The sequence below is a fragment of the Sus scrofa genome, chromosome 6 (genome assembly GCF_000003025.6).
Source record: "Sus scrofa isolate TJ Tabasco breed Duroc chromosome 6, Sscrofa11.1, whole genome shotgun sequence".
NCBI classification, from domain to species: domain Eukaryota; kingdom Metazoa; phylum Chordata; class Mammalia; order Artiodactyla; family Suidae; genus Sus; species Sus scrofa.
The window spans coordinates 69,640,852-69,704,512 of record NC_010448.4 but is presented as its reverse complement, the minus strand read 5'-3'; the positions used below and the strand labels follow the sequence as shown (position 1 = coordinate 69,704,512).

General features: G+C 53.9%; 1 protein-coding gene across 4 annotated transcripts; it reads right to left on the bottom strand.

Annotated features, from left to right (window-relative positions):
- Positions 4,210 to 38,165, bottom strand: H6PD (hexose-6-phosphate dehydrogenase/glucose 1-dehydrogenase). 4 transcript variants are annotated; one of them, XM_021095286.1, is made up of 5 exons: positions 37,823 to 38,165; positions 28,076 to 28,712; positions 26,644 to 26,761; positions 12,607 to 12,876; positions 4,210 to 11,379 (listed from the first exon to the last, which is right to left on the bottom strand). In XM_021095286.1, the coding sequence occupies exons 1-5, from the start codon at positions 37,825 to 37,827 to the stop codon at positions 10,016 to 10,018; spliced, it is 2,394 nt and encodes a 797-aa protein (XP_020950945.1). In that variant the 5' UTR covers positions 37,828 to 38,165; the 3' UTR covers positions 4,210 to 10,015. The 4 variants fall into 4 exon arrangements, with proteins under 4 accessions (XP_020950945.1, XP_020950946.1, XP_020950947.1 ...); XM_021095287.1 differs by having other exon boundaries at positions 28,076 to 28,771; positions 37,823 to 38,128; XM_021095288.1 differs by lacking the exon at positions 37,823 to 38,165 and adding an exon at positions 33,091 to 36,782 and having other exon boundaries at positions 28,076 to 28,771.

The following is a 63,661-nucleotide window of genomic DNA, read 5'->3' as shown; positions in this document are numbered from 1 at the left end:
AGGAAACAAGCCCTGGGACCCTGGGGGAGAGAAACACAGCAAAGCTGGCTGCACAGGTGCTGGAACCTTCCCTCATGGACATGGACAGCCCAGGGGACCCTTCACAGCCGGGGTAATAAATACCCCTCCTTATGTGTCCCCATTGATGGATCCGACTGGAGCCAGGAGTCAAGGGAGCCTGAGATGCAGCCCCTGTAGACCAACATCCTGGGACCAAGATGGGCAGTGGGGTGGGGCAGGATGCAGGGAGGGGGTGGAAACGGAAGACCCCTGAGTATCACTCTCTCTCCCTGGACTTCTCTGGGGCCAGGGAGGGCACCTGGCTGGCCCAGCCTTAGGCGTCTGCCCTCCCGATGGAACAGAGAAGGGAAGGAAAGGCCTTGAGGGGGTGGCCATCACTGCCTCAACACCTGCTCGGCACTCGGGGCTCCAGGGGTCAGGGCCCGTGGTGGGCCTCCCCTCTCCAGGACTCAACATGGATAACTGGACATTGAAACGGATGAATGAGGCTGTCACAAAGCCTGATGCACTGGGGCTGCTGGCACAGATGGCTCAGCCACCTCCCGGGCAGTGTGGGAGGCCTCGGGTCCCTCCTCAGGGCAAGGCTGAGGGGACAGCTGGAGGACAGGGCTTTGGGCTCCTCCCTGCCCGCTCTCACACCACACAAACAACTTCTTCAGGGTGCAGCAGGCAGGCCGGGTGTCCAGAGGATTAGGCCTGGGAAGAGGCCCAGAGGAGCTGCCTTCCTGCTGGGCAGGGCTGAGCAGGTGGTAGGGGGCGGCGTGCGGGAGGGGAGCTGCTGGGTGGATTCTGGGTGGCTGGAGTGAGGAGCGGGGGGCGGGGGGGGAGGAACAGGGAAGCCTGGAGACTACAACGGGGAGAAGGGACAGGCTCCAAGAGTCCTTTTTTAGGGGGAAATCCCATTATGGCTCATCAGGTTACAAACCCAACTAGTATCCATGAGGATGTGGGTTTCAATCCCTGGCCTCATTTAGGGGGTTAAGGATCTGGCGTTGCCATGGCTGCGGCGTAGGTGGCAGATACAGCTTTTAGTTTGACTTCTACCCTGGGAACTTCCATGCCCTGTGGGTGTGGCCCCCAAAAGAAAAAAAAAATTGAGTCCCTTTTTAGAGCAAACAGGGCCTATTTGTCAAAGAGTGGCTAGGGGAGCCATCCAAGGGTGGGGATGGCTCAGACACAACCCTCAGGGGGAGGCCACTGTGAGAGCCCAGCCCCAGACTGCCCCCAGGTCACCTAAGGCCCAGCCCAGGGAGCTTCTCGCCCCTGGTGACCAGCCCAGGGCATCTGCAGCCACTCGCAGCCAGTCTTTAGGGTTTGACCATCTTGGGAACATCCCTCAAATTCAAGAGGTGGGCAACTGCCTCTGTGGTCCCAGGTCCTCTCTACCACCGCCTTTTAGGATTTTAGTGAAAACCCTCCATGGCGGCACATCAAGGTATGATGTTTGCAAGGATCAAATCACAGCTAAGACTGGAAGCTTTGAGGCACTTGGGAGTCATTGTAACATTTGCGGAGAGAGAGCCAAGCCCTGGGATGGTGTTTATTTTCGAGAGCACGGGGACTCTTCTGGACACCCCTCCCGCCTCCCCTTCTAACTTTGCTCCCAGACACGGGTGGGCGTCCAAGCGGATGGCCTGCACACTGGTTGTAAACACGAACCTTGGCTTGGGTTTCTTGGGAGATGACTTGCTTCTGAAACAGCTTGATGATTAGAAAACCTTTTGGGTGGATGTTCCCCTGTCCAGAACATGGAATAACAACTGCTAAAATTGTTATTTCTGTCAACCAGGCGGCCCTGATTTCTAAGGACTGGGATGCACCGAGCAAAAATTCTGACGTGTGGGTCCATGAGTTGTCGGTCCACATGGGTCTGGGCACAGCTTCTTCCCCTTTGGGGAGGCTCCCATCTGATGATCTGGACACACCATCCCCATCCACTGATGGATTCAGAGATGGGTGCCACCAGAATTCCCTTGAGGAGGGGCTTTGGGGCCGGAATCTGTTTAGAAAGCAGAGCACACCGTGGTTTAAGGATCTGGCGTTGCCATGAGCTCTGGGGTAGGTCACAGATGTGGCTCGGATCTGGTGTGGCTGTGGCTGTGGTGTAGGCTGGCAGCTGCAGCTCCGATTCGATCCCTAGCCTGGGAACCTCCATATGCTGCAGGTGCAGCCATAAAAAAAAAAAAAAAAAAAAAAAAAAAAAAAAAAAAAAAAAAAAAAAAAGGAGGAGGACCGGAGGGAGAAAGGCAGGAAGGCAGGAAGGATGGAAAGAAGGAAGGGAGGCAGAGGCCACAGCACTTTCCTGATGATCGCCCAGCACTTGACAAAGATTGAGAAAAGCCCAGCTGCTCATTTCCAGGCATCTGTGGGGCACTGGCAGGGCGGAGGGAAGAGCGAGGTCTCCCCGGGGCACCTCCTGGGGCCGCCACCGCAGTGACCTCTGCGGGACCCTGCAAAGTCCTCCGCAGGGCATCCCAGGCAGAGCCGTGAGCCTGAGGGCCTCTCTCTGGGCATCCTGGGGCCAGAAGAGGTTGTGAGTGGCTGGCAGCCGCAGTCCCTCCCAGGCGAGGCCATGTGCCTAAAGCCAGCACGCCCAGTAGGGTGTCCAGATTAAACACAGGACTCCTGAGTAAATCTGAATTTCAAATAAACAACCAATAATAGTTTAGTCTCGTCCCAAATGTTCTCTGGGGCATATTGCTACTAAAATTGTAGTTGTTCTTTACCTGAAACTCAAACTTAGCTGGGCGCCCCGTCGAGGTGTTTGCTAAATCTGGCAACTCTTAATGAAAGGGGAGCCCAACTCTGCTTCCTGGCAGTCCTGGCTGACTTCCCTGAGGCCAGCCCTGCGAGGCGGCCCCCACCCCGAACCTTCCAAGGAGTGGAGACAGGCAATGCCTTCTTCCTTTTTTCTTTGTTTCATTTCGTTTTGTTTTTGCTTTTTAGGGCTGCACTTGCGGCATATGGAGGTTCCCAGGCTAGGGGTCGAACCGGAGCTGTAGCTGTTGGCCAATGCCAGATCTGAGCAGCATCTGCCACCTACACCACAGCTCACAGCAACGCCGGATCCTTAACCCCCTGACCGAGGCCAGGGATTGAACCTGCATCCTCATGGATCCCAGTCAGATTCGTTTCTGCTGCGACACGATGGGAATACCATGCCTTCTTTTTTCAGATCTAGTTTCAGCTGAGTTTCTGTCGCTTGCAACCAAAGGAGCCCGGGTTAAGAGAGCAAGCAATGGCCACATTTAGGAGCAAGGTGACACGTGGCCTGGGGATCCAGAAGCCTGGATGCCCGAGGTGTAGAACCAGGAGCTCAAGAACTCTTGAAGGAGGAGTCCCAAGCCTGCCACAGTGCTGAGGCAGCTGTCAGTGGCTCCGGGGCCACCAGAGAAACGAGGAGGCTGCAGCCACGCCCTTAATTCACTCTGATTTGACCGACGTGGGCCACGGGTTCCCCTTGAACCAATCACCACAGCCGTGGGCTTTGGTAGCCTGGCCCCCCTGGGACGCAAGGGCAGGGAGGCTCCGTAAAGGAGGAATGGGGAGCGGTGCCCCTCCCGGGCTGCCGTAACAGTCACCAGCTGCGACCCACGGTCCCGTCTCCGGAGGCTGTTTGGACAGCACAACCTGGGCTGCCCGCAGAGAAGCGGGTGCTCCCCCAGCTCTGGGCTGCCTCCCCCAGGAGCATGGTGGTGCCCAGGCTGAGACTCAGACAAGGATGCAACTGCAGCCTCTGGTTTCCAGCTGACATTACAGCCCACAGACTTCCCTTTTTGTGGCAGGGGGGCCAGGGCGGCTCTGGGCGTGGCTGTCACCGGTACCTCTCGGTCCCTTGGGGCCACACCCCTTCTGGATGGGCAGGCTGCTCCTGTCGCCGCCTTGTGAGGCCTCCAGATCTGCTTGGGTCCTCCACACCCTTGACGATGCCTGACAAGTCCCTGGCACCTGTCCCCCCAGGGATCCTGCAGTTTTATTTGACTCCCCCAAACCCTAGGTTCCTGGGAGGAGGCAAGGCTAAGGCAGACGACCAGTGATGACATTGGGCCCTGCTGCTTTTCAAGACACTCCCTCCCAGTGTTCCCCTCAGATGCCCCACTTGCAGTGGGTCCTGGGTAACTGCACCCCCCCCCAGGAACACACACAGCTGTCACACTCCACCCCCCAGAGAAGGAAGGAAAACATGAATTTTGGCAAAACAATTTTACTGTTTAAAAAATAAATGTTACATCTGCCATATGAAAAGCCATTTTAAAAACTCTGTTCTGAATGTGTCTTATTGTCAGAGGCATCGTGAAAAGAGCCTGGGATTTCTATAAAAACCAGGGGCAGTTTCTCTCTCTGCCGAAAGGCGTGGCACGTTTTTGTGGTTGGCTGTGGAGGTGAGGGGAGGCGGTTCGGGCCCACTATGTCCCTGTCACACGAGGGGACAGATGGTCCCTCTGCAAAGAGTTTTCTTCTCCCTTTCCCGTCCTGACAGAAATCAGCACTGGGTTTCCCAGCACGGGACAGAAGACACGGACACGACCCAGGTGGCCACACGTCCTGCTCTCAGTGCCCACACCCCACCCAGGTCTCCTGCTGGCAAGAGCCGCGAAGCACTGTCCAGCTTGGCCTCCTGGCTGGAACCATGCCTGGCACTCAGGTGTGGGCAGCAACAGCTCGTGCACCCGACAGAGGCCCTGCTGGGGTCTGCATTCACCCCACTCTTCCAAGGACCGGGACGGCTGGGCTATTCAGGTCACATCTCGGAGAAGTGGATGCAGAAGTGGAGCAGCTTTATTCCTAGCGGCTCCAGGGTCCTTTTCTCTTATGCCTAAGGACCCGTGCTCTTATAACCCACCTTCTAGACCACGGGGTACCGCTAAGGACCCAAACCGACCAATATAGCCAGTTCTGTTCACACGTCCGCTGCCAAAGCTAACTACTAGCTTTTCAAACATGCAGCTTGGGGTGAGTGAAAAAAAAACCCTCTCCCACACCAGAGGGACAGAAAGGACGCAGGGACTTCCTTTACGACACCTGGAGCAGGCAAGGGTTTTAAACAAAAGGTATCCTGGGAATCAAGAATAAAAGAAGCAGAGTTCCCGTTGTGGCTCAGTGAGTTAAGGACCCGATGTCTCTGTGAGGATGCGGGTTCGATCTCTGGCCTGGCTCAGGGGGTTAAGGATCTGGTGTCTATAGCTGTGGTGTCGGCTGGCAGCTGCAGCTCTGATTCAACCCCTGGCCCAGGAACATCCTTGTGCCGCAGGTGTGGCCCATTAGAAAAAAAAAGAACAGAGGAAGCCTAAGAAATCCAGATCCGCCCTTTCCCATCTCTGGGTCACGCGCATACAGACACACACAAACACACACACACACACACACAGCCCAGGGACCTGCTGTGCAGACAGATGCGCCATGAAAGTTGGCTTTCTCCCTTGGCCCCTCCTCTAGCTGCCAACTCGGGAGACGGAATGTGCCCCCAAGAAGGTCCTGGAATGTTCTGGAAGACATCTCTGGCCTCACGTCTTCCCGGAACACAGGAGCCTGGGCTCCCACTGGCTCCCTCGGCGGAGACTCTGGGTGGAGGGAGGGCTGGTCTAAATGAAGGCAGCATCCGGCTCCAGAGCAGAATGGGCAGGAAGCGGGATCTGCACCTCGCGTGGGGGCTCCACGGCACATGGCACACGGCAGAGGACTGCAATGGATACATGCTGTGCCCAACTCAAAGCTCCAAGTGGGCGACGGAAGATGGACCAGCTGGTCCTTGGGAGGAGGGGAGGGAGGGCGGGGTTATTAGAGGGGCAAGTCCACCTCCACGGCCGCCAGAAGGCCCGGGGCCTCCGCGAAGGCTGTGCTGACCGCCCAGGTGCCGTCAAGGGCGGGTGAGGGTGGAGGCACTGCCCTCTCCCTCAGGGAGGCCTCCCTGATAGAGCAGCACCTCAAGTGCCACCTGCACAGCTGCAGCCTCCAGGTCTGCGATGCCCAGAGCAGAGGGCGGTGGGAGGCTGAGGGGAAGGGATGCCGTGGGACATTTTTCAGCTCTCAGGTGGATGGACGGCTCCCGCTGTGCCACATGAGTGGCCCCCTTGGCACCTCTAGAGTTTATCTTTTGCAGGGGAGGGGGCCTGACACCACAGCCACTTCACCCTCGTGTCACCACTGGCCTTTCCTGTGACTTGTCCACTCCCTGACGCAGACACGCTGCCGGGTAGCATCTCTAACAACGGATTGAGGTCCGCCGGGCCCCATCTGCTTAAGATAAAACCAGAGCTGGGTAAAGCTGGTACAGAGGCTACTTCTGTGAGGTTGTATATTTTTGTTGGAAAAAAAAGATTCTGTTGGAGTTTCCGTCATGGCTCAGTATTTAACGAACCCAACAAGTATCCATGAGGACATGGGTTCAATTCCTGGCCTCACTCAGTGGGTTAAGGATCTGGCATTGCCATGAGCTGTTTTGTAGGTTGCAGACACAACTGGGATCCCACATTGCCGTGGCTGTGGCGTAGGCTGGCAGCTGTAGGTCTCATTTGACCTCTGGCCTGGGAACCTCCATATGCCTCAGGTGCAGCCCCCAAAACACAAAAGACCAAAAAAAAAAAAAAAAAAAGTCTTTTTCCGAAAACTTCCTTGTAGAAAACGGTCCCTCAAGCTTCTGTGCAAGCCTCTCCTTGCTTCCTCTATCATGCTATCCCCAGCTTCTGGACAATCGGGAAGGGGAAAGCTCTCAAATCAGGCAGACCAAGCCTGTGCGTTCTGGAAAGACAGCCCTGGAGGGAAGAGTCTGACCGTCGCCCCCTGGCAGAGGGCATGGGCTGTGGAGCTAAACTGAAGGCCCAGGAGCAGGACTCACACTCCGTCCACAGAGAAATGAGAGGCAGGGCAGGTCAGCAAGACTACGGATGCTAACAGCGCTGAGCAGCAAAGCTTGCTTCTGGAGCAAAGTCGGAATCTAGCTTACAGCAACCTGGGAAGCCCCTGAGATCGGGCCCAGCAGCCAACGGAACTAATGCCTGCTCCAGAGATGGGATGTGACGAGGCCTCCCTGCTGCCTTTCTTGGGCCACAGGGCGCAGGCGGGCCTCTGACCTGGGGTCCCCTCAGGGAGGCTGGGCTCTGGGCACCGCGGCTGGGAGGTAGGTGGCCGTGCAGGATGGCTAGGAACACCCACCCAGAACCCCGAAGCCTTGGGCTGCACGTCTGGCTCAGAACTGCTGGCCTGCTGCCATTTAGACAAGACCAGTTTCAGTTTCAAAATGATCAGTAAATGAGGATCCATCCACCTCCTCAAAGGAGGGCTGAAAAGATGAAACAAGACCACGAGGGCAAAACGCTCAGGACTGAGCCTGGTACCCATGGCCCCTCTGTAAGGGACACAGCGTCGTGGCTCCCACAAGCCCCAGGCTCCTGGTTGGCGTGTCTTCACCCCCTGCTCCCGGCCCCCGCAGACGGAGCCAGGAATGGGAAGCCTGGCTACCAGTCCCAGTGCCGTCAGGTGAGAGCTGGGTGCCCGTGCCCCCTTCCAAACCTCGGGGCGGGGGGCTCGGCTGATACCACAGGGTAAAGTCGGGTTAGAGCAGCACTTTTCCAACCACGTGTCATCTTGATTTAGCAAATGACAGGCAGCATTTAAAAAAAAAAAATGAAACATAGAAAAGAGAAGGTATCTGGAAGTCTCAGGGTGAGAAGTCCTTTGTGAAACTTCGGCTCGAGATGCAGATTTCTGTGCCCCTGGCCCATGATGCAAAGTGTGTTTCTTGCTGTGGATCATGGTCCAAAAAGCTTGAAAACCACCGGCAGAGGTGGCCCAGTTCAGAGAACTCTCCTTCCTGGCAGAGGGTGAGGCAGGGACAGCGGGGCCGAGCGGCCAGAAGCAGGATTTCAGACAGGGTCTCCCAGTGGGCTTTTCTGGTGTGGCTTTAAGACAGCGCTTGATTCCGTAAAGGAGACCTTGGCCCTTTCTGTCCCCACCCCGTCCCCCCCCACGGGCTCTCCACCGATGCAGGCGCCGTTTTGAGGCAAGGAGCTCTTCTGAGAATAGGACATGCCAGGCTCAGGCTCACCGTGACTCACTATTATTCAGAAACAGTGACATCAGGCGTCTGCTTGCTCCTTGTCCCGCAGTGACACTATCTCTTTGGTGGCGCAACCGCAGAGGAAGAAGTTCCTGAGGAACTGGTAGGGGGAGGGGTGCCCAGCACCAAGGGCCCAGGGAGGCAGATGATGGAAACGCAAAGAACAGGGCGGAACCTGCCAAGGGGGGCACTGCCACCGAGGCCCAGAGCCCAGACCGAAGGGGTGGGGCAAGGGCGCCCCCACGTGGCCAGAGGTGGCACCTGGCCTGCAACCAGGGGTCCGCTCCTGCACCTGGGCCCACCAAGCGCATCAAAGCTAAGATGCCTACTCTTGGAAAGTGAGGAGATGTGTTGACCCGGGCACTTTGTTCTGTTCTGCCAAGGTGAGCTCTTGGCATAGAGAGAGGTGCCCTGTCTGGCCTGGGGCGCTGGAGGCCAGGGGAAGCCAAATTTCAAGCAGTGCCATCATATGCAGAGCCTGTCCAGCTAGGTGCCCATCTCACATACGCTCATCTCAGAGGAAAGCAAGAATTCTTATAAATTCTTTTTTTTTTTTTTTTTTTTTTTTTTTTGTCTTTTTGCCTTTTCTAGGGCCGCACCCGCGGCATATGGAGGTTCCCAGGCTAGGGGTCCAATCGGAGCTGTAGCCACTGGCCTACGCCAGAGCCACAGCAACGCAGGATCTGAGCCGTGTCTGCAACCTACACCACAGCTCACGGCAACGCCGGATCCTTAACCCACTGAGAGAGGCCAGGGATCAAACCCGCAACCTCATGTTTCCTAGTCGGATTCATTAACCACTGAGCCATGACAAGAATTCCGATAAATTCTTAAAGCAGAATAAACAGGCTTGAGAAAAGTGTAAAACAATCAAAAGTAGAGAAGCAGATTTTGTGATGCTTCTCCTCCCCCAGGAAAGCCCTTGGTGTGACCTTGGCACTTTGTGTCTGCCAGATCAGATGCATCTGCCTGATACAAACCCTTAACTGTAAGACAGGGAAGAGGTTATACAGAAAAACCTGTCTTACCCTTTATCGCCATGTCTTGGGGGCCTGGCTCTGTGGGACACTGAATAAAAATGAAATGGGCATCCCGGAGATCCCTGGTGGCTAGTAGCAGTAAAAGATTTGGCGTGGTCACTGCTGTCACTCGGGTTTGATCCCTGGCCTGGGAACTTCTGCCTGCCCATGGGCGTAGCCAAAAAAAAAAAAAAGTAAATGCATCCTGAGAATTTTGAAATCTTTAAAAAGAATTTCAGAGACACCTGCCTTGGGGCATCTCAGGAAAAAAAAAAAAAACATGTTTCAGAAAAACAGGTATTATTGGCCCATAGCTCCTTAGAAGCAGAGCACCCGACCTGTTCTTTAAAGAGAAGCTGTGTTGGTTTCCCCAGGTCTTCAGCATGTGCTGGTGGTGAGGCGAGGGCCGGCTGGAGGGACCGGCGGGCAGGAGCTGGAGGCCACCATGAGATAGCAGGAGGAGGGGAGGCTGCAGCCGCCCCCCTTGGTGCTGAGCTGGTCCAAGGTCCCGGCACACGGGAAGCCTCCCTTGACTAACCCAGCCTCCGCACCCCTGCTCATGGGCGGAGCTTCCAAACCGTCTCTCCCTTTGTGCTGGTTGATATTCACGTGTGGCTGCTGCAGGTCTTCTCTCAAGGTGGGTATTCCTCTCTTGACTTGAACTTCAAGCTTCTCGAGGGCAGAGATACCATTTCTTCCTTGTTTTGGTGTGCACCCATCACCGGCGGACAGGGACAGTCACCGGGGCTGGGAGGGACCGCGACCTCCCTCTCTGCGGCCTGACCCTGAGTGAGGCCTCTGATTGCAGAGGGGCCAGAGCACGCAGTGGGAGGGGGGGATCGGGGCGGGGGGCAGGACTAAGAGGGCGGAGAGAGGGCAGGCGAAGGGAAGCCTGGGTGGGGGTGAAGGGCAAAGGCCATCACCCCAGGAAGGCCTCGTAGTCCATGTACCATACCAGCTGGCCAGACGTGGGCAGGACGCCCGAGATGGGCCACTTCTTGGGCTCGTGGCCCACGCGGCTCACCAGCATGGCGATGTCGCGCTTCATCCTGCCCATGACCAGGACCGCCACCTTCCTGGCACGGTTGATGAGGGGCAGGCTGAGGCTCATGCGCTGGAACGGCCTGGATGGGCTCTCGGTCCGTACCACCAGCTGCTCGCCGTCCAGGCCCGTGGGCGACTGCGGGAAGAGGGAGGCCGTGTGCCCATCCGTGCCCATGCCCAGCAGCACCAGGTCGAAGCTGCTATTGGTCACCAGGGCGGAGATCTCCTCGGCGTAGGCCTGGGCGCCCTGGTCCTCCTCGGCGCAGAGCCGCTGGTGCCGCTGCACGGGCATGGGGTGCACGTTGTAGTGGGGGACACGCACGTGCTGCAGCAGGTGGGCCTGCAGGCCCTGGAAGTTCGACTCGGGGTCCCAGAGAGGGACGCAGCGCTCGTCCACCAGCCACAGGTGCGTGTGGGCCCAGGGGAAGCCGTAGTGGCCCGTGGCCAGCTGCTGGAACAGGGCCACGGGGCTGGAGCCGCCTGAGAGCGCCAGGTGGAACTTGCCGAAGCGCTGCACGGCCCGCACGGCCGCGGCCTCGATGTCGCCGGCCAGCCTGGCAATCAGCTCCTCGGGCCAGGCCGAGATCAGCGGGCTGTGGCGGTACTTCGCCGTGAGAACCTGGAAGTGGCTGGGCGTCGGGACAGAGCCTGGCCCTGGCACCACCTGCTCCGGCGGCGGCTGCGAGAAGGACAGGCGGTTGCTGCTGAACTCAAAGTCCAACACGGGGCCATTCTCCGCTCCCCCTGGGTAGAGGCGTGGGACCTCACGGGCCAGGCTTTCCAGCAAGGGGGTCCAGAAGACCCAGGAGGCCAGCAGGTTCTCCGTGGTGACGAAGGAGTCCTTCCGGTGGTGGAAGATATGAGATATGAGGATAGAGTAGGCGTCCTGCTCCCTGACAGGGCTGTAGGCATAGAAATCAGACAGGGGGCGGCCAAAGAGGTGCAGCCCGGGCCGATCGGTCACCTCCCACCAGCTGGCGGAGGGCAGGGAGGGCCTGAACAGGTTCCGGCTGACCAGCACGGCAGGGCTGCCCAGCTCGCCGTGTCCAATGTAGAAGATGACCTGCCGCGGCAGGCACTGGCTCTGCTCAGCCTCCCAGCGCCTCTCGCTCTGGGCGCAGTACGCCTGGTTCTTGAACAGGACGCGCGCGTAGCTCACTCTCTCATCCAAGGCTTTGCCGGACATCAGGATGAAAGGGACGCCCTCCCAGCGAAGGTTGTCGACATGCACGAGGATGCCTGGGGCGACAGGGGGACAGCGGAGGTGACACTCCAGCACTGGAACCCAGGACCGCCTGGCCCATGTGCCATCCCTTCTCCTTCCTGCCAGCCAGCCAGCCTCCTGCTCTCCAGGTCCCTCCTCTGGGCACCTACTGCCGAGACAGCCCCTGGCTCGCCTTTCGCCTCGTCCATGTCGGGGCTCGAGACGTAGCCTCTGGGGCCACCATGGACACCCACATCCCTTGAGGCACCTGTTGGCATCATCGGCACTGAGCAAAGGAGAACTGGCCTGAGCGACTCCAATCCAGAGACTAGAGAGGGGTCTCACGGTGGGGGCACGGTGGGGGAGATCCTGACCGCTGGGGGGGGGGCCCTACGGGAAAGTGCTTCCTTCCATTGGCAGAGCACCCAGGACGCATACAGGGAGGCGGGGAGGGGGGCAGGGCACCCAGCCACAGGCCCGCAGGGAACTGGCATGCAGGGGAGGAGGCCTGCGGGGGGTCCATGGCGATAAGGGCTGGACACTGAGCACAGCCCAGACCCAACTCCAAGCCTGATTTTCTCATGGACTATCTCCACATGACCTTGGGCAAGTTCTGGCGACTTTACTGAGCCTCGTGTTTCCTCTCCTCTCAGGAGGGATGACAATCATACCTGCCCGAGGTGCCTGTGTGTGTGAAGATTCAATGAGATAATTCATATAAGGCGCCAGGCACCCAGTCAGGGCCCCACAGGCAGCTGCTGCTCTGGTCGTAGGAGCCGTGACGTTGGTGTGAGGGAGCCAGCCTCCCCCGGGAAGCTCTGAGCCTGTGGAACTCCCCAGAGGACGGCCCCAGTGGGCATCTGCCTGACCAGCGTGGTGTGTGCCCGCTGGAGATGCCCCCAGTTGCGGCGAGCAGGTCTGCGGCACCCCCTGGGGACTGGATGTCCGCTCCACAAGGGCAAGGCCAGGTCTAAGGCCAGCTGGGCGGGCCCTGGAAGCATCTGTGGACATGGACTGAACAGACATCATCACCAAGGTGACCTCTGTCTGGAGGGCACCAGCAGGGGACCTGCTGCCTGAAGCCGGGGGGAGGCCAGAGAGCTGGGGGATGGTCACTCCCCCTGAGCACTCTTGTGAAAATCCTGCTTCAAGTCCCTTCCAACCCAAACCGACGGGCATCTGGGCTGGGAGAGCGGCTTCCACCTGGGGGGGGGGGGCAGCCCAGCAGCCCCACAGCCCAGCAGCCCGGCCCCAGAGCACACCTGCGAAGGTTGGCGTCAGGCTGTGGAAGCTGTCTGGCTTCTGCAGCTCTCTGCGCACCTGCCGGCTGTAAGCCTGGTACTGGCCCACGACGGCGCTGCTCTTCTGCAGGCCCCGCAGGGCCCGGAAGGCCTGGAGCTTGTGCTGCAGCACGGCCTCCGGGCTGCTGACGTTGCCGGGCAGCTCCATGGCCACCAGCGTGAGGATCTCGGTCAGGTGGTTCTGGATCACGTCGCGGATGACGCCGTATTCCTCGTAGAAGCTGGTGCGACCTGAGCCAGAGCGGGGGCAGGGGGAGGTCGTAAGGACCAGGCAATGCATCTGACTCCCCCCACCCCGACCTCCAAGGAGCACGGAGACCCCCGCCTGCGCTCCTCGTCCCCACACCCACGCTCCCGAGACAGAGTGTGATTCATGCCCGAGCAAATGAGAGGAGGGCAGGCGACTTAGAGCCACACCCCTTCAGTGAAAACTTTCTCCCAGAAGGTGCCAGACCCCTTGGGCATCTCCAGGCGTCTGCTTGGGGAAGGCTCTGCTTCTTGCAGAGGCCGCACTGCATCCTCAGATCCCACGCCCTGGCCAGCAGGTTTGGCGCCGAGGGAGGCTGTGCATCGCCGGAAGAACCCGGGCTGCTTGCCAGCGTGTGGCCTGGGCAAGTGACATGACTTCTTTCTAAATGTAGGGGAAGCCAGTGGCGGGTTTGAAGGAGGAAACCTCGGGGTCTTCGGTCCATTCAGAATGGACCCCGACGTCTTGTGGGGACAGTGGCTGGAGATGGGGAGGCTGTACAGCTGCCCAGAGGAGAGACAGCAGGGCTTGGACGACAGTGGCTACAGAGGAGCTGGAGAGAGTGGGCCATTCTTCCTGGGGTCAGGACCAATGGGACCTGCTGACCGACGGGGAGGAGTGCGAACGTAAAGGAGGAACCAAAGAGAACGCCCAGAAGTTAGGCCTGAGCAAGAGACAGGCATGGTGACATTTAGTGCAGAGCCTGGGAGGGGTAGTAGTTCGATGGCGGAGAAACGAGAAGTTCCGGTTTAGGTATGTTTAAGCTTAAGACACACAGGTGGAGTCAAGTTGGCCGGTAGGCAGGGTGACCGAGAGGATAAAAGAGGGTGACACCCAGGACACCGACCACAGAGCCCGGCAGTGACAACAACGATGCTTGCTCTGCCCGACCCAGTGCAGAGACACTACTCACCCCTCCCTGTCACCCCCACGAGATCCTGCCCAGGGGACCACAGCTGTCCCCGTCACCCCCACGAGATCCTGCCCAGTGGGACCACAGCCATCCCCATCATACCCACGAGATCCTGCTCAGGGGACCACAGCCGTCCCCATCATACCCATGAGATCCTGCTCAGGGCACCACAGCCGTCCCCATCACACCCATGAGACCCTGCCCAGGGGACCACAGCTGTCCCTAACCCACAAGGAGGAAGAGTCAAAGGCCAGGCTCAGAGTCAGGAGCTGGTTAACCACACAGAACATTTCGTTCCCTCCTCCAGAGCTCGGCGTGAACACATGACCTGATGATCTTGCGCCCAGGGTTCAAATGCACAACATCTCACCTGACATGGCTCATATCCTGCTGACCTGCCAGGACTCAGGCCAACTCACAGCCTCACGCATAGAAAAGGCCTGACACCACGGCAGGAGGGGCAGCCACTCACCCAGGCTGGAGTGCATCACCTGTAACACGGGGTCAGGGCCCTCAGCCAGGCCAGCAGCTCCTTCTCATCCCTCAGGTCTCGGCTTCAAGGAGATGTTACCGACCTCCTGGGGGTTTTGTCTTCAGCCAGTTCACCTGACTAACCTGGGGCCTGTTTCTCTCTCTTTCCTGCTACCTTTGAAGCTCTGTCCCAGCAGGACCTGCCCCTGTCCGCTCACGGCTGCATCCTGAGCACCAGAGACACACGCACAGAACACTGCACAGCAGAGAAGGTGAACACACACCTCGTCGTGGACCAGCCTCAAAGGCGTAGCGCCGAGGGGGAGAGACGCCCTTGCTGCGATAAAAACTAACTTTCAAAATATGATAAAAAATGACCAGGATGCACAGAACTTCAATAAATGAAAAATATAATGGGACATTAACAATTCCACAGATGGGCTTTAGGGATTGGAACTGGGCAAGGGAGATGGGGAGAGATTATCCTGAGAGCAGGTTAAACTCAGACACTCACAGCGTGACTCCTCTTTAAAATTAAACAGTGTTGGCGTTCCCCCTGTGGTGCAATGGGATTGGCGGTGTCTCTGAAGCACCAGGATGCAGGTTTGATCCCTGGCCTCACTCAGTGGGTTAAGGATCCGGCATTGCTGCGGCTGTGCTGCAGGCCGGCAGCTGCAGCTCCGATTCAACCCCTAGCCTGGGAACTTACATATGCTGCAGGTGCGGCCCTAAAAAGACAAAAGACAAGAAGTGGCTGCTTGTTCAGATCTGCTGGCCCACCTGCCCAGACTCAGGCCAGCTGGATGGTGAAAAGGGACAGCCTGCCCTGAGCTGAGCCCCACAAGCCAGGCCTGACGGTGGCACCTGTGTGGTGGGGCAGGAAGTGAGCCTCCCTGGCCAAAGCAGCACCTCACGCTCCAGCCCTGAGGATAAAGCTGTCTTCCTACGAGCTGAACCCTGAACTCACAGGATCATCAGCCCAGATGTTCCAGCCCAAATGCCCCGAGGGGCCCCCGCTGAGAAACAGTGGCTGAGCTCAGCCCCACGGGGTCCTGGTCTCCCAAGTTCTCACAATATCACTGAGAAGACATCAAGGAAAAGACAGTGATGACTGGAGCTCAGTGGTTAACGAATCCGACTAGGAACCATGAGGTTTGCAGGTTCGATCCCTGGCCTTGCTCAGTGGGTTAAGGATCTGGCGTTGCTGTGAGCTGTGGTGTAGGTTGCAGACGCGGCTCAGATCCCACGTTGCTGTGGCTCTGGCATAGGCCGGTAGCTACGGCTCTGATTAGACCCCTAGCCTGGGAATCTCCATATGCCGTGGGAGCGGCCCTAGAAAAGGCAAAAAGACAAAAAAAAAAAAAAAAAAAAAAAAAAAAAAGGCAGTGATGACCACAACAATGGGTGAGTATCAGTCTATTTACTCCTCATGGTAACATGTAAGGAGAGCCTACTATTACCCCCATTTTAAAATGTAAGGAAACTGAGGTTCAGAGAAGTTAGGCAACTTGCCCAAGGTCACACAGCTGGTAAAGGGGTAAAAATAAGATATGAACCCAGGCAGGTGGTCCCAAGGCCTGCGATTCTTACCACCAGCACAGCTCTGTTTTAGCTTCCCAGCACATCTCATCTAAAGAGCCACACGGGGGAGTTTCCATCATGGCTCAGTGGTAAAAAACAAGACTAGTATCCATGAGGATGTGGCTCCATCCTGTGTTGCTGTGGCTGTGGTGTAGGCTGGCAGCAGCAGCTCCGATTCAACCCCTAGCCTAGGAGCCTCCATATTACACAGGTGCGGCCCTAAAAAGCAAAAAAATTTTTAAAAATAAATAAATAATAAAAACAAAGAGCCATATGGCAGGGCATTGCGTGGGGTGTGGAGCTGGGCTCAGGAGCACCGGCGCTTTCAGAAGTGCAATGTGATGGTCAAAGCAGCAAGCCAAGCAGAACTCAAGGAAGAGCAGAACTCGAGGACGTGTCCCCTCAGGGGACACATGCACAGCTGCAGTCTGGCAGTCGTGCCTCCCAGGAGTGTGGGCCCAAGTGACCACAGCTCTCAATTTTTTTTTTTTTTAATTAATTTTATGGCCGCACCTGCAGCATATGGAAGTTCCTGGGCCTGGACCACAGTTGTGACCTACACCGCAGCTGGAGCAACACTGGCTCTTTTAATCCACTGTGCTGGGCCAGGGATCAAACCCGTACTGCCACAACAACCTGAGCCACCACTGCGATTGGATTCTTAACCCACCATGCCACGGCGGGAACTCGTAAATCTTGCTATTTTATTTTAAGAGAACATAAAAAAATTGGATCGTTAACTATAATCACGAGTGCACAAATAACGCAGATTTTTTTAAAATGCTGTGTGTCTCAAAGAAATACATGGGTGGGCGGACTCTGCCCTTAGGCTGCATCCTTTGGGGTAAGAGGTGAGAGGCAAAGAGCGGAGGCCCTGACACGCAGGTCCGACGGCAAAGGCAAGCCTGGTCTGGCAGAAGCAGCCAGTCTGCAACTGGGAAGAGCAGAACTAGAGGACAGCTGGAAACGGCTTTGGAAACTGGGCAGAGGCGTCTGAGGAGCCATTAAAGTCCTTGACCTCCTCCAGTTACACAGAGTTACCGCCTGACCAGCTGTTACCCCTCGCAGGCGCACCCCCGAGAGAGGGAGAACACGGGTCCATCAAACACTGCACACGAATGTCCACAGCAGCACCATTCACAACAGCCCAGACATGGAAACAACTCGAATGCCCATCAGCTGATCAACAGACAGTAAAATATGGGACTTCCATCCGCACCACAGAATGGTGTCTCACAATAAAAACAAATGGGGCACAGACACCTGCTACAACATGGGTGAACCCTGCAAACACGATGCTCGGTGACAGAAGCTGGACACAAGCCACATACTGTATATTCTGTTTATAGGAGATGTCCAGAGGGACAGAAAGTAAAGTAATGGGTGCCAGGGGCTGGTGGGCAGGGGAATCGGAAGATGGCAGCAGAGGGGTACAGAGCCTCTGTTAGGGGGTGATGATCATGTTCTAATCACCATCTGACTGTGCTGATGGGTGCCCAGCTCTGGAATATTCCAAACCCCACGGAACCGTGGACTTCAAATAAGTGAATTGCAAGATATGTGAATTATACCTCAATAAAACCTTTAAAAAAAAAAAAGTGTGGGAGTTCCCCATGTGGCGCAGCTGAACCGCATCCGACTAGGATCCATGAGGAGGTGGATTCGATCCCTGGCCTCGCTCCATGGGTTGGGGGATCCAGCGCTGCCGAGAGCTGTGGTGTATGGTGCAGATGCGGCTCAGATAGGCTATGGTTGTGGCTGTGGTGTAGGACGGCAGCTGTAGCTCCGGTGTGACCCCTAGCCTGGGAACTTCCATAGGCCGCGGGTGCAGCCCTAAAAAGAAATTTCAAAAAGTGTTCGAGGAGTTCCCAGGTGGTGCAGCCGGTTAAGGCTCCAGCACCGTCACTGCTGTGGCTCTGGTCCCTGCTGTGGCAAGGGTTTGATCCCTGGCCTGGGAACCTGTGCGTGCCACGGGTATAGCTAAAAAACGAAAAAGCGTTAGAGTAGGGGAATGGAACCGAGAGAGAGCTGCCGTGGGAGGATGAAGCCATCTATGATTTGCACCCAGGAACACAGAGGGGCCTGGCGGTGATGAAACCAACGAGGCAGCTTTTTCTGCAAAGGACGTAACAGTGACATACACAGGTGTTATTCAGGGGATGGGTGAAGATTGCTGTGGCGACTGGCTGGATCCAGGAATGGTGGGTAGGAGTTACGACCTGGAGTCTGGAGCCAGGCAGCGCGGGTTCAAGGACCTGCTCTGCCATCTTTTAGCCCTGTGACCCCTGGCAAGTGGCTCTGTCACAAGTAATAGAGGACCTGTCACAGTACATGCCTTGTAGGGCCACTGTGAGGATTAATGAGTGACCACAGACGCAGAGCTTGGAAAAGCGCTTGCCGAGCAGGATGCAGTATTAAATACTGGCTAGCATTTTTAGTATTACAGCAGCAAGAGACGGGCTACCAGCCGGGCAACCCAGAAAACATGCACCATTTGAAAATAAAGAAGTGAGGAGTTCCCATTGTGGCTCAGTGGTTAACGAATCCGACTAGGAACCATGAGGTTTGCAGGTTCCATCCCTGGCCTCGCTCAGTGGGTTAAGGATCCGGCGTTGCCGTGAGCTGTGGTGTAGGTCACAGACACGGCTTGGATCCCGAGTTGCAGTGGCTCTGGCGTAGGCCGGCGGCTATGGCTCCAATTTGACCCCTAGCCTGGGAACCTCCGTATGCCGCAAGAGCAGCCCAAGAAATAGCAAAAAGACAACAAAAATTTAAAAAATGAAAATAAAGAAGTGAGATGGGAGTTCCCATTGTGGCTCAGTGGGTTAAAAACACAGCATAGTGTCCGTGAGGACGCAGATTCTATCCCTGGATTTGCTCAGTGAGTTAAGGATCTGGCATTGCCACAAGCTGCGGTGTAGGTCGAAGATGCAGCTCAGATCTGGTGTTGCTGTGGCTGTGGCGTAGGCCTGCAGCTGAAATAGCTCCAATCTGACCACTAGCCTGGGAACTTCCAAAAGCCATGGGTGGGGCCCTAAAAAGAAAAAAAAAAAAAAGAAGTGAGAGGGTCTTTTATGAGAAAAATGCAATAACGGTTTAAGTTCTACATCTGCCGAGTCTCTATGGAGAACAGTACGGAGGTACCTTAGAAAACTATACATAGAACTACCATATGACCCAACAACCCCACTCTTGGGCATATATCCGGACAAAACTTTCCTTAAAAAAGACACATGCACCCACATGTTCACTGCAGCACTATTCACAGCAGCCGAGACATGGAAACAACCCAAGTGTCCATCGACAGATGACTGGATTAGGAAGATGTGGTATATATACATAATGGAATACTACTCGGTCATAAAAAAGAAAAAATAATGCCATTTGCAGCAACATGGATGGGACTAGAGACTCTCATCCTGAGTGAAGTAAGTCAGAAAGAGAAAGACAAACACCATTTGATATCACTTATATCTGGAATCTAATATATGGCACAAATGAACCTTTCCACAGAAAAGAAAATCATGGACTTGGAGAATAGACTTGTGGTTGCCAAGGGAGAGGGGGAGGGAGTGGGATGGATTGGGAGCCTGGGGTCAATAGATGCAAACTATTGCCTTTGGAATGGACTGGCAATGAGATCCTGCTGTGTAGCACTGGGAACTATGTCTCGTCACTTATGATGGAGCAGAATAATGGGAGAAAAAAGCATGTGTACATGTATGTGAAACTGGGTCACCTTGCTGTACAGTAGAAAAAAAAGTGTATTGGGGAAATAACAATAAAAAATTTTTTCTTAAAGATTAAAAATAAATAAATAAATAAATCTGCTGAGTCTGACACGGTGACATATCCAGTGAAACGATCACAAAAGTAGCTGGAGGTATAAGTCTAGGGCTTGGAAAGGCCATGAAAGCTGGAGCTATATTAAATTTCATCAAATCAAAAGTGCCAGCAGTGGCAAATGCATCATTGTTTTGTCACCTCTAAGAAAGAAACGGGCTGCCGATTCAACTACATCACTCCATCAATGGTAAACCCCACTTCGGAGAGGTTTAAATATGTAACAACGTGTGTCTTAGGATCAATGAATTACAGCAGATTTAAGAGTGTGAAGAGGATAGTTAAAGCTTTGAGAACAGATGAATTTTTGATGGCGGGAACATGGCGGAGTCTTTAAAAGCCCTGGTATCTGCTTACTAGTCATTAGTTCAGCAAATCCCTAAGTGGCCCTTTTCCTATTTTTATCCTCCCTCAGTCCTGGGGAGAAGGCATTCACAGGTTTCCCACCCGCTGTGTGAAAGAGAGCTTCCCTTATTCCTTAATTTCAAGCTTCAGGGGGTGCGCCTGTGCTTGGCACAGCCCACACTCGGGCGGACTTTGATCCTTTCCTGGATAGCTGTCTTTTCAGAGTTAAAGCGAGTGATCAGGCCCGCGGCTGGCACCTTGTTGGGAAAAGGACATGCAGATAGGGATGGGAAGCCAGGGGCTGGTCCTCCCCAGGGCACCCGTCACAGTGACTTTTCCTGGTTGCCACCAGTTATCCTGGACCGCGTTTCCCTGAAAATACCTCCAATGACTCCTAGTATCCTTCCTGGTGTGGAAAGTAACATAATGTCTTTTCTGTCAAAGGAAATCTTGGGGACTCCATTGTGCTCTGGTTTCAGCTGAAACGCCTTCCTGCAATGCCCCCCCTTCCCTCTTCTCCCAGTAACAATTGGTTTCAAATGAGCCACCCGAGAAGAGAAGTACATGCGCCCTGACCGACCCATGGGAAGGGGGCAGGTCCATCCCCTGCGTTAGGGATCATTAGGGAGGGTCTTCTCTTCTTGGCACGCGCTTTTTGAGCACCTGCGCCCTTCTGCAGAAGTAAAGAGCCTTGTCCAGATCTCCCATGTTCATGGGTCTCATTTTCCCACACTGACGATCCGAGCCATGTTCCCAACACCAGGTTGAAAGTTCAGAGTTAAAACCCCACCAATATATGAACAAGAAAAGGAAAAAGCACAACCAGGTGCGACAACAGCAAGAAAGCCCCCCCCCCTCACCTGGCTCCCAAACTGTGCACACCCTAAAGCTCATCCCAGCCATAAGGTCACAAGCACGGGAGACCTGTCACCTTGTCCCTCAGTTGGGCAGCCCTTCAAAACCTTGGGGGGGGGTGGCATCCCTCATCCCTCACAAGGCTCGAGCAGCTGTGATCCATGCACCTGAGACCGGCAGCAGGTGTAGACCTCCCAGACTGGTGGGAACAAAGGGGTGGGGGCACCCGAGACGGGCAAAGCTGTAGGGACGCCACCAGTTACGAATGATGCCATTGCAAATCTCCTAGGAAACAGTCTGGAAAGATGTAATAACAGCTATAAAGTCGTTTTTAACCCTTCTGGTCATTCCTCTTCAGAAGTACACTTAAAGAAAAAAATACTTTGTAGAATGCTCATAAATGTTCTAGAATTAGATGATGGTTGCACCACTGTGTGAATATATTAAAAACTACTGAATTATACACTTTGAAAAAGGGGAAATTTTACAGTAGGTGAATCATAATTCAACTTTTTTAAAAAGTTTGCAAAGTACTATTTAAAATAGCAGAAAGTGTTGTGGTGCAGCAGAAACGCATCCGACTAGGAACCATGACGTTTCGGTTCGATCCCTGGCCTCACGCAGTGGGTTAAGGATCTGGTGTTGCCATGAGCTGTAGTGTAGGTCACAGATGTGGCTCGGACCTGGCGTTGCTGTGGCTGTGGTGTAGGCCAGCAGCTGTAGCTCCGATTCAACCCCTAGCCTGGGAACCTCCATATGCCGCCCTATAAAGAAAAAAAAAAAAAAAGTAAGAAGTCGAAGCAACCAAGATGCTTCATAATAGAACAATTCATATTCTGTGCTATAAACAGAACTGAACAGAAACGGTGGAAGATACATATATTTTGTAGATTGTCGATACATGGAAATTTAAATACATACATAAGTAAGAGAGAGGGTAGTGGGTGAAGAATGGGCATAACAGAGCACCTCAGATCAGTCCCGGGTCTTTATATAACCCGACGAAAGGCACCTAGGAGCCACTCGGAGCCCAGAGAGGCTGAGCTCACTGCTGGCCCCCCAACTTGAAAGAAGAGCAGCAACCCCATTTGCATTTCTGTGCGAATCCTTCAAACAATCCCGAGAGACAGGTGATGGGTTGAAATCTTTACTAGAGACTGTGCTGGAGACGCAGCCTTCAGAGCTGGGGCCAGAAACCCCGTCCCCGTCGCCTGCGCACCGTGGGAGATGCTGGTTTTCCCCGCAAAAACACAGGTTTTAAAACAAAACCACGAAAAGCTAGCTGTGATCTCTACCAGCAGCTCCCAGGACCGCTAAAAATAACAAGGGGAGCGGGCCAAAGAGAGAGTGAGCCCCGGGCTGGCCAGCAGGCTCCCCGGTCAGGAGAGCTGGCGGGGGCCCTGGGCTCACCTTGCAGATGGCCCCGCTGCTGGCCCTGCTGAGTGAGCTCCCAGCCCCTTCTGGCATGTCAGGCTGGAGGCAGGACAGCTGGCGTGGACCTGGGAGGATGCTGGCTGCCTTGGTCCCTCAGGGAGAGGCAGGCAATGGGCGCTCCCACCCCCAGTGGTCAATGGGCATCACGCCAGCGCCAGAACAGGGACCCTCGCAAAGTAGGGACAGCTACTCCGTCCTCAGAAAGCCTTCCTCCTTCCTCCTGCCAGAAAAAAGGAGCCTTGCAGTCAGCGGGGAAACTAGGGCAGCAGAGAGCCGGCCCGGAGTGCATCCTGGCAGGAAGGCCGAGGGCGTGGAGGGCTCCACAGTTAGAAGCCTGGGTTCTGCGCCATCGCCGCAGACCTGGGGCCACATCTCAACACTCCCAGAACGGCAGCCCAGTCCACGCAACTGAACCTCGGTCCATGAACCACCCAGCCCCCTTCCAGCAGAGCCCTTCCCAGGGGCCGGTGACCAGTGGCCGTGATGAGGGCTGGCAGGGGTCCTCTCCCCACACAGGCTAGGGGCCCAGCCAGGGTCGCTCCTCGTATAGCCCACGTGCTGCTTCAGGAGACCCTGGGCGGGTAGCCAGGGTTTCTATGACTCCTGGGGGCTCACTGGACAGGGACTCTGCAGAGGGGTGCTGGGCGCTGGGGCTGCAGGAGGACACTCTGCCCCCACCTCCTCCCCTGCGCTCTCTCCCCCTCCTGCCTCTGCAGCAAACTCCTCTGGGCCAGAGGCTGCGGCAGAAGCAGAGAAAACACCTCTCACCCAGCCATGAAGGGAGGGCACTGGGGAAGCCAGCCTCCCCACCGTGACATGGATTCTGGGGCCGGGGGGGGGTGGGGGGCAATCCAAACCACCTTGAGCTCAGGAGCCCCTGTCCCTGGGCCAGCAGCCCCTCCCCTTCCAGCACTCAGGCCGCAGTCTAGGCTGCCACCAGGAGCAGGGTCGCTCCGTGCTCCCAGCAAAGGAGTTAGCAAGGTCTACACAACTGCAGCAGGATGGGGACCTGGCGGCAGGGCGAGGGGGGGGGCGGGGAAGAAGGCCGCCACTCTGTCCTTCAGCGGAACTTAACGGTCAGACCGCAGGCTGAGAATCCTGCCTCGGACACTTGCTGGCCACGCTCAGTCCCACTGCGGCAGTTTGCCTGCTGAGCTCACCAAACAACAGTCAGACACGGTGACCTCTGGCGGGGCGGGCAGCCTCTCCTGCGGCGTCCCATCCCCAACCCTAGGACAAGGCACAGCCGACGCCTTGATGTGCTGGGCACAGGGCTTACTGCCGTGCTGCGGTGGCTGCTGGGCCCCCCGTGTCTGCTCTGGCTCTCCAGCCAGAACTAGAGTCCAGCAGGGTCCCCCTGAGAGAGGGGCTCCAAAGTAGGACCCAGAGGGGAGAGTACGGGTCAGGGCCTGGGCCACGGGGCTGCAGCAGGGCGCTTCCTCAGGATGCAGAAATGCTTGTCCTTCTGGGGCCCCGTGGCCCAAGGGAAGAGACAGACAGACAGGAGGAGAGGGACGGAGGAAAGAGAACACGCTGCTCTCACTGTTGTCAAGGGCCCAGTTCCATAGCCCCTCACTGCAGGATGAGCACAGCAGCAGGAAGTCTCACACACATACACACACACCCCGTCAGGCACTGCTGAGGGCCTGTGCATGCGACTGGCAGGTAAACGGGCCAACCAGGGAGCCCTACCACCCAGGACAGCTGTAGTCCTGCTGGCCACCCCTGACCAGGACAGTGGGCTGAACAAGCACCCTCAGGCTGCACCCCTATTGGCTGCAAGGCCCCGGGGGCTGGTGCCTCGGGCTGCCTGCCCCGCTCTGTGTGAAGCAGCACGTGCTCTGGGGCTGGCACAGTGGTTCCAACCGCTGCTTGCAACGAACCCATGCTCCGAAGACAGCAGGGCCCGTGCTTTGGTCCAGCCCTGAAGGCAGAGCCTCGGCTGCGCTGCCTTTCAGCCCCGAGATTCTCCCCGCCATACACCTGCCTGGGTGCACAGACGTGCCCAGGCCTCTGCCTGCCTCACTGTCTTGCCTTCTGTCTTCCCTTCTCCAACATCCAAAGGTGCCTGAGCAGGCCTGCACTGTGTCTAGCCGCTGGCTCCACAGGGATCCTGCAAAGGACATCAGGCACGAAGAAGGAGGGGGTGGCAGGGCTGGAAGAAATAAGAGGCAACCAGGCCAGCTCCTGACGTCACAGCTCTTCCCCAACCCAGGGTGGGCCTGGGAAGAAGTTGCCAGAAATGGGGGAAGAGAGGAGAGCGGGCGGCAAGTCCAGGCAGAGAGGTGCTGGCCCCTCCCGATCTGGCCCATGCTCTCGGCGCCAGGGCTGGAGCTCATCTCTCTGCCCACGAAGCAAGGGCAAAGCCCAGGACACTCCCGCCAGGCCACTTGACACACACAGGCACGAGGAGGAAACCCACAGCCTGAGCCCATGCTGGGGACAGGAGGGGGCCTCTGGAAGGCTTGGGGAGGGTCCCCGAGAACCACGAGGGCTCTCCACAGTGGGGAGGGGACCTCTTCTTTAAAACGGGCTCCTCCCAAGGACAGCAAAGCCCTTGGAGGCCCGGCTTCCCCGCCTCCCCACCCCCTGCAGCACCTCCTGCCTGCAGCAGTCACCTCCCCCACTGAACCTGTGACATATCAGGGGACAGAGGCTGCGTCTCACACCTCCCTAAGACCAGAGGCTTCACACAGAGCTTCTAGCACTAAACACACGTTCGAAGAGAAAAGGGCAGAAAGCAGAAGACAGTAACCAAGCGGAGGAGGAAGAAAAAGAGAAAGAGGCCGGCCTCTTGCTGCTCCACCCAGGCCTGAGGGGTCTGGGGTGCCCCCCTGCACCCAGGTACACTGTAGGATGGGGACAGTGGCACTGCTGCTCGGGCTACAGAAGGCAGTGGCAGGAACAAGCTGGCTGTGGTGGTGCAGAGGCTGGAGCCGCAGTCAGACTGCCTGCCGGGACCCCTGGCCGGTCCCCAACCTCATCTGTAGGTAGAGGCTAATAATAGTATCCACCTCATCCTGGGGGCATTGGGACACACTAAGAATTAGCTTTTGTTATTTTGGGGTAAGAACGATGCTTTGGATACGTAGAGCTCAAAAGATGGATGGGGAGTTTGGGGTTGGTAGATGCAGACTCTGCCATTTAGAATGGGTACACGAGGTCCTGCTGCACAGCACAGGGAACTCTATTCAGTCTCCTGGGATAGACCAGGATGGAAAAGAATAGTTTAAAAAATGCATATATATGTATAACTGAGTCATTTTGCTGTACACCAGAAATTGGCACAACAAAAAATCAGTGATACGTTAATTTTTAAAACTAAATTAAAAATAAATAAAAAAGTGCAATGAGGAGCTCCCTCTGCGGTACAGTGTTGTCTTTGCAGTGGCTCGGGTTCGCTCCCCGGCCTGGTTCCGTGGGTTAAGGATCTGGCATTGCTGTACCTGTGGTGTAAGTCGCAGCTGAAGCTCAGATTCAATCCCTGGCACAGGAGCTTACATATGCTGTGGGTGTGGCAAAAAAAAAAAAAGAGAGAGAGATGAAATCACGACAGAATCTTGGGACTCAAAGGGCCTCAGCTGCCAGACCTCCACACCACCCGCTTGCCGCACCATCAGGGATGTGCCAAGGTCAAGGGGTGACACTCAGAGGTCCTGACCCCCAGGGCAACGCTTCTAGCTCCTGCGTTGTTGCTCGGCACTTCCCAGGTGTGTGCCGGGTGCCAGCAAGGAGGTGGCCTGGACCTGCCGTCCAGTGGGACAGACCCACTGGGTAGGGACAAGACGAGGCCGAGACCGCGGAGGGGCAGAGAAGGGAGGCGGGTGCGCCGAGTGGGCCACGGGAGCAACCTTGTCGGGACAGTCGGTAGAGGCTCCCTGCGCAAGTGACCACTGAGCTGAGGACGCAAGAAGGAACGAACGCGAGGAGGTGAGGGTGGGGCGAGAAGGCAGAGGCAGCCTCTGCGCAGGGACAAGCCTGGGAGCCCTCGCATGGCCCGACGGCAGCCCGACGGCCTCCACCGCATTCGGGCAGAAGCAGTTTAACTCCCAGTGCTTGTTGCCGGCCAGCGTTTCAGCCTCTGGGCCAAGTTTATGTAACCCGACGGGCTGCTCCTAAGGGTAGGGAGGCCCCTGTGGGGGTTGCTGGCAGGCACCCGTGTGTGCAGCACAGCCTGGAGCCGCGCACATGGCGGGTCCTGGGGGGGAGACACGCTGGCAAATGCCTCCCTCTGGGCAGCACTGGCCAAGGTGGGCACGGGCCGGGCAGACCCTCCAGCCCTGCGGCCAGACGCCTCCCCACAGCGCACCTGCCGTGTCCACCGTCTCCTTCATAATGATCTCCACACGCTCCACGTGGTGCCGGTTCCAGAGGCCGTCCAGGGCCTTGCGGTTCTGGTCTCGGAAAGGCAGGATCTGGGCCACCACCTGCCAGGGAAGGAGAATGGTCGTGTGGTGGATTCCGTGCAGGACCAGCAGGCAGGCCTGACTCCCAGGAAGGCCCCGGCCTCGCTCACCCGGCCCTCGGACAATGTGCCCTGTGCCTCAGACTGGCCGCCAGGGCTGCACAGCGCTGGCAGGATCCGAACACCTTTCCATGCCCACCAGCTTTTCATTTCGCCAAGGAAGAAAATATTGAAGATTCACTATCTCGAAGTTCCCGTCATGGCGCAGTGGTTAACCATGAGGTTGCAGGTTCGATCCCTAGCCTCGCTCAGTGTGTTAAGGATCCCACGTTGCCGTGAGCTGCGGTGTAGGTTGCAGAGGTGGCTCAGATCTGGAGTTGCTGTGGCTGTGGTGTAGGCAGGCGGCTGCAGCTCTGATCCGACTCCTAGCCTGGGAACCTCCATGTGCGGCGGGTGTGGCCCTGAAAATAAAAAGACAAAACAAAACAAAAAACATTCACTATCTTCTGTGACCATCAACTTTGAATAAAGGAAAGATATTTTTAAACCAAAAATGGAGCAAGAGAAGCTTCCAGTTGAATCCATTCAGAATTTTTTTCCCCCTAGTTTTCCTTAAACAAGTGAAAAACTATGAGGAGAGGCACGGGTCTGAGGACCTGTTTTTGGAATACTGACTCTGAATAGGGCTGGCCCATGTGACTATGTGGTGCTCCCCTGTGGCCCTGGACCCATGGCCTGTCAGGACCAGGGAACATGGGTGCTGGCATGTGTCTGCTGTGATTCCTGGGAAGAAGTGTCCCGCAGGGGTCCCAAGGGCGTGTTCAGAGTGAAATGGCCGACTGACGAGCATCTCCCAGGAGGCCAGGCCCATGCTTTGCCACAGGGCCTGGGTGAGAAGCATGCACTTAGGGTCTCTACTCAGTTTTAAGATCTTGTCACCAGCCTTCTGGCTCAAGCCACAACTCAGGAAGAAAAAGGTACCGAGCCGAGGCCAATGGTGTGGAATAGGGGGTCCATTCTACTTCCCAGAGCACGTCCAACTCGAAGCCAGGCCCCGAACCCAGAGCAGAGGACCCAGGGCAGCGCCGAGAAGTCAGAACCCAGAGCCTGGCTGGGACACAGAGAGGACAGGGGACGCAAAAGAGCAGGTGGCTGGCCATGCACCCTTGCACTCCCGACTCTTCCTCTGTCCTCTCACCCCCGGCCCGCTGTCGAGGTGACCACAGGAACCCAGACTGCACAACGCCTTTGGGCCCAACTCCATGATAAGTGCTGCAGATGGGGCCAACCTGCACCCAGCACCCTGCACCCTGGCAGGCTCCCGGCTGTGGCTCACCTGCTTGCCCAGGTAATGGTCCACCCGGTACATCTCCTCCTCTTGGAAGAAGCTCCCAAGTTCTGCGGCCAGCTGCTGGGCCGAGTGGTGGTCGTGGCCAAAGGGTTTCTCAAGGACGACCCGCAGCCAGGCGCCGGGGCCTGGACGGCAGCTGCTGTTGATATTGCGGGCAATGTCCGCATAGGCGAAGGGTGGCACTGAGAGGTAGAAAATCCTGCCAGCCTCCCGGAGGCCTTCATGCTGGACCTGAGCCTCGATGTCCTTGCTCAGGGCCAGATAGTCCTCAGGCGTCTTCAGGCGGCGGTACTCGCTCAGCTGCTGGAACTGAGCCTTGAGTTCAGCACAGCGACTGGGGGCCGTGTTGCTGGGGCAGGAGAGGGACTCCAGGACCTTGGCTATGACCTCCTGGCCCTGCTCGGTGCTTGTCAGAGCTGTCCCATGGAAGCGAAAACTGTGGCCCTTCCCTGCCTCATCCAGGTACAGCTGGAACAGCCCCTGCCATAAGTATTTTTTGGCCAGGTCCCCGGTTGCTCCCAGCAGGATTATGGAGACATGTCCCTGGAGCTGCTGGGCCTGCAGGCAGCCCAGCAGGGCCACATACACTGTCGCCGCAAGCATCTCCCGGACGCCTGGGTGCCTGGGGTGCGTGGGAAAGACAGACAAGGAACGAGGAAGGATCAGACTCGGCTCAGGTGGCTGTGAAGTGGGGGGAAACACGTGTCTATAGGTTATCAAACATTTCCTGCCTGGCAAGAAACAGTCACGTGTCTCAGGAAGACGTTAGAGCCCCACAGCTTCCCCCCGCTTCCTTGGCAGCTTGGCTTCTATGCCAAGAAGCCAGTTGGTTGGGAGCCTGCCCTGTGAGCAGGGGCTACGCCACTTGCTAGAGGGGGACCATTCTGCTGCAGGAGCCTGGGAACGTGGCACCAGCCCCCAGCAGCGGTTCGCTCTACAACCATGGCCAGTGTCGCCCACCAGGGCGGGATGCTGGGACCATCACAGACGCTGGGGAATGGCAGCAGGCCCTGGCCTCGGACCACGGCTGGGCTGTGAGAAGAGGTCACGGCCCCTCACGTCTTCCTCTGTGTTTCCCGTGTCTACTGGGCTCTAAGCACAAAATGACTGCGAGTAATTGCTATGGCGCAGCGCTCAAAAGCACGCGCTTTGGAACCAACTGGCCAAGTTGGAATCCCAGCTGATTCCCTGACCCATGATTTAACCTCTCTCTACCTTGGTGCCCTCATCAGAAATGAAGCACTAGTAGTACTTAGACCACGGGGTTGTTATAAGGTGAGAATGGGCTACGGTTTACGGGGTGCTCAGGACGGGGCCTGCCCCCCACAAAGTGCTGTTTAAGCGGCAGCTATCAGTCTGGGGTTCCACTAGCAGCAGCAGACACGGCACTAAAGCCCTTCCGTGCGCTAGAGCTCACCCAGGCCAGGCAGGAGCCCCGACAAGAACCAGTGGAGGGGGGACTACCATCGTCCCCCTTTGGCAGATGGACAAGCTGAGGCTCAGGTCGGTGAAGGTTCCGTGCGAGAAAGCGGGGGAGCCGGGCAGGTGCCAGGTTGGCTCCGAGCTGCCAGGCAGCAATGGCACACTGCAGCCTCCCCGGGGTTAGCCTAATGTCTGGGCTAATTTTCAGCCCGATTTGAAGCAGCGGACATGCAGGAAAGGCGAGAGGCCTCAGGCCTGTCACAAATGCTCCAGACAGTTCCGTTCTCCGGCCTTCGACTCTGCCCGAGGCTGTCGGGTTTAATACGCTCCATGCCCAGCCGACTCCTTGGCTCTCCCGTTCTCAGCGTCCCTCCAAAGGCAGGGCTTTGAAGGAAGGAAAGCAACATGGGAGCAGGGGCCAGCCCAGGGGGAGGGAGCAGTTAAGAAGGGACAGAGATGACTAGGAGTTCCCGTCGTGGCGCAGCAAAAAGAGCCCGACTAGGAACCATGAGGTTGAGGGTTCGATCTCTGACCTCGCTCAGAGGATGAAGGATCCGGCGTTGCTGTGGCTGTGGTGCAGGCCGGCCCCTAGCCTGGGAACTTCTGATTTGATCCCTAGCCTGGGAACTTCCATATGCCACGGGTGTGGCCCTTAAAAAAAAAAAACGATGACCCGGTTTAGCACCTATTATACAGCAGGTGTTCAAACGATAAAGGATTAACAGAATTCTTAACAATGAGGCTATAGTCTGGCTATACGGACAGGGAAATTAAGATTTAAAGAGACACCGGGAATCCATAAAAGGCCCTGAAGACCCTTCCAGACCCCTATCTCATCCTTGCTGTGGAGGGACCCCCCCCCCCGACTCTGACATCAGACCCCCCCACCTCCTATTTTCCCTTCGCCTCCTCCCGAGATCCATCTCCAAGACGGCGCCAGTTAGTGGCCAAACAAAGAGGAGGACCCAACCGCAGTGTTTGCTCCAGGGTCTATAGGACACCAGACTTCTGTCATGGGCGCGTCAACAGAAGGACCGAGGGCTCAGGTGAGCAGGCTCCCAGCCTCCCTCTTCCACTCCCCCCTTGTCTGCACCCACACCCCAACCCACGGAGGGACCCAGAACCATACTACTTTCTCCCCCGGCTTCCCATCCCTGTCTTTGGCCCTTCAAGCATTTCTATCTCTACTGGCAACCGCCCCTGTCTGGGGGCAGGGAGAAGCTGCAAGGTCAGTGCGGGAAAGAGGCAGCAAGAAATCTAAAGCCCAGAGAACAGGCTGGAGAAGGAGCAGCCGCCAGCTGGCAGGCGTGTTTCAGAGCTCCTGATGGGACGGGTAGCCCAGGCCCTGGACGTGCCTGGACGTGCTCTGCCCCAGAAGACAGATGTATGGCCCTAATGCCCCGCCACCTGGCCTGAGCCCACCCCAGGGGCTCTAGTCAACCTGCTCTGACTCTGGAGTCTGCTGGAGTCTTCCCCACCCGCCCTGTCCCCGTTCCCAGTTCTCAGGTTGGTCTCCTTTATCGCTTGCTTTCGTCCCCCAGTCCCCGGTGCTCCTTTAAACAAACACAGATCCAAAATATCAGTTATTGCGACACGGCTGCTTACTCTGTGGTTGCTAAACAACCAGGGAACAACTCTTTGCTAAATGAACTTGTGGGGGGGGGTCGGAGGGGGGCTGTGTATTTGGTGTTCTTATTACCATGTTTTTTAACCTGAACCATGTTTCTCAAACTTGAATGTGCTTATGAATCTCTTGGGGATCTTTTTAAAAATACAGATTCTGGCGCAGAGGGTCCGGGGAAGGGCCTACAGTGCTGCGAGCTGGTCCGAAGAGCACTCGGTGAGGGGAGCAGGACTCTGGAAGACCAGCGGCGGCGAAGCCCAGAGCCAGGGCCCTCGGCAGGGAGTGCATCAGATTCAACCGGAGAGCCTTTCAAAACACACACATCTGCCCCCTCCTCCCTTTGCCAAGGCGATGCACCTCTGATTCAGCAGGCCCAGGGCAGGTGCAAACGCGGGTATTTCAAAGCAGCCTTGAATGGTTTAGCCCTGCTCTTCCCCCTGCAAAACCTGACCGCCGACCAGCACCAGCCCAGTAACACCCAGCATTTAGCAGGTGGTCGGCATGCGCCCGGCGAGGTACATGCACCAGCTCGACCTTCCCTCAGAACCGCGTTGTGAAGGTTTTGCAAGGATGCCCATTTCACAGATGAGAGAACTGGTAGGTTAGCCACTGTGGACTCACCAACCCTGAGGCCCCAGTCACTGCTGTCAAGTGGGGGAAGGTGGGCCCTGGGTCAGAGGACCTGGGCTCAAGGCCACCTCCGAGCTGTAGGACCTAATTAAGTCACCTGTCAAGTGCACTAACACCCCCAAACTAAATGAAGGTTTGCTGACCATTAGCTGAGACGGTTCCAATGACAAAAGCCCTACACAAATGCTAATGAATTACGTTTGAAAGGTAAAGTGCCTCCTGGGCCCCCAGGTTGGCTTAAAGCCGTAGTTGCCAGGAAAACCTGTGCCTTCCTTCCTCAAGAGCTAGACCCCAGCCTGGCAGAGAGCACCAGGACACACCCAGGCATCCGCCATGCACATAACACTCCCGGGCTGGTCCTAACCCCGGAGAGGAGGAAGACAAGTACACAGGTATCATCCTTGCCACCCTGACAGGGGAGTGAACAGGCTCAGAGAAGCCCAGGAAAGCCAAAGTCTGCCCCTGGAGCAGGGCTCCAATAACAGGGAACTGATGGCTCCCCATCCACCTGCGACCTAAACTGCTCTCGGACTACGAGGCTCTACTTCCGCAGGTTTTTCTCGCCTGCTCCGAGAAGAACGGGCTGCGAAATACATCTTCTGAGATCACATACTTGAAGTCAGCCAGAAACCAGGAGCGTGGCGTTCCAGTGGCAGATCCTGCCAGGAATCGCTTCCATTTTTAATTAATGAAAAAAACCTTAGTGCAAAGTTTGAGCCCCTCTGGGACAGGAAGGCAGTGTATTAGGCTGTGGATCAGAACACATGCTGATTCTTCCCCAGGAGACTCTAAACACCATGTCACCCTGAACAGGCTAGGCCTCAATTTCCTCATCACCCTGAACCGGCGTGTCCCCGGCTGGGCCCCGGTTTCCCCACCTGGGAAGACATGGAGCTAAAGGAGCTCTCGACTGCTTTCCTGCCCCTACGCTCCACTTTCCACGGCAAGGAGATAACCTCCCTGTAATCTGTAAGGGTGGCCACTGCCTTTCTGTCATCGCAGCATAGTGCCTGCAGCCTTAGGCCAGTGCAGCAGGGCTGGGAGATCCAGGATTGAAGGATGAAGCACAGGGTGGGTTGACAGCGTAGCTCAGAAGCCAAGACCCGACCCTCTGAAGCTGTAGCTTAAGTGTGTGTGGGGGGGTGCAAGTTCCTTTACAACAATTATCATTCGCGATTGGAGACACTACAAAGGTGTCCTCCAGGGGGTGACAGGCTCATCTCAGAGTCAGGACTGAGCTGGCACCAGTCCACAGCCCGGGGCACCTCTCACGGCCCCCGATTCCAGGACGAGGGTCTCCTAGCGGGCATCCTGGGAGACTCACCTTTTAACGTATGGCTCTGCCAACATCCCCACGGCTGTAAGCACTGCCTTGGCCGGCCAGAGTGCACGGATCAGGGGCGGGGTTCCAGTGAAAGAGGCAGATGTGGGCACACCCACGCAGCTATGCCGTCCAGGACCTGTCCCTGCGCAGACCCAGCCTGGGCGGGAGCTCCTGCAGCAGAGCCCTTTCTGGGAAACCACAGGAGGGGGCAGCCCTGCCCTCTGGTCCCAGCAGACCAGGGGCGGTAGGAGGGGCTGGCAGGTAGACGCCAGTGCGGCCGCTGTAGCTCTGCTTCCTCTCCCAATGCGGCCTCTGCCCTCTGCCCTCTGTTTGCCTGGCAGGCAGAAGGGGAATTTTCTTCAAATCGTGGCTCACGAGTTAGGAATTTTTAAAAGGCGTGGGGGGTGAAAACAAGAGTTCCAGCTGAAGATGGTTTTTAGCTAAAGTACGAGGGGATCCCTGCCGGGAATGGCCACCCCAGTAGGCTTCCAGCTCTCCCCTTTGTGCTCTGGGGCCTCTGCACAAACACCCCCACGCAGATGCAAGTCGAAGGCTTCAGTGTGCCCTGTGACCTGCATTCGGCCCCCTCAGGCTTACACAGGGGACAGAACCCGAAAGATCGCCTCTGAGGCCTGTTTCCTCCCTAAACTCAGAGGATTCCTAGTCCCATCACCTCGCTGGGCAGCAATCTCGGGTCCCCGAGACTCAAATGGTGTGCCGGAGCCACCTGCCCACAAGATACCTGCACCCAAGATTCGCTTGCGACATTGTCAGGCATTTGCCAAGCCAGGTGTTAAACGCACACGTTATTACAAAAACAAATGACACAAATGCATAACCAAATAAGTTACATTAAAAACAAAGGTATGAAACATTCAAAACTCAACATTTCCGAATGATTTTACCACAGTTTACTATTATCTGTGCTCTTGATGTTATTTATGGCTATTGTATCTGTAAGGTGAAGACCTTCTGTAACCGTGTGCCTGGAGCTGGCCCGCGGGGGGAACTTACGTGGCAGGTGCTGGCAAATCTGTCGATCTGACACCCCACCACCAACCGCCACCTCTTTCAGAGGCTGTTAAACACTTACCAGCACACAAGGGCCTAGACACCAAGTCGTGGTTTCCGGCCTGCACTTTCTCCCCCGAAACTCTGGTCTCCTGTGATCACCTGCTACCCTGATACCAACAGCCGGGTGTCTACGAGACCCGCCGGGTTCGAAACTGCACTGACCATCTCCCCCATGTTCCCAAGGCGGATCTCCCCATCCTCAGCCGAAGCCGCCCCACCCAGTGCTCAAGCCAGAAACCTTCGGGTCATCCGATCGGTCAGCAAACTCCACACTGTCACCAACATCTCCCGAGAACACAGCGACTTCTCCCCTCCTTGCACCACTCCACTCTGCTGGGAGCCACCATCACCTCCGTCCACTCAGCTGCAGGAACCACCGCGCTGGCCTCCGGTTTCTCTGCCTGAACACAGCAGGCAGAGTCATCTGTTCACAGCACCGGCCACATCGGGGCATCCTTCTGTGCAGGGGCAGCGGGGTCTACATCTTCCAGCCTCCCACCTCTTGCCTCTTGGATCTTCTCTCCTCTCCTCTGTCCCTCCCTGGGCTCCAGACACCCATCCTCCTGCCTCAGGGCCTTGGTACTTGCTGTCCTCGCTGCCCGACCTACTTTTCCCTGCAGACATCCACGTGGTCCACTCCCTAACTTCAATGCTTTGCTGAAATGTCACCTTGTCAGCGAAGCTTTCTCGGCCACCTCTGCGTCAAACTGTAACCCTCCCGCCCCCCTTGCATGCCCTGCTTTATTTCTCCCCAGAGCACAGATCCCTTGCGAATACACTGGATGTGATAAGTGAGTTTATTAGGTTTACTGTCTATCCCTCCCTCCCCTCAAGGCAGTCCATGCCAAGGAGGGCAGGGGTGTCTGTGTTTGGTTCACTGCCCATCTCCAGGACCCGAAACAGAGCCTGGCACACGGAGGGCGCACTCTCAACTGCTGCTGAAGGAACAAATAGATTGCACGTGCCCAAGACCACCGTCACCTGTGCATGAGCGGCCAGCGTGTGAGTGACAGCACAAAGGAATACATCTCTACTGGTGACGTCAAGCCCTGTGACCCTGCCCACGGGAGCAGCAGCTCACGACTTAAAACCATACTGTGAATAAGAAATACTGTGCATGGTATTTAGCGAGTCATCAACTACACGCCAAATACTGGGCTGAGAGCTTCAAAGGCAGCACGCCGCTCACTCATTCTTGCCCTGGCATAGCCCCATTTTTCGAATGAGTGGAGGGGAAACTAAGATACAGAGAGAGAAAATAACTTACTGAAGGTCACGCAGCTCACAGGGGATAGGATGTAAATACAGGCGGTCTGCGCACAGCCCTTACTTCCCGCCTCCCTGTAAACGGTGTGAGGACAGCCCCAAATGGCAAACTCAAAGCACTGCTTTGGTGTGGACCCGGATTCTGCTCCCCTCCGCACCTGGGACAACAGGGGTCGAAGCAGTCCCGCCAGCTGGCAGGCAGCTCTGCCCCCTGAAGTCAAGGTGCCCTGGACGCCATCCGCTGGGCATGGCCTGGCTTCCCAGTCCCCTCGAACGGTGATGCACGCGCCTGCCTTCTGACCTGGGGAAGACATTGTGTTTAAGCCAGAGGTGCTTTACTGAAACCTGGAAGGCTCTGCTGGGAGGCGGAGGGACTCGTTCCTGAAATCCGTAGCCACTCAGGAGCGGTGTGGCCTCCACAAATTATTTAACCTCTCCCCGCCCCACCCGCAGAGTGGGAAACAGGCGATAAGCAGCACACGGTGAGATGATCCATATAAAGCCCTTGGCACCGTGCATGGCATTCAGGAAGCACCCAAGAGATGGGAGCCTCTGTCGTTATTAAACCAATAGCATCGAGAAGAAAGTGACTTTTCTCTCGAGCTTTTTGGAACTGCTACAAAGCCAATTAACATCCCACAACAGAAAAAAAAAACAAATGCCAAGGAACACTTCATTGACAGTTTCCTGACCTTCCAGTCATACTGATGGAAAAAATCAAAGGGATATAATGCTGAGATGGTAAAAAAAATCCCCAGCCCAACCCATGAGACGTTTATAGTATGCCCCAAAGATGAAACCTCTCACTTTGCAGCCCTAGGCTTGCCCTTAACGACTCAGGGCCTTTTCTCCAGCTGTAAAATGCACATCACCCACCTCATTTCATTTCATTTCTTTATTTTTGGCTTTGCCAACAGAAATTCCCTGGCCAGGGATAGGACCTGAGCCACAGCCGTGACAGCGCTGAATCCTTCACTGCTAAGCCACCAGGAAACTCAATCCATCTCATTTTAATGTCTGACAAAGCAAACCAACAAACAGATAAACAAACCCAGATCGTGGCTGTGAAAATACTTTGGAGGGCAATGGTGGTAAGAGGTCTCCCAGACAAACAGCCACTTGACTCCCAACTCTGGGCAACAGAAAGCAAAAGCAGACTTTCTGCTCTGTTTCTGGTTTAGGGCCTGGCAGAATCCATGGTGAAATTTATGTATTCCATCCATAAAGTGAGAAGAGGCTGGGCCACAGATGCCCAAAGGCACCTCTTGATTTCCCTTTGTGTACTCACAGAGTTGACCGGTTCCCTTTTATTTATTTATTTATTTATTTTTTGCTTTTTAGGGCCACACCTGCAGCATATGGAGGTTCCCAGGCTAGGGATCCAATCAGAGCTACAGCTGCCGGCCTACGCCACAGCCACAGCAACTCGGGATCCAAGCTGCATTCTCAACCTACTCCACAGCTCACAGCAACACCAGATCCTTAACCTACAGAGCGAGGCCAGGGATCAAACCCACAACCTCACCGTTCCTAGTCAGATTCGTTTCCACTGCACCAGGATGGGAAATGACTGTTTCCCTTTGAAATAACCTAAAACCATCTGACAACACAAGTCACTTAGTGAATTATAGTCTTTGGACAAACAACTTGAATGTCTGCCTGGAGTGGCCATTTGCTGAGCAGTTATGTACCTCAAAGAAACATTTACACAAAATATTGCCTAAAAATGAGCTCTGTTTATGCCAAACACGGAGCATTTTTGTCTCAGGTGCTCCTAAAACTTGCCAAAAGATTAGTTTCATGAGCTCAGAAATTCGATCAGCCATCCGCCACCGTAGAAAAATGTAAAACATGATTTAAAATACTCCTGGTCTACCCAGGTTTCCCTCGTTGGCCAAAGGCCAAACATGAGCCACAGGCTTTGATGAGGGGCACAGGGATGAGTGGGCAAGGAATTTCGGCTTATGATTTTTCCAGAAGTTCTCACTTCCTGCTAAACATTCAAGCTTTGGGTGAGCCGATTTTCAGAGACCCAGAAGGATTTACTTCTGGAAAACCAAAAACCAGAACCGAATTCCAGAAAGCCTAGGAAAAGGGACCTCACTGGGCCCCTGGACCAGCCTTGATGGGGCCTGGCTGCCTCCTGTAGACCTGCCACCCAATAGAGCCGCCACCGCGCTAAGGGATCTGCGGAGGAGGAGGAGAACAATGAATTTATTCTGCGGAAGGAAGGCGGGGAAGGGAATTCGGGCGGGTGGGTGGTGGCTCGGGTGACTCTTCCCAACCATATGCCCGAGGATTTCACCGCCACGCGTGGCCAGCCTCCCGGGCCTGCTGTAAAGACCTCCTTGCGGCCGGAGGAGCGGGAGAGAAAGCGGGGGAGGCAGCTTACTTCATCTCGGCCGTCAGAGCCGCCTGCTTCTCCGGGAAACGTCAGGGGCGGCGCGGGGCTGCGGGCCGAGCTCAGGCCAGGCCAGGGACCCGCGCATGCTCTTCCGCCCGCCGGGCCCGCCCGGACAGGTGCGCGTCACGCGGCTCCGCGCCTGACGCGCGCTCAGGTTTCGCCAGCGCGGCCGGGGGCGGCGAGCGGGGAGGGCGCCCCTTCCCCGCCCAGCCAGAGACGCTTCCTTGTCCGGGGGCGCGGCGGACCCGCAGGGCCTGGGTCTCAGATCGCAGCGGCCTTGGTGCGCGCGCAGGGAGATCCCGGGCCTGGAACGCGCGCGCGCGCACAGGGGGAATCAGGCCAGGGGTGCGCGCAGTGGGCGGGGCCGGGGCGGGCCGCGGGGGCGGAGGCGCGGCGAGGCCACACCCCCTAGCTCTGGGTCGCGGAGGAGGGAGGGGCGGAGACCTCCCAAATGATTCCTTGGTTCGTGTGGATCTTCTGGATTTAAGAGCGAAGTGAGCGGGCCCCTCCTTCCGGCCCTGGTTTCTGCTGCGCATGGTAGAGGCTGCCTTCGGGGACACAAGAGGGCCGAGGGAAATGGTGTCTCGTGGAGTCTGGTTACTGGCTCCCTCCCGTATCTGGCACGAGCTGTGGGACCTGGGACCTGGGGCCTGACCTCCCTGGGCCTCGCTTTTCTCCATCTGTAGAATGAGCGGCTTGGTTCATCCTATTTTCTTTTCTCTCTCTCTATTTTTTTTTTTTTTTTTTTTTTTTGCTTTTTAGGGCCGCACCCCTGGTACATGGAAGTTCCCAGGCTGGGGTCTAATCGGAGCTGCAGTTTCCGGCCTATCTGCCGGCCTACCCCCACAGCCACAGCAGGGCGAGATTCGAGCCGCATCAGCGACCTACACCAGAGCTCAGGGCAACAGCGGGATCCTTAACCCACTGAGCGAGGCCAGGGATGGAACCCACATCCTCATGGATACCAGTCGGGTTGGTTACCACTGAGCCGCATGGAGAACTCCATCATCCTATTATCAATATCCAGACGTAGTGATTTGGGCGCGGGAGAGCCGTCTATGGTCATGTCTCCACCAGACAGCTTCAAATCTCTGCCTACATTCCTGTGACCCTGAAGACACTAACCAGCCATGAGTGCTCAGGAAATGGTAGCTGGCACCTCTGTGGCTTTATCCACAAGACGGTGATGGGAATAAGGCCTCTGTAGTGTGATGGTGAGGTTATACAGGAGGTGACAGGGTCAGCTGCCTCTCTTGGCCCTCGGGAGATGGTACGCTGGTCCTCTCCCCTGGTCCTCACCATGATCACGCTGTACCTCACCTTTGCAACTGTTTTCTCCCAGCCCTGCAGTGCTGTCCGTGACTCCCTGGAGCCCTGGCCATCAGAGAGGCAGCCGCTCCTTCCCACTTCTCAGCAGCAGCTGGGTGACCACAGGTTAAATAAGGCAGGGCCAGAGTTCCCTGGTGGCCTAGCAGGTTAAGGATCTGGTGTTGTCACTGCTGTGGCACGGGTTTGATCCCTGCATGCCACAGGCATCACCAAAATAATATTAATAATAATAATAAATAAGGCAGGGCCACTGCTGCACTGACCGGCCAGACTACCCAGGACCACCTCCTAGACAGAGGTTGGCCCTCCCATCCCCGCTGCTGAGCATCTTAGCACTGTCCCTTCTTCAGACTCCGCCTCCTCCCATCCCAGAGACAGGGGCATGCCTGGTCACCTGTGCCAAAGGGAGCTGGACCACCCAAGAGAGGGCACTCTGATGAGAGAGAGAAAACTTGTAGCAGCTTTTCATTTCATGGACATTCCATTAGAGGTAGGGATGTCAGGAGCTAACAGAAGGAACTTGGCAGTGGCCGGCAGGACTAAGTGGGCCAAAAGGCATGATTACCACACAGGATATTAAGCAAGAAGGTTCCAGGAAGGCTGGGGAGCCAAGGGGGCTGGGCTTCGCTGTCATGAAGGCCGGGGGCCATCTGGGGGCCTGCATGAACTGCTGGGCCTCAGCAAGGGTTTGGCCACTCTGCCTGGGACCCGGGTGGAGAGTTAAGGAACCAGGTACCTGCCGAGCTGCCTCCACAGCTGGCAGTGGGGAGGAGGGTCTAGGGCACGGGCCAGCCAAACGGGACTGGTGGATGCCAGGACTCTTGGCCAAGAGCCCTTCCCATGTTCTGTAATCCTCGACACACTGTGCATTCACACATCATGTAAACCAGGGCCAAAGGAGGCACAGATGGAAGAAGGCAGGTGCCTTGAGACTGAGATGAACAGAGGGGACGTTTCCCAGATCCTTCGTACAGCCATCCCAACCGTGATCTTCAGTCACCCTGAGGGGACCCTTAAAAATATCCAGGAGTTCCCTGGTGGCCTGGTGGTTAAGGATTTGGTGTTGTCACTGCTGTGGCTTGGGTTCCATCCCTGGCCCAGAACTTCTGCATGCCTCAGGCACAACCAAAAAAAAAAAAAAAAAAAAGGGAGTTCCCGTCGTGGCTCAGCAGTTAACGAATCTGACTAGGAACCATGAGGTTGCAGGTTCGATCCCTGGCCTCCCTCAGTGGGTTACGGATCTGGCATTGCCGTGAGCTGTAGTGTAGGTTGCAGACGCGGCTCCGATCCTGTGTTGCTATGGCTCTGGCGCCAACTGGCAGCTACAGTTCTGATTAGACCCCTAGCCTGGAAACCTCCATATACCGCGGGAGCGGCTCTAGAAAAGGCAAAAAAAAAAAAAAAATCCCAAAGCCAAGTCAGCTCCAACCAGCTTCTTAAGAAAATGGGTGTGTCCACTCAGGTGTCCGTGGGGTGGAGCCTGAGGTGTGACATGAAATGAGCCTAGGATGTTATAACTGTTGCTCTCACTTCCACGCCCAGGCATAGTTTTCATTTTCTGCCCTCCTCCGTCGCTGTTTGTCCTTATCTCAGTCTCTGACTGGGTAGCTCATGGTCGGATCTGGACCATTACTTTTTCTTTCCATCATGAAAACAATTGGGTCTTTTCCAGGTGTGAGGGCATTGCCCACCCCGACCCCACCCCCGCCCAACCAAAGTCCCAAACCTTGTCCATTGGCTTTGTGATGAAGTTCAGCATCTTTGCATACCTGAAGCTTTGCTCATTTCTGTGCTAAAAGCAGCCACAAGGCCACATCCCAGAGGCCCAGGTGTGCCCCAAACCCTCTGAAAGAGGCCAGAAGAAAGCAGCGATTGCCCGATGTGGGTCCCGGGACCCGAACTGTGTCTGCCAAGGAGCGTGCTGGAGCTCTGTGGGTGAAGCTGACTTTTTTCCTAAACTGTGGGGAAGGCAGCAGTCAGGGTTAGCTCCGCCTGCTTCCCAGCCATGGAAAGTGAGACTTGAAGAGATGGATGACTCACAAGAGAGGTCTGTGGAGTCAGAAATAAAATCACGTTGCAGTTTCTATTTTCGGGTACCCCTTACTAAGTCAGCTCTCCTCGCTCACTCTGCTCTTGGCATGGGCTGGCGAGGGGAGAACAGGTGCCGTGAATTTTCAGCCATGAGTACATCTTTTCATCCTCAGATATGAGAAAGCCCAGCACTCTTTAAAAAAAAGAAATTAGATTGGCTTCATAAAGTCTATGTAAAATAGCTAGGTATGGGTTTTCTATTGCAGCTGTAACAATTGACTACCATTTAGTGGCTTAAACAATGCAAATATATTACCTTACAGCCTGTAGGTCAGAAGTCTTACTTCTCACTGGGCTGAAACCAAGAGGTTGTGGAGTTCCCTGGTGGCTCAATGGGTTATGGATCCAGTGTTGTCACATGGGTTCAATCCCTGGCCTAGGAATTTCTGCATGCTGCGGGTGCAGCCAAAAAATAAAAATAAAACCAAGAGGTTGTGGGGCTGCGTTACCTTTCAAGGGAAGCCCTTTTCTTGCTCATTTGGGTGTTGGCAGAATTCAGATCCTTGTGGTTTGAAGACTGAGATCCTGTTCCCTTGCTGGCTGTCGGCGGAGGGTCATTCCCAGCTCCTAGAGGCTAGCACATTCCCTCATCTGTGGCCCCCTTCCTCAGTCCTCAAAGCCAGGAATGGCAGGTCACGTGCTTTGAAGCTCTCGTTCTTCTTTTCAGGTTCATCTGTCTGATGCATCTGGGAAACGACCCCTGCTTCTAAGGCCTCGTGTGGTTAGACCGAACACACTTCTATAAACCAGGATCATCTCCCCAGCTCAGGATCCATGACTTTATTTATTTTAATTTATTTGTTATGGTCATACCCACTGCAAATGGAGGTTCCTGGCCAGGGGTTGAATCCAAGACGTAGGCGTGACAACCCTGTATCTTTAACCCACTGTGTGCGGCTGGGGATCGAACCCACACCTCCACAGAAACCCGCAGTGCAGTCAGATCCTTTTCTTTTTCCCTTTTTTTTTTCCTCATGGATGCTAGCTGGATTCAGTTCCACTGCACCACAACGGGAACTCCCTAAATTTCTAGATTCTTAAACCCTCTTGATTATCTGGGATCTTTATCACACGATATTTTTAGAACAGCTTAACTGAGTTATCATTCACATACTACACAATTCACCCGCTCAGAGTGTATAACTCATTTGTTTTTCAGGGTAGCCACAGAGTTGTGCAACCATCACCACAATCAATTAAGGACACTTTAATTACCCCAACCAGAAACCATGCACCTATGAACATAAACTCCCTGCTTTCCCCCAACCCCCTCGGCCCTAGGTAACCACTAATCTGCTTTCTATGGATTTGCCTGTACTGTAGATTTCGTATAAACGGAATCATATAATATGTGGCCTTTTGTGTACATAGGATATGTAGACACTTCCGTAAAATGTATATTCAGTATGTAATAGAATACATACTATGATGGATGAACCTGGAAAACATGTAATGTAAATCCATGTTGTAGCATGTATTATTGCTTCATTCCTTGTTATTGCTAAATAACATTTGACTGTGCTCATATACAACATTTTGTCTATCCATGCATCGGTTCATGGACATGTGGGTTATTTGCATTTTTTTTTGGCCGTGTCCACTGCATGCAGAAGCAGGCATGCTGTGGGCACGGGATCGAACCTGAGTCACAGCAGTGACAATGCCACATCCTCAACCTGCTGTGCCACCAGGGAACTCCTGTTTTCCCTTTGGAGCCATGAGGAATAATGCTGCTGGGGACATATGTGTACATGTTTTTGTGTGGACTTATGTTTTCATTCTCTTGGGTGTATACCCAGGAGGGGAACTACTGGGTCATATGCTAACTCTGTGTTTAACCCTTTTTTTTTTTTTTTTGCCTTTTTTTTAGGGCCACACCTACAGGTGGAATTGGGGCTACAGCTGCTGGCCTATGCCACAGCCTCAGCAAGGAGGGATCCGAGGTCTGTGACCTACACCACAGCTCATGGCAATGCCAGATTCTTTTTTTTTGTTGTTGTTGTTGTTGCTATTTCTTGGGCCGCTCCCGTGGCATATGGAGGTTCCCAGGCTAGGGGTTGAATCGGAGCTGTAGCCACCGGCCTACGCCAGAGCCACAGCAACGCGGGATCCGAGCCGCATCTGCAACCTACACCACAGCTCATGGCAACGCCGGATCGTTAACCCACTGAGCAAGGGCAGGGACCAAACCCGCAACATCATGGTTCCTAGTCGGATTCGTTAACCACTGCGCCACGACGGGAACTCCCGGCAATGCCAGATTCTTAACCCACGGAGCGAAGCCAGGGATCAAACCTGCATCCATATGGATCCTAGTTGGGTTCATTAGCCACTGAGCCAAGAAGGGAACTCCCTGTGCATAACCTTTCAAGGAACTTCAGATTATTTTCCACAGTGGCTGCCCCAGTCTGTATTCCCACCAACAATGTACAGGGTTCCTATTTCTTTCTCACCAACACCTGTTATTACCAGATTTTTGGATTCTGACCATCCTTGTGGGTGTAAAGTGGATCTTATTGAGTTTTTTATTTGAATTTTCTTGATAGCCCATGACATTGAGCATCTTTTCATGTGCTTATTGGCCATTCGTATATCTTCTTTGAAGAAATATCTAGTCAGATTCTTTGCCCATTTTTCAATTAGGTTATCTTTTTTTTTTTTTTTTTTTTTTTTAAATCTTTTTAGAGTTGCATCTGTGGCATATGGAAGTTCCCAGGCTAGGGATCGGACCAGAGCTGTAGCTGCCAGCCTACACCACAGCCACAGCAACACCATATCCGAGCTGCCTCTTCAACCTACACCACAGCTCATGGCAACGCCGGATCTTTAACCCACTGAGCAAGGCCAGGGATTGAACCTGCATCCTCATGGATACTAGTCGGGTTCTTTAACCTGCTGAGACACAATGGGAACTCCCAGGTTATCTTTTTATTATTGAGTTGTTAGAATTCTTTATATATTCTAGATATAAGCCCCTTACCAGATTTGCAAAAATTTTTCTCCCATTCTATGGGTTGTCATTTCACTTTCTTGATGGTGTCCTTTGAAGCACACGAGTATATTTTGATGGACAATGTATCTATTTTTCTTTTATTTCTCGTGTTTTGGGTGTCATGTCTAAGAAGGCTTTGCCTAAACCAATATCATGAAAAAAAATGTTTTTAAATGTTATGGCCACACCTGCAGCATATGGAAGTTCCCAGGCTAGGGTTTGAATCTGAGCCACAGCAGTGACCTATGCTGCAGCTGCAGCAATGCCGGATGCTTTAACCCACTGCGCCAGGCTGGGGCTCAAACCCGAATCTCCATGGTGGCCCGACCCACTGCAGTCGGATTCTTAACCCACTACTCCACAGCAGGAACTTCAATATCATGAAAATTTAGGCTTGTGTTTTCTTCTAAGAGTTTAATAGTTTTAGTTTGGACATTTAGGCATTTGGGGTTCATTTTTGGCTAATTTTCGTATACGAGGTGAGAGGTCAGGAGGCCGACAATTTTTTTGCATGTGGCCATCCAGTTGTCCCAGAATGCTTTGTTGGACTGTCACATAATGGATTCCAATAAAAACGCCTGCTTGGATCGCTAGGTGACCCTGGCATCACCAGAGTCCCTACGCAGTCCAGTGAGACAGACACCAGCAGGTCAATGCTGGAAGCAGCAGAGCCTCAAAAACTGTCGGATGAATGTGGAGCAGGGTGGGGAGCCTGAGCCCCCAAGTTCAGGGGTGAGAGTCCCCATCACTCTGCACGTGGCTGTGAATCTGGAAATGCTTTCTCCAAGTGGACGCCGTCTAAAGAGATGGCTTGATGCCCTTGAGTATAGGGGGCACACTGGACCCGCCACTACTGGCTGAGCCAGATCTCAAGGGAAAAGTCCAAAATTTTGTTTGGGGGCTGCCAGAGAACAGAGGGGTCAAGGGAAAGGAAGAGAGAAGACGGGGGAGCAGCTGGCTTGGATGTGAACCAGGACAAGGGACCTGGAGTAACGAATTAAGAAGCACCTGTACTCAAGGTCAACATTTCTTGCCTTAAGCTTCAAGAGGCACAAGCAGGGAAAAGCTCTTGGCTGGCAGATGAAGTGAAAGGATAAAAGGGCTGGCAGCCACCCCAGACGTCTCTGCACCAGCAAAAGCTGCATTGTATCCTTCGGGCCAAGTAGAGACGCAGCTTGGGGACAGCCCAGCTTCTGGAGCAGGCGTCAGATGAGCCTGGGGTCCGGGGAAGGACAAGGCACCCTTGCAGGAGAAATGTGATGGTCAGCAGAACCTCAGAAGACAGAGGCCGGCTTCCCGTTGGCCCCTCCACGACACAGGCACTGTCTGCCTTTCTCAGCCCTGACACTGCAGCAGCCTGGTCTGGGGCCAGGCGTTTGGGAGCCTCTGGTGAGCCAGCAGCTCCTGAGTGGCTGCAGGGTCGCAGCAGGTCACGACTCTGCCTTCATCCACCCTTTCCTCTCCTCCCCGCTCCAGTCTGGGAAACACAGGTCAGGGGCCCCTCATTCATTCATCCAGCGCTACCCACCAGGCTGTCTCGGCTGGGGGACCATGGCCTTGACTTAGGCTCCTGTCCTCAGGAAGCTTATATTCAATTCCAAGTCGGGGTGTGTGGTGGGAAGACTCACAACAAACGAGGAAAAGAATAATTAGAGTGAAAAGGGCAATGGAGAAAATAACACACGGTAATGGAACAGAATGTCTGGCTCCATCATTCAGGAAGGCCTCTCCTGGGCTGACAGTTGACCGAGACTCAAGGGAAAGGGGGCTGGTTGTGCCAGAGCTAGGGGACGAGTGCTGAGGCAGAGGGAACAGCACGTACAAAGGCCCTGAGGCAGGAAATAGCTTGGCGTCTCTGTAGAATGGAAAGGAGGCCAGTGTTGCTGGAGCACAGAGCCAGGGGAGGCCCAAGAACATGCTGGAGAAGCTGGGACACACCGGACCTTCTAGGCCACTGCAAGCACTGTGGGTTTTATTTTTCTTTGTAGTAGAAGCCTCTAGGGACTTTTAAATAAGAGAAAGACACCATCGGTTTTCATTTTGGAAAGTCCCTGGACTCCTGGGCTGCAAGCCTCGCAGGGGAGCATTTTGAGTGGGTGGGGGGGGGTCATTGCAGGGTCCAGGCAGGCGAGGGGCACACCTCCAGGCTGTTGGAAAATGTCTGTGTTCTTACTACTCAGTATGGCGAGGCCCACAGGTCAGGGGATGGCTGCCATGAGAAGTGATCTGTGACATTTCCCAGGAAGAGCAGGCATGCCCTGCCTCCCATGCAGGGCCACGTGGGGATGCACCAGGTCAGCCAGGAGGCAGAGGGAGTGAGGGGACAAGCCTACAAGGGCCTTTATAGTGGTTTCCACGGGAAGGATAGCAAGGCAGGGCCAGTTGGAAGAATGTATGCAGGCTCTGAGGCTTAGGGGCTGCCCCCTAGTGGTACCTTGTCCTAGATGATCAGGCCAGGTAGATAGGGACTCTGACTGTGACCCTCTGATTTTAAAAAAGGAGGCTGAGGCTTTGGATCTGCATTGGTTTGTTTGCATAGGAAAAAACACCCTCCAGAGTGAAGGGGGAAGGATTCTAGGGACCTGCTAGGCCTGAGAGGGGCAGTCCCTCCAAGGTCAGCAAGACCCCAGAGGTCAAAGCATCAGAAACACATGGTTGATCCACAGGGGACACCTGGATTCGGTAGAGAGAGGCTAAGTGGGAGAGGAGGTTGCTGGGATCTGCTGATGGGTTGGATGTAGGTGATAAGGAAGAAGACGAAGGGGAGGCTGCCTGGCCTTTCGGCTTAAGCAGCAGGATCCCCTCACTCTCAAAGCAAGTCTTGGAAGGCCCAGGAGACAAGGCTACCCTCTTGGAACCTAAACCTGTGTAGGGGAGCCAGGCTTCAGATCCAGAGAGGTGGCAAGTCAAGCCAGCGCCATTCGGTTCCCTGAGGTACGTGTACCTTTGCCTTAAGTAGCAAAATGTTACGGAAAAGCAATGTATAAAGAAACCATTCATATTAATCATTCAGATACAATATTTACCTCATGTGCCTGTGTCCTCCTTTCAGCAACCGTGGTTTCTGATTGGTTTTCACTCGCCCAAGACCCAGGATTCATAATGAAGTTCTCTGCTGATGGTCTCCAGGGATTTAAGGCTTCTAAACACTTTTTTGTGTTAGAAAAATCTCTTCCTAAGACTTTAAGATGAAGGCTTTCAAAAATATAGACTCTTTTTTTTTTTTCTTCTTAATGGCTACACCTGTGGCATATGGAAGTTCCCAGGATAGGGGTCAAATCCCACAGCCACAGCAACATGCGACCTAAGACACATCTGCAGTCTACATCGCAGCCTTCGGCAACGCTGATCCTTTAACCTACTGAGTGAGGTTAGGGATTGAACCTGCATCCTCGTGGATACTAGTCAGATTCTTAACCCACCGAGCCACAATGGGAACTGCAAAAATATAGACTCTTTTGACTGTGTAAAGAATTGCCTTCTAACTTTTTTGCTTTGTAAAATCTACTTCTGGAGTTCCTGTCATGGCGCAGTGGAAACGAATCCAACTAGGAACCATGAAGTTGCGGGTTCAATCCCTGGCCTCGCTCAGTGGGTTAAGGATCCGGCATTGCTGTGAGCTGTGATGTAGGTCACAGACGTGGCTCGGATCTAGCATTGCTGTGGCTGTGGCGTAGGCTGGCAGCTATGGCTCCCATTCGACCCCTAGCCTGGGAGACTCCATATGCTGCAGGTGCGGCCCTGAAAAAAAAGCAAAAAACAAACAACAAACAAACAAAAATAATTGGTGGTTAAACGGTGAATTAATATTGCAAAGCTGTCAGCTGGTAGATCTTTGTCAGATCAACCTTTTTTATTCATATGTAAAAAGTCACATTTGGTGATGCATTAAAGGACACTAGAGAGTGAAAAGACAGCCCGACAAATCGGAGAAAATCTTTGCAAATAGTGCTGATAAGGAATTAATATTTAGAGTATATGAAGAACCCCTACAATTCAAAACAAAAACAAACAAACACAAAAGACCCAATTCAGAACTGGGCAAAGGACCTGAATAGACATTTTTCCAAAGAAAATATACAAATGCCCCCCCAAAAAAAGCCTTATGAGAAGATGCTCAATATCATTCGTCATTAAAGACATGTAAACCACAAGAAGACACCACTTTAAACCCTCTAGGATGGCTACAACAAAACCAACAACCGAAAAAGCCAAAGAACAAGTGTGGGGAAGGATGCAGAGAAACTGGCAGCCCCAGGCATTGCTTGTGCAGATGGAAAATGGTGCGGCTGCTCCAGAACCTGTGCAGCATTTCCCCAGAGAGTTATACTCAGGAGTTCCCGTCATGGCGCAGTGGAAATGAATCCGACTAGGAACCATGAGGTTGCAGGTTCGATCCCTGGCCTCGCTCAGTGGGTTAAGGATCCGGCATTGCCGTGAGCTGCGGTGTAGATCACAGACGTGGCTTGGATCTCACATTGCTGTAGCAGTGGTGTAGGCCAGCAGCTACAGCTCCAATTCAACCCCTAGGCTGGGAACCTTCATATGCCACAGGTGCAGCCCTAAAAAGACAAAAGACAAAAGACAAAAAAAAGGAGTTCCCATCGTGGCGCAGTGGTTAACGAATCCGACTAGGAACCATGAGGTTGCGGGTTCGGTCCCTGCCCTTGCTCAGTGGGTTAAGGATCCGGCGTTGCCGTGAGCTGTGGTGTAGGTTGCAGACGCGGCTCGGATCCCGCGTTGCTGTGGCTCTGGTGTAGGCTGGTGGCTGCAGCTCCGATTGGACCCCTAGCCTGGGAACCTCCATATGCCGCGGGAGCGGCCCAAAGAAATAGCAAAAAGACAAAAAAAAAAAAAAAAGAGTTAAACCCAGAATTACTATATGAACCAGCAATTCTATTCCTAGCTACACATCCCAAAGGAATTGAAAGCTGGGACCCAGATACTTCTATACCTATGTTCACGGCAACTTTATTCACAATAGTCAGAAGGTGGGAACAACCCAAATAGGACAGATGAAAATAAAATGTGGGCATTCCTGTTGTGGCTCAGCGGAAACAATTCTGACTAGCATCCATGAGGATGCAAGTTCGATCCCTGGCTTCACTCAGTAGGTTAAGGATCCCGGCATTGCCATGAGCTGTGGTATAGGTCGCAGACGCAGCTCGGATCTAGTGTCACTGTGACTATGGTGTAGGCCGGCAGCTACAGCTCCGATTTGACCCCTAGCCTGGGAACGTCCATGGGCCCCGGGTGCAACCCTAAAAAGACAAAAATTAAAATTAAAAAAAAAATTTTAAATAAGCAAAATGTGGTCTCTCTGTCTATCCACACAACGAACTGTTATTCAGCCACAGAAAGGAATGCAATTCTGATCCTTGCTACAACGTGGATGAACTTTGAAAACATGCTAAGTGGAAGAACCCAGACACAAAAGGACAAATGTTGCATGGTTCCATTTCTATGGGATGCTTAAATGTGGCACATCCATAGAGACAGAAAGCAGAATGTCGGTTTCCAGGAGCAGGGGATGTGGAGAAATGAAAGTTTGGTTTATGGGCTACGGAGTTTCTGCTTGAGAGGTGAAAAAGTTCCGGAGATGGATGGTGGTGATGGTTACTCAACATTGTGAAAGCTTAATGCCACTGAATTGTACACTTAAAATGATGAAAATGGTAAACGTTAGGTTATATATACTTTATCACAATTTTTTACAGCCCTAAGAAGAAAAAAAGCCACCTCGGGGCAACATCCTGTGGATGAGGAGCTGAGAGGGGTCTGGCTTGTGTAATGTCACACAGCCCAGGGTATCCTGCCTGCTTGTGTCCCCTGCACCTTGGGACGGGCACAAGCCAGTCAGCCGTTGACCTTTGTATGGGGAGTTTTATCCCCAAGACTGACACTTGTCAGAGCTGGGACAGCAGGCAATCAGTGTCCACACAGCAAAAACCTTTTTGGGAGTTCCCTGGTGGCTCAGCAGGTTAAGGATCCAGCATTGTCACTGCTGTAGCACAGGTTCTATCACTGACCCGCTAACTTTGCCCTGCCACAGGCATGGCCAAGAAAACCAAACCAAACAATCCAAACAAACAAAACCTCCTCAAGGGCCCAGATTTTGTCTCTGTGTCTGTATCCCTGTCAACCCCTCTTCACCTGTCCAGCTGCGATTATATTATAAAGGGTAATTAAGAGCTTAAAACAGACACTTTGCCTTGACCAGTCCAGTGTGGGAGAATGTGGAGTCTGTGAGTCTCTGTTACAAAATAAAAGGCATATAGGAGTTCCCCTCATGGCGCAGTGGAAACGAATCTGACTAGGAACCATGAGGTTGCAGGTTCTATCCCTGGCCTAACTCAGTGGGCCGGGGATCCAGCGTTGCCGCGAGCTGCGTGTAGGTCACAGACACAGCTCAAATCTGACATTGCGGTGGCTGTGGTGTAGGCCGACAGCTGCAGCTCCGATTCAGCCCCTAGCTTGGGAACTTCCATATGCCTCAGCCCTTAAATAATTAATTAATTTACTTTAAGGGGTGCAGCCCTTAAAATAATCGATTAATTAATTAAATTACAATGAAATCTTGGATGAAATCTGATTTTCTTGGCCTTTCTCTCCAGCCAGGACTTTAAATTTCGATCCTGGAACTCCCGTTGTGACACAGTGGAAACGAATCCAACTAGGAACCATGAGGTTTCAGGTTTGATCCCTGGCCTCGCTCTGTGGGTTCAGGATCCGGCATTGCCCTGAGCTGTGGTGTAGATTGCAGACCTGGCTCAGATCTGGCGTTGCTGTGGCTCTGGTGCAGGCTGGCAACTGCAGCTCTGATTAGACCCCTAGCCTGGGAACCTCCATATGCCATGGGTGCGGCCCCAAAAGGACAAATAAATAAATAAATACATAAATTTCAATCTTGTATACTAGAACCCCAAAGTCACAGCTTTGCCTCACCCCCAGCTCCTGGAGGGGAGAGGCTGGGATACTGTGTTTTCCCCTGGGGTGGCCCTCTGCCTGCTAACTTAAGCTCTGCCTGCTCCAGAACTGCAGGAAGAAGACACCAGAAGGTGACAGGTGAGGTTTACCTGGACTGGAGGCCCTGGGCTGGCATCGCTCTTCCCTGGGCTCAGCAGATATTCAGAGCTTATCACACCAGGCGCTTTGGAGGGTGTCTTTTGACAGGAAAGAGCTCACACCTGCTGTTCTTTTGACTCCAGTGAAAACGTCTTCTCTGGCTGGTCTTTTGTTATTTGCAATTCCATCCGCAGCCCCTGGAGATCAGACGTCTCCCTCTGAGGTCTCTTCCCACCCTCCCAGGCGACACCAGCGGAAGATCTAAGACTCTCCCCGACACACACCTGGTCCTGGGAGCTCCCACCTTGAACAGGCTCTCAGGGAAAGAATGTCACTGCGCGGAGGGGGCGGGGGTGCGCTTTAGCCAGGCGCCCCCTCCCCAGCTTTAGGTTTCTCCGATGGGAGTTGCACCTGGCCTGGGGGACCCGTGCTGTCCTCAGCTCTCTCCAAAACATCCTTCCGCCAGGGGGTCCCGCTGGCGGTAGCGGGTAGCATGTCCCCGCTCCGCCACGTGGGGGCGATACTCTCGGGACACTGACCGCGGAAAAGCGTCCTTCCTTCTTCTCAGATGTGCTGCCCCTTTTTTTCTTAAAGGAGTGGATGGATGCAAAGCGGTCACTTGACCCCCATCCACACCTCACCTTGGAACTGGGAACAGTGGCCTCTCAGGACTCCGCCCGTGGCTGAAATGGAGACCAAGGCCCTTTTAAACATCTCATTACACAGGCTTTTTTTTTTTTTTTTTTTTTTTTGTCTTCTTAGAGCCGCACCTGCAGCATGTGGAGGTTCCCAGGCTGGGAGTGGAATCAGAGCTGTAGCTGCTGGCCTACACCACAGCCACAGCCACATGGGATCTGAGCCACGTGTGATACCACCGCTCACGCAAGGCCAGATTCTTAACACTGAGAAAGGCCACGGATCAAACCGGAATCCGCATGGATACTGGTCAGGATACTGAGCTACAATGGAAACTCCTACACACACTTTTAATGATCAAAAGATTGAGGGTAAGACAAAAGTTTCTTTTTTTTTTAATCATCTTTTAAGAGCTGTGCTGGGTAGTTCCTGCCGTGGTGCAGCGGGTTAAGAATCTGACTGCAGCAGCTTTGGGATCCTCCAGAGTGGCGGTTTAATCTCCAGTTGGTGCAGTGGGTTAAAGTCTCTGGCGTCACAGCTGTGGCATAGGTCACAGCTGGGGCTTGGATTCAATCCCTGGCCTGGGAAATTCCAGATGCTTTGGGTGTGCTCATTAAAAAAAAAAAAAAGTTTTGGGAGCGCCTGTTGTGGCTCAGGGGGTTAAGGACCCAACATAATGTCCATGAGGATTTGGGTTTGATCCCTGGCCTCGCTCCCTAGGTTAATTAAGGATCTGGCGTGGCCGTGGCTGTGGCGTAAGCTGGCAGCTGCAGGTCCAATTTGACCTCTAGTCTGGAAACTTCTGTATATTCTCAGCAGAATTCAAGGGACCCATGCACATCAATGAGTACCTTCAAAGAGGCCCAGAAAATCACCCCAAAACTTGAGTCAATAGGGAGAGCTCCAGCAGCTGATGAAGGTCTTTAGCACCCGCCTGGAGCATCACCGGACCTGAGTCCTCCTCCACTGGAGTGTGGTCAGGAAAATGAGTGATGTCCCCAGGGACCTTCTTCCCAGGTCCTGCGACACAGATGCATCTCCCTTCTTACACGTCTTACCTCTCCCTTCTTATCTCGCCTGATCAGGAAGGGAGGGATGCAGGCACCTTCTCCAGCCATGTCACACACAGGCATCACCTCCGCGGACAAGCGCCCTCTGGGCAGGTACCACTCAGCCCTCCTTTTATCCCCTGGTTCTACACCGTGCCTGGTACTTAGCAGGATGGAGGCAGAGCCTGAATTGAAAGACAATGTAAGGATAAAGTGGGGAGATCGGGAGAAACCTGGAATTTATTCTTCAAGGAGTTTACTCTTCTCCTTTGAAACATTCTTTTAAATTAGATTTTAGATATAAAAATATCAATCTGCTACTTTATTTTATTACTCTTCTGTTATATTAAATTATAACCCTTGGTGGCTTAGAACTGTAATGAGTGAAGGCTATGAAATAAAATTGCAGGCATGTTAAAATTGCCTATATTTGTCAAAACTGTGCCCTTAACACCCTCCTGCAGAAAGGCCAGGTGTCCTAATATGCAAGGAATGAGGACATTGTGTTTGATCAAGTCTACTTGCCTACCCAGTATCCACTCTCCCCTTCTGCTAACAGTTTCTCGATGTTCTGCAGTGTGGCAATGTATACAGTTATAACACTACATATCCAGGCTTGTCTTGCAGCTAAATATGGCCATGTGATTAAGTTCTGGCCAACAAGGCATAAGCAGAAGTTGTCAAGTAGAATTTATGAAAAGAGGCCTAGATAGCTGGTATCTGTTTTTCATATTCTTGCTCCATCTGCTCCTTGTTTCCTGCCTGGAATGCTGATGTGATAGCTGGGACTCCAGCAACTCTTTTGGCTCATGAGGTGATAGTGAGACTGGAATTCACATGCTAGGAATGGCAGAAGAGGACAGTAGGAGAGAGGAAGAGCCCAAGTCTGTGATGACACTGTGGACTTTTGACCTCTGGGGGTTTTTTTTGTGTGAAAGAGAAATAAATTTCTATTTTGTTTAAGTCTCTCCTTACGGTCTCAGTCATTTACACAGTTCTTATCTGTTACATCTGTTATAAAGGATCACTTAAGGCATTCCTGTTGTGACTCAGAGGGTTAAGAACCCAGCATAGTATCCATGAGGATGCAGGTTTGATCCCTGGCCTTGCTCAGTGGGTTAAGGATCTGGTGTTGCTGCAAGCTATGGCGTAGGTCTAAGATGTGGCTCAGATCCGGTGTTGCTGTGACTGTGGCCGGCAGCTGCAGCTCTGCTTCGACCCTAGCCTGGGAACTGCCATATGCCTCACATGCAGCCGTAAAAAGAAAAAAGGGTAGGGGAGAATTGCTTAAGCACCTATTATTTTCTTTTACCCATTTTGGAAGGAAATCTTTCTTCCTTTAATTCAAGCATGTAGTAAACCTGGGGTTCCTAGATAAAATATGGGACCCCCAGTAAACCTGAATTTCAAAGTAGCAACAAACAATTTTAAATAAAAGCATGTCCCAAATATTACGTGGGACACAGTTATACTAAAAAAAATAATTTGTGGTTCACTTGAGATTCATATTGAACGGGGTCCTGCATTTTTATGGGCTGGCTCTGCCAGCCCTGACTGAACAGGCTCTTTTCTTGCTCTTACCTATGATAAGGTGAATGTGATGCCCTGGGGCTTATTGAAATGTGGAGAGCTCTTAGCCCTCAGAGAAACGGTCCCAGATTGTCACACTTTTTGTTTTGTTTGGTCTTTTTAGGGCCATACCTGTGACATAAGGAGGTTCCCAGGGTAGGGTCCAATGGCAGCTGTAGCTGCCAGCCTATGCCACAGCCACAGCAACTTGGGATCCTAGTCGTGTCTGCAACCTACACCACAACTCACAGCAACACCGGATCCTTAACCCACTGAGCAAAGCCAGGGATTGAACCTGCGTCCTCATGGATGCTAGTTGGGTTCTTTAGCCATTGAGCCACGATGGGAACTGCTATGCTTTTATTCTTATCCCACTCTCTCTAATGTCCCAGTCTCTTTTTTGGTTGTCACTCTATCTATTGTCCTGTGTGTCGCCTTCTAAACACCTGCCTGTCCTAGCCCCTCTTGCCACGAATGATGTGCCCTGGGAACCTGTGGGCAACCACAGTATTTGGAGCACAAGCCCTGGTGCTGGAAGTCTGAGTCCCATGCCAGCTCCCCTGCCCCCATTTTCAGCTCTATGACCTGGGGCCCCTCCTTGGACCTGTCTGAGCTTGGCTCCTGCCTCCATCATACGGGGGTGGTCAGAGCCGCCTCCTGGGCTGTGTGAGGCCTAAGTGCGTAAGATGCTAGGCAGCATCCGGCCCTTAGTAATGCTCGGCAAACAGGGTAATTGCTGTGTGGTGGGCTGAGCAACCGGATAACCAAGCCCAGGAAACAAGGATCTAAGGGGAAATCTATGAGTAAAACATGAGCAACAAGGCCCCTGAGGTCACTGAGAGGGGGGTTGGGAGGAGGGTGGGGGCTGGAGGCCAAAGTCAGAGGAACGCGGGTGGGAGAGCGCACACAGGCCAGCCAATGACGGCGGGCACGTAAGAGGACAGCACGTTGTTAGCTTCCCCCCAGATTCGTGTGCTGAAACCCCAACCCCAGCACCTCTGAGCGAGACTGTAACCGGATATGGGATCTTTGAAGAAGTAATTCAGTTTACACGAGGTCGCCAGGGGGGCCCCGATCCAATCTGACTGGTGTCCTGATGAGAAGAGTTTAGGACGCAGACACATACAGGGAGGGAAGACCAAGGGAGGGGGACACAGCAGAAAGACAGCCATCTGCAAATCACAGAGAGAGGCCTCAGGACAAACCCACCCTGCCGACACCTTGAGCTTGGACTTCCAGCCTCCAGAACGGAGAGGATGTATTTCTGTCATTTAAGCTGCCTGGTCTGCGGCACTTTGCTATGGGGGCCCAGGCTGATGAACGCAGGTGTCAAAACAGAAAGCTGGGGAAAGGGGGAGTAGGCACAGCTCCTGGGGGTGGTCACGCCACCCCCAATCCCACAGGTGTTCTTGCTGACGGTGATGGTGGTAGTGGTGGTACCAGGGTCTCACTCTGGACCCCGTGTGCAAGACAAGGGACCAGCTGGGGAGCTTCAGGGGGAATGGAAGGACGCTGGGGCTACTGGGGCTGGGGGAGGGGGAGGAAAGAGGGGGAGAGGTCAGCCAAGGGCAGATCGCACAGCCTCCTGGACCTTGGTGTGGCCTTTGCATTTTATTCTAAGATGAGAGGCAGTTCCGAAGGGATGTGGGATCCCAGATGGCTGACTTCCTCGGCCAGCCTCCCAGCTTGCGTGCGGGGGCACGACAGCGTGATTCCCCCTGGACGTCATCTTCCGCCCTGTGGCCTTGCGGGAAGCCAGCTCTCACTTTGGGGGAAAATCAAAAGTCCCCAAGCAGCGGTGATCACAGGTTTGCCTGGAATTGAAGAATTCCAAGGGGAGGAGTTCCGGTCGTGGCGCAGTGGTTAAAGAATCCGACTGGGAACCATGAGGTTGCGGGTTCGGTCCCTGCCCTTGCTCAGTGGGTTAACGATCCAGAGTTGCCGTGAGCTGTGGTGTAGGTCGCAGACGCGGCTCGGATCCCGTGTTGCTGTGGCTCTGGTGTAGGCTGGTGGCTGCAGCTCCAATTGGACCCCTAGGCTGGGAACCTCCATATGCCATGGGAGCGGCCCAAGAAATAGCAAAAAAAAAAGACAAAAAAAAAAAAAAAAAAAAAGGAATTCCAAGGAGGCACCGACCCCAACGAAAGGGACTGTGTCCATTCACTCATTCATTCATTCACAAATATGTGTGGAACCTCTCCTGCCTGCCAGGTGCTTTTCTAATGCCAGGGACACAGCAGTGAGTGAAACAGCCAACATCTCTGCTTGAAGGGAGGTTGTGTCCCAGCGCAGGGGATCGAGGAATAGCAAATAAACGAATGGACGTGTACAATGTCAGGTCCTGTTACACTGGTTCTGGAGAGAGAGAAAGCCAATAAGGAAGAGAGTTAGTGCGGAGTGGTGCTGGTGGCTGTGCCCTTTTAAAGAAAAGAGGGACTCTGATAAGGGGACATTTGGGCACAGGCCACGAGATGTGGGTTCCATGGGCAGAGTAAAAGAGGCTCCTGGCACAGTGGTCATTTCCACGACCACAGGCCGGCTTCCTTGCACTGAAAATATTTTTTATCAGGCAGCCAGGGCCTGAAGATGCCCCATCATCCCTTGGCACTTAGCACAGATGTCCCAGGGAAGAACTTTAGCTTAAACCAGCAAATCTCCAGTGTCTCAGCAAAGATACATTAAGAGTATATGCAGGGGAGTTCCTGTCGTGGCGCAGTGGTTAACGAATCCGACTAGGAACCATGAGGTTTCAGGTTCGGTCCCTGCCCTTGCTCAGTGGGTTAAGGATCCGGCGTTGCCGTGAGCTGTGGTGTAGGTTGCAGACGCGGCTCGGATCCCGCGTTGCTGTGGCTCTGGTGTAGGCTGGTGGCTGCATCTCCGATTGGACCCCTAGCCTGGGAAACTCCATATGCCGCGGGAGCGGCCCAAGAAATAGCAACAACAACAAAAGATAAAAAAAAAAAAAAAAAAAAAAAAAGAGTCTATGCAGAGCGGAGTTCCTGTTATGGCTTAGTGGGTTAAGAACCCGACTAGTAGGAGGCAGGTTCAATCCCTGGCCTTGCTCAATGGGTTAAGGCTCCTGCATTGCTGTGGCTGTAGTGTAGGCCGGCAGCTGCAGCTCTGATTCAACCCCTAGCCTGGGAACCTCCATGTGCCACAGATGCAGCCCTAAAAAAGAAAAAAAAAAAGAAAGAAAGAAAGAGGAAGAAACAAAAATCTATGGCGCACAAACTCACCTTTAGCCCAATGTGGACAGAATGCGATTCCGGAGTTCCCGTCGTGGCGCAGTGGTTAACGAATCCACTCTGGCGTAGGCTGGCAGCTACAGCTCCGATTAGACCCCTAGCCTGGGAATCTCCATATGCCATGGGAGCGGCACAAGAAATGGCGAAAAAAAAAAAAAAAAAAAAAAAAAAGAATGTGTGATTCCCCCCTACTCTTCGCATAGTAGATGTTCAAGCAACACTTAAAAATGTTTTTTTGTTGTTGGTTTTCAGGGCTGCACCTGAGGCATACGGAAGTTCCCAGGCTAGGAGCTGAATCGGAGCTGCAGCTGCCAGCCACAGCCACAGCCACAGCCACAGCAACACAGGATCCAAGGCACGTCTGTGACCTACACCACAGCTCACGGCCGCACAGGATCCTTAACCTACTGAGCAAGGCCAGGGATCAAACCGGCATCCTCATGGATACTAGTCGGGTTCTTCTGCTGAGCCACAATGGGAACCCCTCAAGCAACACTTTTTAAGTGAACAGCTGAGAACACCCACAGCGTGCCCATGTCAGCTGGCAGATCTGATACCTGAGCATTTATGGTTTTGTTTATTAAACAGACTGAGAGGCAGATCGGGAGGGTAGGAGATGGCTGTCCCCTGGCTGGCCATGAGGAAGCAGGAGGAAGCAACAATGGGACTGTTTGGAGTGGAAGGTTCTGACTGCTCAGAAAATGCCCTGAACTCTGCACCTCTGGGTCCTCACAGGACACACGACCAGGACAGCACGAACTCTGCTCAGCCTGAGACAGGCTGGGACCTGGCGCCTGGGACCCTCTGCTGCCGTGCTTTTGCACATGGAAGAATGTCTCCTCGAGCAGCAACATACAAAGAAATTATAAGGAACTAAAAAATACTGTGCGCCTGTGCAGTTGGCGCAAATGATGGACAAAAAAGACACAGAAAGACCAAAAACCAAATTGCCCCTTTTGAAGAGCCAGGAGCAGACACGGGCTTGCAGGCTCCCTGCACACCACGTCACCAAAGGGGTGGGCGAACCGCCCAAGCCACCCCTCGGCCCCAACCCCTGGACCTGCCCCTACCCCCACCCCATAGAAGGAGCCAGCTTGCACCCCCCTCAGAGAGCGAGCAAAGGAAACTGTTACTGATATTCACAGGTGCCCGGGAAGTAAGTCTCTTGCAAATTTCGTGTCTGGCCTCTAATCAATTTCTATTGATTAAGGAAGGCCAAGAAGCCTGGTCAGGGAGTTCCCGCTGTGGCACAATGGGATGGGCAGCATCTTGGGAGCACGGGGTCAGAGGTTCCAGCCACAGCCAGGCACAGTGGGTTAAGCATCTGGCGCTGGCATGGCCGCAGCTTAGGTTGCGACTGTGGCTCAGATCTGATCCCTGGCGGGGGAACTCGCTATGCAGGGCGGCCGAACATGGAAAAAAATAAATAAATAAATAAAGAAGCAGCAGAAGCCTGGTCGGTAGCAAGCCCAGTTATCAAACCAAAGGAGATTCAGGGAGGGCAAAGTCTTGATCATCTGTTGAAGATGAAAGCCGCCTCTTGGGGCCCCGCCCCGGTGATGGCGCTTTTGTGTTGGTAGAAGAAAGGCCGAGCACATGGAAGTCATCACAGAAAGCGTTACTCATCCGGAAAGAAAAGCCACTGTGATGCAGTCAAGGATGTTCTTCGGCCCCAACCCAGATACTTGGCTGTGCAAAGGTCAAGGGACTTTCTGTGATTTAAGAGGCAGAGAATCTTCTGAGTCAGACGTCCATCTAAAGCTTATCTCCAGGCAGAACTGCTCCTGGGCTTTCAAGGGTTCTGCCTTGGCCAAAAAAGGGAAAGACCCTGATTTAGAGTTTTTTTTTTTTTTCAATGGCCGTTCCCGGGCCAGGGACTGACTCTGAGCCGCAGCTGTGCCCTACTCCGCAGCTACAGATCCTGTGCCGTGCCGGGGATTGAACCCGTACCTCCTCGGCATAGGAAACCCAAAGAGAAGCTAAATAACTCTTTTTCGAGGTCTAAGTTGACCGGGGCATTGCAGGCGCTCCCTTTGGAGCTCAGCAGGTTAAGAACCCAACTAGTATCCATGAGGATGCGAGTTCCATCCCTGGCCTCGCTAGGCGGGCTAAGGATCCAGCGTTGCCATGAGCTATGGTGTAGGTCTCAGATGTGGCTCGGATCCCACATTGCTATAGCTGTGGTGTAGGCTGGCAGCTACAGCTCTGATTTGACCCCTGGCCTGGGAACTGCCAGAGGCTGCAAGTTCGGCCCTAAAAAGAAAAAGAACGAAAGAAAGAAAGAAAGAAAGAAATGAATACGTATTCTGGAGCCAGAGGGCCTTTCCTCCTGTCACTCAGCAGCTGTGTGACCTTAGTGATCTCTGCGTCTTCGTTTCCTGGACTGTAAGATGGGCATGATTATGACAGTAGTCACCACAGAGGGTTGTTGAAAGAATTGGGTCACCCCAAAAAGTGCTGAGAGGCCAGACATTCTGTACATGTAGCTACCAATTTCTAACCAAGGGCTCCGTGCCCTGGCGCCTCCGGAGACTGGGATGGGATCAGCGCTGTGACATTCCACCGCCGCTGGTTCTCACATGAAAACGTTCAGTGGACGATGCACTGGGTCGGATGGTGACCCCCCCAAACTATGGAACCTGGGAAGTAGATGTTAAGTAGAAAAAGGGTCTTTGAAGATGTAACTAAGAATCTCAAGGATCTCCCTGGTGGTAGCTCAGTGGGTTAGGGGTCCTGTGTTGTCCCTGCTGTGGTTACGGCCATGGCTCGGGTTCGATCCCTGGCCTGGGAATGTCTGCGTGCCACAGGCATGGCCAAAAAACAAAAACAAAAACAAAAATCTCAAGATGAGCTCATGATGGGTCAGGATGGGCCCTAAATCCATTGACAAGTGTCCTTATCAGAGAAGAGACAAAACAAGACAGGAAGAAGTGACACAGAGGAGATGCCACACGACGGCAGAAGCAGAAGTTGGAATGATGCATCCACAAGCCAAGAATGCCCCAGTGGCCAGCAACTGGCAGGAGCCAGGGGAGGGGCACAGACCCTGCTCTCCCTCAGAACTTCCAGAAGGAGCCACCCTGCTGACATTGTGCCCTCAGACATTTGGCCTCCAGAATGTGACACAATCAATTTCTGTTGTTTTAAGGTACCACACCTGTGGCGATTTGTTCCAGGAGCTCTAGGAGAGCAAAGCCGTGGACCCTGTGTGTCTCCAAAGCAGAGGACTGAACAAAGTTTGCTTCCGTTCCTAAGCTGTAGGTATGGCCTTGCCTCTAAAGGCAGGAAAACTACTTGATATTGTTCCTGCTTCCAAAGGGTGAAAGTCCTTGGCGTGGAGGAGTTCCCGTCGTGGCTCAGTGGAAACAAATGTGACTAGCAGCCATGAGGACTCAGGTTCGATCCCTGGCCTTGCTCAGTGGGTCGGGGATCCAGCGTTGCCGTGAGCTGTAGTGTAAGCCACAGAAGCGGCTCGGATCCCGTGTTGCTGTGGCTGTGGTATAGGCCAGCAGCTCCAGCTGCACTTCGACCCCTAGACTGGGAACCTCCACATGCTACAGGTGCGGCCCTAAAAAGCCAAAAGCCAAATAAAATAAAAATATATTTTAAAAATTTTTTTAAAAAAGAAAGTCCTTGGCCTAGGTCTTCACACCAGCTAGGGAGGGAAAACTGAGTCACGGAACAGAGAGGTGATTGCCAAGGTCATGCAAGAAAGGGGCAGGGGGCGGCGGCTCACCCAAGATCAGGAGGCAGCGAGAAGCTCGCAGGACAAAGGATCTGAAGACCCAAATTCTAATCCAGACTCTGCATCTCACTGTCCAGGTGACCTTGGGTGAAGCACTGCCTTTTCCCAGGGTGACCCATCTGGGCGATGGAGAGGTCCACCTGCGTGCTCTCTGGGGTCCCTCCCCCTGGGATACTCCGTGAGCCTGTGGCCACCCACCCCACTGCCACAGCCAGGGGTGCACCGTGGAGGAGGACCATGCCAAGAGCCTGACCGTGGCTGGTCCTTGGTGCTGCCTGCCAGCACAGCCCATGCTGCATAGCCTCACCTGGCTGCCAAAACCCGAGAGCCGGGAAGGTGGGTGAGGGCAGCCGGCGGATGCGGTGCCCACGATGTAGCTGGTGCACTGCAGCAGCGTGGCCCTGTGCGTCCCAGGCGGCACGCCACCGCAGAGCCCTCCCCGCTGGCCTGCTCAGAAACAAGTCACACACCAGTTTTACTTCAGTAATGAAATGTACGCGAAATGGATGCAGTAGGTCCCTCTGAACAATGTATTGAGGCATCTTAGTCCCCTCCTCCACCACTTTCTCCTTAATTGTCCTTCCTCAGACTCTGAGTTTGCCTTAAATTCAAAATCTGGGGAAATCCTTTCTTCTCCCTTCACCCCCTTCTCCACGTCTCTCTCCTGCTTTATCTCTTGTGGCTGATGGATAGTAGGATGGGCTCTTTTCATCACATCTGCCTTTAAAGTGCTTCTCTCTCCTGGAATTTTCCCAGTTAAATCTTAAGTGATATTAACTTGCACAGAGGTGGGAGCAAAAACTTTAAGACGCGTGGCCGTGTCAGGACAACATTTACCCTTCGTGGCCATCTTGTGTATTTCGTGTGCCTGCCAATTTTGAAATTGGAGTTTTCTTGAAGGAAAGCAAAACGAGAGGTTGCCCAAACTGTTGAAGATGTGCCGGCAGACAGAGAGGAATTTTCCTATACTTTTCCCCCTGGGTCCACCTCTGTCCTTCTCTTGGGGATAAAGTGATGGTGAAGATTTTATCTGAAGCCTCGCCGACTTGTCACTCGTTGCCTCTGCTCCTTCCTGGGCATCTGACTGCAATCCCCAAACTTCTGAACAAGTCGCACCTCCAAAATGTGGTCCCAGGAAAGAAGGAATTAAGGATTCTGCAGTCCCCGTCTTTTTTTTTTTTTTTTTTTTTTTTTTTTTTTTTGCAAGAAAAGCATCTTCAGGTGAACAAAAGTGGGAGGTGGGGCGAAGCCTTGGAGGTTCTTTGGTAAGGAGGTTCTTTGGAGATGCAGGAGTCGCATCTTGCAGTGTCAGGGGTTTAAATTAAACCGGGGGTGGGAGGGTGCAGAGGGGGGAGGAGAGAGACCATCCCGGCGCCTGCAGCGTTGACTCCTGGCATCATCTGGGTGCAGGGACCCAGCTGACACTTCTTATTTCGGGTCCTGCCTCGCCAGCAGCAGTCTGCAACTTGCCGGCATCCAGGCAGGACATGCAGCCACTGAGCGGAGGAAAGAGGTAACTTTCAGGGAGGGATGTGTGGGTTTCTTGATGCCGGGTCAGCTCATTTTATAGACTCCGTAGGCAGCTAGCAGAAAGATCCCCTTTTTAGGTTTTTACAAAGCTTTCTTTTCTAAGAAGCTGTAGCCCTCTCCCTGCACTTTGCAGAAACTCTGGGCTCCGTGAAGTTTATCCAGGTCCTTCCCTGCCTGGCTTTCTGGCTGAGCCCTGTAAGGAAAGCTGAGTCAGTTGCTCAGGGGAGTCAATTTTTCCAAAAATAATTTTTAAGTGCTGTTGGAATTATTTTTTTAATGGGGTTTCTTTCTCACGTTGGTTTCATGTTTGCACCTGATTGTTTTAATTCAGCTACAATGAGTCTAAGGTTGTGGAGGAAATTTTGGTGGGGGCTTTGTGATTTAAAAAAAAAAAAAAAAAAAACCCTACTCCATTGCAGTCCTGCTGCAGTCCCGGCAACCCGGTTTAACTGCAGAGGCTATCACGGTGCAGTCTGGCTCTCCTCTTTACCCTTGCTGGAGTCTGAGTCTCTGATTCCCAGCCCCCTGGCTTCTCTGCGCGCCCTCCCCATCCCCCCCGGCTCCTTACCCACCCAC

Excerpts from the sequence above, each read along its gene's own strand:
- H6PD (XM_021095285.1), bottom strand. The coding sequence starts at position 33,116 with ATGTTGGCAGAGCCATACGTTAAAAG. Across the intron at positions 28,713-33,090 it reads GCAGAGCCATACGTTAAAAG|GCACCCAGGCGTCCGGGAGA; the intron begins GTGAGTCTCCCA and ends CACGCACCCCAG. Across the intron at positions 12,877-26,643 it reads GGAGACGGTGGACACGGCAG|GTCGCACCAGCTTCTACGAG; the intron begins GTGCGCTGTGGG and ends GCTCTGGCTCAG.